This window comes from Dipodomys spectabilis, unplaced genomic scaffold, assembly GCF_019054845.1.
Source record: "Dipodomys spectabilis isolate Male_0828 unplaced genomic scaffold, ASM1905484v1 ptg000157l, whole genome shotgun sequence".
Taxonomy (NCBI): Eukaryota; Metazoa; Chordata; class Mammalia; order Rodentia; family Heteromyidae; genus Dipodomys; species Dipodomys spectabilis.
In genome coordinates this window covers 18,927,519-18,998,527 of record NW_024870834.1, presented here as the reverse complement: position 1 = coordinate 18,998,527, position 71,009 = coordinate 18,927,519, and the positions used below count along the sequence as shown (strand labels likewise).

Sequence of the window (71,009 nt, the reverse complement as noted above, 5' to 3'; positions counted from 1 at the left end):
TCGTGTAATGGAAGAGCATGCTCAGTCCATGGAACAGTGTGACCTTGTACCACTCTGAGATCCTGGCAAAATGGCAGTGTCCTTTGCAGAATCCTGCCCGGATCTCTCTGTGACCCTTGGAGTAAAAAGTCCAAGAGCTAGAAGCTGGTAGCTCACATCTGTAATCCTAGATACTCAGGAGGCTGAGATCTAAGGATCACAGTTCAAAGCCAGCCCAGGCAGAAAAATCTGTGAGATTCTTTCTTATCTCCATTGACTAGCAAAAACTAGTGGAACTGTGGTTCAAGTGCTAGGGTGCCAGCCTTGAGTGAAAAAAAACAACAAGCTAGAGCATGAAGCTTAGAGTTCAAGCCCCAACACACACACACACACACACACACACACACACACACACATCCAACCAGTACACATGCCCACACTAACTCTCTTGAAACCATCTTCTCAGGATTCCCCAAGCTTCTTCCCAGATGGCCTGAGCCCCCGTCCAGGTGGCCCCAGAGGTGTTGGCTGACACTAGGCATGTGCATGTGGGAAGACACAGAGGAGGGGCAGGCCCTGAACTGGGGCTGTCTTTCCCTGTTCTGTCATGTGAGGAAAATCTCAACTTCACATATGGCCTTCTAGAGAGTTACATAAAAGGCCCTTTGTAAAGCTAAGAGGATAAGACCTACTTTGTGTTACAATTGATTGGAAGAGGAGGAGGAAGAGGAGGTGGAAGAGGAGGAGGAGGAGGAAGAAAAAGTGGAGGAGCAAAAGAGATGAGCTGGGGTCTCTCAATATCCCCTATTAGGACTTACCCCCAATGACCTAATTTCCTCTCATTAGGCTCCACCTCTTAAAGATTCTACCACTTCCCAAGGGTTACATAGGCTAGGACCAAGCCTTTACTATATAAGCCTTGGAGGGACCTTTATGATCTAATCATCTGGTTTCTGCTCTGTGTTAGAGAATATCCCATCTTGTACAACACACAGGTTTTTCTCAGTCCACATTCAGTACCAAAGTCAGAAATGCTAAGAACTTGCTATGGCAGACACTGTCTGTGGCCTCCCTGATTCATCCTTCCATTTTTTTTTTATACGAACCTCTAGTTTTTAGCTGAGTACCTGGTTGGTCAAAGATTACATTTCCCAGACCCTTTGCTGCTAGATATGGCCAAATGATCGAGTTTCAATGGTTGAGATGTAAGTGATGTATGCAATTTCTAGGAAGTGGCTATAAAAGAAAGGGATTATGGTTTTTGCCCCTTCCTCTTTCCTAATGACTAGAATGTGGACTTGATGGCAGATACTCAAGCAGCCACATTGGTCTGTAAGGCAGATGTAAAGGTAAAATTATTTGAAAGTGTTTGGAGCAGCTTTGGACCGTTTGTTTTCAAACTCTTTCCCCTCCCAGTCATGGGCCTTGAACTGTGGGTCTAGGTGCTATTCCTAAGCTTCTTTTGCTTAAGGATAGCACTCTACCACTTGAACCACAGCACCACTTCTTGATTTTTCTATGATTAATTGAAGATAAGAGCCTCATGGACTTTCCTGCTCCCCTTTGCTTCATACTGCAATCCTCATATCTGTCTCTTGAGTAGCTAGGATTATAGGCATGTGCCTGGCTCAAACTCTTTTATTAAACAAACAAAAACCTTCACTCTATGTGTATGTATATGTGTGTATGTGTGTGTATACAGAGAAAGAAAAAAATCCCTACATTGTTTACTTCACATAGTATTGAGGGTTTTTGTTTTAATTACATAGAGCAGAATCTGTGCCTGTCTTGTAGCTAGGGCAGGACACATGACGAGGTTCATGTAAAGTGGCCTCAGCAGGAAGTTTGAATTCCGGGGGCAGCAGTAGCTGCATCCAATGTCTGGAGGCAGGAGTAGGCAAGGCAAGATGAGGTACCTAGTGTCTGGTGGCTGCGGTGGGACCTCACAGGGCCAGCTCTACCATATGACTTTGGGGGTTGTTTTTGGCTGCATGGCCTCAACCCCTTTCCCCCAGCTCACCCGACGATCCTGAGAATTAGCTAATAACCTGTTATTACATTCCTTTCCTACTTATATTTGCCAGAGTTTGTCAGTAATAAATAATCTTACTCCAGTCACAATGCTTTTTAATTTTTGTTTTGTTTTGTGTTTAGGTATTAGGGATCAAACCCAGGCTTTTGCACATGCTAGCAAGTACTGTACCACTGAGCTTGATTCCCAGCTTCCTTTAAAAAGTGTTTATCAAAGGAAATACTGGGAGAGAGCAAGGGAAGGGGTGACAGTATCCAAAAAGAAATATATTCATTACCTGACTTATATAACTATAGCCCTTCTGTATATCATCTTTGTAATTATAAAAAAAAAAAAAATTCATCTTGAGACAGAGCCTTGCTAAACTGCTCCAGATGACTTTGAACTCATGACCCTCTGGCCTCAGCCTCCTAAGTGCTGGAATTATAGATGTGTACCACCACACCCAGTTCAAAATGCTTTTTTAATAATAAGGTCACCAAGATGGTTGGCTTTGCCACCAAATTAGTCACTGAATAATCTGTTAACACAAACCCAAATGTGCGGCATGAATCCCATTTAAAAGTCAGAAATTTCTAACACCCTTGTTTCTAAAGATATTTCTAGTGGGAGCAGAACTGGGTTCCTCGGGATATCTCTTGCCATAGGGCCGTGTGCCATCTGCTAGTAGGAGCCATGACATTGCGGGGCGGGGTAGGGGCAGCAAAAGCAACCAAAATGAAGTGCAGATCTAACTGCATTAATACATTAATACAAAATAGAAATCTATTCACAGGGTATTCATATGACTGACACAGCAATCTCAGGTGTTGGGAATACTGTCAGGCACCAAGAAAGGAACAACAACAAAATCAACAAAACCTAAACACCAAGGGAAGAAACAACCCTCAAAGCAAAACAAAACAAAACATCACAGAACTCATCACCTAGTTCATGTATTCTTGGGGCAAGCTGCTCCTGCCCTCCCCAGAAGCCCATTTACTCTTTATGTTCAAGGACCTGTTGGCACTCCAGGTAGATCTGGAGAATCATCTAGAAGAGGAGAGAGCAAAGACTGCTACAGACTGGACTCCACTTGCTACAAGAAGATGCTGGTGGGTTTTCAGTCAAGGCAGAGAAGAAAGTGGCATCATAAGCAGGCAGGACAGCGTGACATCTCAGCCTAAGTAGTGTAACAGCTATACCTCTTTGTAAGAGGGGAGACTGTGGTCACAAAAGCCCTGGATATTGTGAAAAGTTAGGGATGTTAGCAGCAGGAAGAATGATCTCCAGTGCTGGTGAGCACTGTAGGATAAGAGCTGGTTTGACAGCACCTTATGGGCCCAAGCACCCACAGACATCTTGATCTTTCAGCTTCACACTTGCCTAAAAGTGTGCAAAGGGAAACACTTGCAATGGTCACCAGAGTCATTTAGACTATTTTTCAGAATCCCTCAGATATCAATAGAAGCGTAGAATGAGTGAATGAATGCATCATGGTGTTAACTACAATGGAGTATTACACAATAGAGGAAATGTACCCAAGCCACTGACATGCTGGGTGCTGGTGGCTCACGCCTGTAATCCTAGCCACTCAGGAGGCTAAGACCTGAGGATCGTGGTTCAAAGCTAGCCCAAGCAGGAAAGCCCATGAGACTCTTTTCTCTAATTAACCATCAAAAAACTGGATATGGAGGTGTGGCTTAAGTGATAGCGTGCCTGTCTCGAGCAGAAGAAGCTAAGGTAGAGTGTGAGGCCCTGACTTCAAGCCCTACTATCAACACACACACACACACACACACACACACACACACACACACACACACACACACACACACACACTCCCAGCCACCCACAGAAAAATGAATGGATCTAAAAACACAATATTCAGCAAGAGGAACTAATCGCAAGAAATAGGATCGGTAAGATTTTGTACATTCTCTTTTCCCAAAGCACAGATTAAACATATCCCTGGATTTTCTTTACTGCTTATAGGAGATTACTATGGTATTCTTTTTCTTAACTGGGTAATGGATTGTTGGCATTTACTTATATTCTTCCAACTTTATATCTATGTTTTACTCATATATCTATATGATGTATTTCATATATATATTTGATGGGTATAGGGTTTGGATTCAGAGCCTCTTGATTGCTAGGCAGGCACCCTACTATTTGAGCTACACCCCTATCCCATTTTGCTTTTCTTATTTCTCAAATAAGCTCTCTCATTTTTTTTTTTTTTGACAGCTAGTTTAGAATAAGATCCTCCTATCTATGGGCCTCTTGCTTAGCTGGGATTACAAACCTCTGCCACCATACATATCCCCCATAATAAAAAAGATTATGGGGAGAGGGGAAATAAGAAGTGTCTGTCCAATGAGCTCTGCATAAGAAGGCAAGATAGAGCCAGGAGCCGGTGGCCCATGCCTATAATCCTAGCTATTCAGGAGGCTGCGATCTGAGGACCAAGGTTCAAAGCCAGCCCAGGCAGGAAAGTCCATGAGACTCTTATCACCAATTAATCATCAGGAAACTAGAAGTAGCGCTGTGGCTCAAGTAGTAGAGCACTCGCCTTGAGCTGAAGAGCTGAGGGACAGCACCCATGCCCAGAGTTCAAGTCCCATGACCACCCCCCACCCCAAATAAAGAAGGCAAGGTAGTATTTAATAGCAAATATTAATACATCAAAAACAGCAGAAAAACAGTTTTGGCTTTGGCAGGTTTCAGTTCCAATGATCTGGAAATTTCAGTGATACATGACAACATCTCAATTTCTTTCGAATACCTAAGGGTATTTATGATCATGATCTGGAGCCTAGCCTCTTTTCAAATAATGTTCTGAATCTTGAGAAAAAGATGGAGGAAGAGCTGGGAAGGTGGCTCAGTGGTAGAGCGCTTGCCTTGCATGCATGAGGCCCTGGGTTCGATTCCTCAGCACCACATAAGCAGAAAAAATAGCCGGAAGTAGCGCTGTGGCTTAAGTGGTAGAGCACTAGCCTTGAGCTGAAGAGCTGAGGGACAGCACCCAGGCCCAGAGTTCAGGCCCAAATGGAGGAATTGTGTGTGTGTGTGTGTGTGTGTGTGTGTGTGTGTGTGTGTGTTTGTGCGCACGCGCACTCACGCGAGTGTGGGGGGGGGACTCACTGGTGTGCCAATGGTGTGCTAATGGAGGGCTTTGCCAGCCAGCTCCAAATCTACATTTCTGTCTCCCTCCAGGCTGGTGCCCAAGTTAGAAATGCAGGCGCACAGGCTGAGTCAGACTGTGGCTGAGCCACACCCTGGGCTCTCAGGAGTGAGGCACAGCGCCAACATCTGGACTAGCACCTGGGCCCCGGTGCTCAGTTCTTCAGGGAAATACTGCAGACTCATTCCAAAAGGGCAAGCTGACAGACCCTGCCTGTATGCAGTTCCAGCTGAATGGACAGAGCACTGGGAGAATGGCACACTCCCATTCATTCAGCCAGTGTTGTTGCAGGAGGGCAACGAAGGGCTATTGCTGTCAGTTGGATATGGCCCAGCTCTTGGTATTTTTATTGGGCTCCTACTACATGCTAGGCGCAAAGCTAGATTATCAGGGATGTGATAGGCCTCAGCCTTAGGTTCATGGGGTTTCAGCTTCCCAAGAAAGAGCCATCTATTAAAAAAAAAGATACAAATAAATATATCCCTGTGAAAACAGCTAGAAAATGAATGAATGGGACACCCCTGAATTGACCAACATCAGAGTGGGGGATGGTCAGAAAAGGTCTCCCTGAGACCAGAGCTAATGTTTAAGGAGTGAGACTAACAAGATGGAGGAGGGTAGGAGTAAGAATCTAGGCCCGCCCCTTTTTGGAAGAGACTCCAGGAAGGGTGCAAAGATTCCAACTCCAATGTGGAAGGTGCAGCCCAGCCTGGCTGCAGGGCCTAGCCTACAATATCTAGTCTCATTCTTCCTCCTTCCCTCCTTCCCTCCCTCTCTCTCTTTCCCCACCATGGCTGGGTATAGCCACTGCCCCTCAGCTTCCCAGACTTTTCTGTTTCTCCTGCTTCTCCCAGGGGCAGAACCTGGCAGACCCAAGTTTATTGGTCCTGCCAGTCAGATGTACTCCAGCACCTGTGTCTACCCTGGTTCCTCCTTAGAATCTACCTTAGTGGCCTCTGGAAGCTTCTGTCAGTTCTATCATGGTCTGCCATGATCTCTTTGGCAGCCAGGTCTTTATACCTGCATCTCCCTCTGCAAGGCTTGACTGCACCGTAAATGCCTGGCTTACTCCTGCCCTGCCGACCCCTATTCCCCACAGCCTCTCCCCAGAAGAAGCCCGGAGTTTCATCTGACTCACCAGTGTGTTCTCTGGCACATACTAGGTGCTCAATAATTGCTTATTGAATAAACACAAGAATTGCTTTATTGAACCCGATACACAGCTGTGGCTGCCTGGGAGGTGACTCATTCAACCTTCCTTTTTCAGTCTCTTTCTTCCTTGTCTGTCTTCACCATTCAGCCTGAAAAATGTAAATGTCTGTCTTTTTTGCTTCCATGGTCAGCTAGTAGTGACCATGTGGTCCACTCATGCCAGTGAGACATCGGCTAGGGACTTCTGGGAACATTAACAACTTTTTTTTTTTTTGAAAAGTAGTTTTTTTGGTTTTACCATTTTATAAATGTCTTGTCCTTTCCCTTTTTTTTTCTTTTCTTGCGTGGGATTGAACTGTGATGCTTGGAGCTGAAGTGGTCACCTTTTCACCATGAAGGAAAGGTCAGCAGAATCTAATACACAGCCAAGATCAAGGACAGCCTAGACAAAGCTGAATCATAGCATCAGACCAGCAGCTTTCACCTCTAACTTGTTCTTATTTGAGGACAGTGAACACCTATTTATGCCGCTGTTCGATGGATTTCCTTGCAGTAAACCTGGTACTAGGTGGCCCAGTGGGTGTAGGAAGGGAGGAGAAGCAGGGATGAGAATCTGTCAAAGAAGGACTGTACATGTTGAGTGCATTGCGTCCCTGGTGGTTGTGGAACATGCTTTACATGCAACATACATTGACCCTCACAATCCATCTGAGCAGAGTTATCTCATCATTACACAGCTAAGGAAAGCACAGCTTGAGTGGACAGCCCCAGTCCCCCAGATTCGGGGGGGGGGACTGTGCTGACCCCTCTATGGACTGGGATTCACCTCCCAGCTCAACATCTTCCTTGATGACTATGACATACAAGAGGCAGCTGTCTGGTTGATGGAGACAGGGTCTTACTATATAGCCCAAGATGGCCTCCAACTCATGATCCTCCTGCATCAGCCTCCTGAGTGGTGGGATGTAGGCATGTACCACTGTGCCTGGTCATTTTAGATAGAACAATTGTCAATAGCTTTCATAGGCAATATTCATTCATAATAACCCTGCTCCCTCCTAGAGACACCCCACAGAGAGAGCAAGGCCTCCATCTTCTGCCTTTCTTTTCCTAAACCCCTGTGACTCTGATGGGCTGTGACCAGACAAGGGTTCTCCACGTATCCTCTCTTTCCTACTCCAAGTGCCTAGAACTTTCTAGGCTTCTGTTTCTTCTGTTGGGGAGTGTGTAGGTGAAGAGAGGGAGGGGGAAGAGAAGGAGGAGGGAGAGGGACAATGGGAAGAAGGAGGGAGGAAGGGAGAGAGAGAAAGAGAGGTGGGGAGGGAGGAAAAAACAAGCCCTGGACATAATCACACACAAGTATTTGCTGTTTATTTTGTCCCTTCTGTCCCCTGGCTGCTGACCCCCATTCTGCTGATGAAGCGCTCAGCGTCTCCCTGTCAGCCTCAAGCCTTGTCCTTCATGACTACTCCTGTTTCAGGGCCTGAAGACATTGCACAGGACTTTGTGCCAGCAGCTGTGTGAGTTACATGTTATGACCCTATTTCCTAGACAGGAGGGCTGAGGATCCCCTCAAGGTCACACGAGAGGAGTCAACCCGGACCTGCTGAACTATAGTCTTCTTGTTAAGAGTATTTCTCTCATCTCCCTCCTGTTTCCCACTTGGTCCCCACTCTCAGGGACCCCAGAAGTTACCTTAAGAGATGGATTCCTAGCTGGGCACCAGTGGCTCAAGCTTGTAATCCTAGCTACTCAGGAGGCTGCGATCTGAGGATCACGGTTCAAAGCCAGCCCAGGCAGGAAAGTCCATGAGACTCTTATCTCCAATAAACCACTGAAAACTGGAAGTGGCGCTATGGCTCAAGCGGTAGAGTACTCGCCTTGAGCTGAAGAGCTGAGGGACAGCGCCCAAGCCCAGAGTTCAAGCCCCATGACTGACAAAAAAGAAAAGAAAAGCGAGAGGGGGGGGGGATTCCTTACATAAAGGAATGGAGAACATTGTCATTCTTGAAAGCAACCATTAGAATGGGAAGTCCTTGGGAAGTATAGTTCCCCATCCCTTTATCATACAGCACCTAAGTGGGGTTGTTAATAGACATCCCTGTGAGAGAACTCCTAGGAGGGGAAGGAGGAGGGGGAGAGAAAAAGCAGCATCCGTGTTTAATTTGCCAAGGTCCCTGTTTCCCTGGTGCCTCAAGGTCCTCCAAGGTCAGCCTCCTGCCTGATTCCCAGAGGCTGAAAGGCTGATCATTTCCAGCCAGCTATTTTGGGAGGGCAATTACCCTGAGAGTGCTTCTCGCCCTCAAGCACAGTCTAATAAGGCTTCTGGGGGAACCAGGAGCTCCCATCGCTTGGTGAAGAGGAGGAATGATGGCAAGGCCCGCGTGTTCTTTCCTATTTACAAAGGAAACCAACTTTCCTAGCTCCTAGAGCCAGGCTCCTGACAAGACAAGAGGGTGGGGGTGGGGCGGGGCTTCTCCCAGCCACTGACTCCTGGTTGCCACGACAACCTCTTCTTGAGCCAATCTCCTGTTGATCTCTGTGTGTGTGTGTGTGTGTGTGTGTGTGTGTGTGTGTGTGTGTGTGTGTGTGTGTGTGTGTGTGTGTGTGTGAGCTGATATCTTCCTGGTTGATAGTGTTGATGCAGGCTGGGTCAGAGCCCCTCCAGATGAAGGAATCACTGTGCTGCCAACTTTGACACCTTGGGCTCCCTGATTCAACTCAAGAGTCCATGTTGTTAGTACTGGCTTGGCTCTGAGATCCCTTTCCTGACCTGCAGGAATACATCTGACCCTCTACATTCCGGGGAGAGCTCGAGGCGCCTGAGGCAGAGCCTGAAGGCAGGCGGGAGGCCTCCTGTCTGTCTATTAGGGATCCCGACAGACTCCTCCTCCGTCTCCCTCCCACTCTACCTCTAAGCCACAGTCACTTCTGTATTTTCTTGCTTACTTTTCAGGAAATAGGACTCTGGGACAGTGGTAACGACCTGTTATATGTCAGCATGTCATCCACATGCCAGGCAGTGCGATAAGCATTTTACATGCCCCATTTCCTTCCCCTGCAATCACACCCCATATAGATAGGTCTCATTATACACATGAGGGCCCTGGAGTAGGAGGAAGTTAAGTGGCTTGCCCAGGGTCATTGGGCCAGGCTATGGCAGAACCTGGATTCAAGCCCAGGCTGTCTGATGGTTGAGCCTATGCTGGAACCAGTAGACACGGTCTCTCAGTCTGACCCCGGAGGGCAGAGCTATCTATATACTTAACTGTAGCAAACAGAGACAGGCCTAGACTACCCCCGCCCCCCCCCTCAATCCTCCCTACACTGCCACTTTTGCACTAAATGCCTTGGGGATAAAACCAATGTGTCTAAATAAGAGGCACCCCTTCCAGGTTTAATGATCTGGAATAAATACAGACCTGCCTCCTGAAAGGTTCACATTGTATTTAAAATAGCAACACCGTGATTGCCAGTCCTCTTTAGACTTGTGTTGCTCTGTTGCCTTTTGTTACTGCAGCTTGCTTGTTGTTGTTTTGCAACAGCCCGTCCCCTCCTGTTTGAAAAAGGATATTGATATACAATATAAAATTCAAATTTTAAAATGCTTGCTTTTGCAATCCCCCAGAGGGATTGTAGACATGCTGTAATGCTAGCACTGGAGAGGCTGAGGCAGGAGGATCTCCAGTTGAAGGCCAGTCTGGGCTATAATGTATGGCCGTCTCAAAAACAAACACAACAAAAAAAATCCACAGCAAGTTTGAAGCCTTCCGCAAAACTCCTTAGGATGAATTAGATACTTGAACAGGTTCCAGATCACAGTGATAGGACCAAAAGGAAGTAGAGTTGGTCACTAAAGTGCTATACTCACATTTCTATCCTCCCCTCAAATTCACCTGTTCAAATCCTCACCCCCCCCTGTGATGTTGTTAAGTGGGTGATTAGGTCATGAGGGTGGAGTCTTCAGGAAAGGGATCAGTACCCTTGTCCTGAGACTGCTTTGTGCCCATGTTATAGGAAGGCAGCATCTGTGAATCTCAGAAGTAGGTCCTCACTAGACAGGGGAACCTTCTGTCACCTTGACTATGGGGCTACCAGCTTCTAGCATTGTAAGAAGTAATTCTGTTGTTGATCTACAGATAGTCCACAACATTCTTTCCTTTTTAATAGCCAGAATGGACAACTACACCAAGGGTATTTCTCTGGTAAGAATACATTAAGCTGTATGATTAATGTTTGCCTGAATATTATTTGTCAATGAAAAATTCACTTGTCAGGCTCCTATCAGGCATAGTAGTGCACACTAGTAGTGCACACCTGTAATCTCAGCACTGGAGAAATCAAAGAATCAAAAGAAAAGTATCAGTTTGAAGCTAGTCTGGGATACATAGAAATAAAAGAAAAACCAGTCACAGTGGTACATGCCTACCATCCCAGCTATTCAGGAGACAGAAGCAAAGGATTTCTTGAGTCCAGAAACTGGAGGTCAGCTTGAGCTCTCTTAGAATCTTGTGCAAATTAGAAAAGATCCTGGTGTCCCTGATCCTTGTGTTCTGGTAGAGCCAGTAGACTCTAGTGTTTGCCTTTAAGCAGAGTTTGAGCAGGTGCCCTGTGCTCATACCTCTGGGAAGGGCATTCCTATGGCAGCCTTTGGGGTCTGGTGCCCCCTGCCACTTAGCTTCCAGGAATTTTGCACAGGGCTTGCACAAGGTTGAGTGTAAAGGCCTCAGTATGGGGCTGGAATATAGCTTGGTGCCTGCTCATGCATGAGGCCCTGGTTTCAAATCTCAGTGCCAAATAAATAAGCAAATAAACAAAATAAATTTAATGCATTAAAGATAAACAGACCTGTGTGTGTATGTGTGTGTGTGTGTGTGTGTGTGTGTGTGTGTGTGTGTGTGTGTGTATGCATGGGTGCATGCGCATGTGGGCACAACTATACAGTATAAAGACCAGTCAACTGAAAACAGTTAAATGAAGGTTTTTATCCACACCCTGCTTCTAGCACACATTAGCTATGTGACGCTGAGTTTCTCACCCTTTCTGAACCCCAGCTTGCTTACCTAAAGAGTGAAGATAAGAGTGAGACCCACACCCACATGAAGGAGGATTAAGTAGCATAACGTGCCTAGCTTCCCCAGATCTGGTATGGAGCAAGCACAAATCCACGGAAAGAAATCCAGATGCCTGGGCATGGGCTCTGGCTTTCAGCCTTTAACAAGCCTGTGGGTGCTGCTGCACAGCCCAGACCAGGGGTCACACTTTGACCCAATCAGCCCCTAGCACTACATTGTGGAAGATCTGGAATGTTCTTTGTCTTCTCTCTTTCTTACTAGACTAGAGTGGCCGGTTTGAGAGCTGTTCTTTGCAAAGATGCTAGATGCCCAAGGAAGGGCATTCTCTCCTTCCCCCGCAGACTTGCGTGGCCATGTGCAGGGCCCTGTGTGAGGCAGAGAGAACAGATGGTTTCATGGGATTCCTGCTGTTGGGAGCCAACTGCTCATGAAGGACATGGGCTGTTCACCAGCATGGTGGTGAAGGACATAGCACTCATGAGCTTTGCCCCGTCAGAGTGTCTGGGTTGTATTTGTTCCTTATGTAATATGAGAGGGATGGATGGAGAGATTTCTGAGGTCCTTCCATCCCTGACACTGAGTCCACAGTGCTCTTAGGAATGCTGTGCTATAAAACCCAACAATAAGGCCAGGCGCTTGTAGCTCACATTTGTAATCCTTGCTACTCAGGAAGTTTGAGATCTGAAGTTCAAAGTTTGAAGCTAGGCAGAAAGTCTATGAATTTTTTTTTTTTTTTTTTTGGGTCCAATCGTTGGGCCTGAACTCTGGGCCTGGGCACTGTCCCTCAGCTCTTCAGCTCAAGGCTAGCGCTCTACCACTTGAGCCATAGCGCCACTTCTGGCATTTTTTCTTTTTGCTTATGTGGTGCTGAGGAATCGAACCCAGGGCCTCAGGCATGCAAGGCAAGCGCTCTACCACTGAGCCACCTTCCCAGCCCAAGCCTATGAATTCTTATCTACAATTGACCATCAAAAGTCTGGAAGGAGAGGTTTGACTCAGGTGGCAAAGCACCAGCCTGAATAAAAAAGCTAAGGGACAGCACCTAGGCCCTGTTTTCAAGTCCCAGTACTGACACACACATCACACAAAATGAAACTCAACAATAGGAGAAAAAAAAACCCAGCTTGATTTAAAACTGGACAAAAGACTTGAATAGAATATACAGGTAGACATGCCGGCTTGTTGGTGGCTCACACCTGTAATCCTAGCTATGAGGAAGATGAGATCTGAGGGTCATGGTTCAAAGCCAGCATGGGCAAGAAAGTCTGTGAGACTCTTATCTCCAATAAGCCACCAGAAAACCGGAAGTGGCACTGTGGCTCAAGTGGTAGAGCACTTGCCTTGAGCTGAAGAGCTGAGGGATAGTGCCCAAGCCCAGAGTTCAAGCCCACAACCGACATTAAAAAAAAAAAAAGAATACAGGTAGCCAATCACATACGAAAAAATAGTCAATACTGTCATCAGAGAAACAGAAATTAAAACAAATGAGATATCACTAGACACCTATTAGAATAGTCAAAGGCCAGCTGGGGATAGTGGTACATGTTTATAATCTCAGCACTTGGGTGGCTAAGGCAGAAAGATCTTTTGTTCTAGGCCAGGCTAGGCTACATAGGGTGAGATCTTAAAGAAACAAAGGCTGGAGATGTTGCTCAGTGGTACAGAGCAAGGCCCTAGGTTTGACCCCTTCTTACAAAACTGAATAATATTCTTACTATATGATCCAGCGGCCACGGTCTAGATATTTACTCACAGGAGTCGCAAGCTTGTGATCGCATACAAGTCTGTATACAGAAGTTTAGGGCAGCTTTCTTCAGAACTGCCCAAACTCAAAAGCACCAAGATGGCCTGGAGTAAGTAAGTGAACAAATGAATTGTGGCACATCCAGACAATGGACTTCGTTCGGTGATTAGAAATGAGCTATCATGCCATGCCACCTTAAGTGCATATTGCAGAGAGACAGAAGCCAGTCTGAGCAGGCTTCAGACTGTAGGATTCCAGCTATCTGACAACCTGGAAAAGGCAGGAGCTGGCAAAGCCCTGAGGAGTTTCAGGGCAGTGAAACTTCTCAGTAGGGTGCTAAATGGTGGCTACATGCCCCAATACACTTGTCCAAAGCACTAGAACGTAACCTCAAAAGTTTGTCATGGAGATGACAAACTTTGAGTGATAATAGGATTCAAGGTAGGCTCATCCATTTTGGCAAATGTACCATCAGCAAATGCTGATGGAGGAGCTTGCATTAAAAATTGAAGTCTGTTGAAAACACAAGCAACAAGACACACTCTACTGTGTATAGTTGAGAGTGGAAGCTGTGGCTGGGCATGGTAGTGCATGCCTGGAATCTTTGCACTTGGGAGGCTGAGGCAGGAGAATTTCTACTTTGAGGCCAGCCTGGGGTAACAACAACAACAGGAACACAGACTTCGGATGTAGACTGTCTGGGTTGGAATCCCAGTTCTGCCCCTACTAACTGTGACCATCAGCAAGGTAGTTGCCCATTCCATGCCTTGCTTTCTCTTTTTGTGAGTCAGGCATAATAATGCCTGCTCTGTGACTTTCTGTAAGGATTGAGAAAATTAATACATCTAAAAGACAGCACTTGGCATCTAATAAGAGCTCTAGTTGCTATTTAAAAAGTGAACCTTAAAAAAAAACACATCTGTTTCTAATCTATCAGCTGTCACTTCCTTTGCCATAGCAACCCTTGCTCCAGGATACAGTCAGATGCCTGGCAGGACCACTTCTCTACAGTGTTAAGGTGGAAGGCCTTCTTCAGACCCAGAGTTTTCAAGTCAATTCAAACTCTGAGGTCCAGGTAAAAGGCTCTTGATGGGCCCATTGGAATGGCCCAGACAGGAAAAGCAGCAGTATACCCTAGTGTCATTTCCCTGACTAATCTGCAGATGCTTAGTCCCCACACCTTTTGTAATCAGCCAGGTATTGTTCACTTTCTGGTATCATAAAGGGAAAGAAGGCTCTGTGCTGGAATACCAAGGTTTCTATTCAACCTTGGGCAGTCTAACCGTGTGTGTGTGTGTGTGTGTGTGTGTGTGTGTGTGTGTGTGTGTGTATGCGCACGCATGCGCGCGCGCTTAATATCAGCACTTGAACTCAGGACCTGGGCACTCCCCTTAGCTTTTTCAACCAAAGCTGGAGCTCTACCCTTTGAGCCACAGAACCACTTCTAGATTTTTGGTGGCTGGCTTCGAACCATGATCCTTAGATCTCGGCCTTCTGAGTAGCTAGAATTACAGGCATGAGCACTGGTGCCTGGTTTGCAATGAATTTGTTTGCTCAGTATCTGCAAAATGTTTCTACTTCCTTTCTTCTTAATCCCTGCTTCCCCCTCTCCCCTCTACCAGTAGCTCCCTTCCTGATAGACACTGACCAGACCCCAATGTCAGAAGTTTGGACCTTAGTTTCCTCATTTGTTAAATGAGAATATAGAAAATTGAATGATATCTATGACACACCATATCAATACCTACCACTTTCAGAGAGTTCATCAAATTAGGCTGTATTCATCAAAACCGTTGTCACTGTCATCATTAAAACCATCAACATTGAGTTTCACTCAATCCTGACTGTATTGCTACAGTCTATCAAATGCATTGATTTCTCCCTCTGCTGACCTTGAATAACCCTTTCCCTCTGATATCTAACCACACCACATATCATTTTATATTTGGCTTTTTTTTTGTAGTGCTGATGGGGTTTGAACTCAGGACTTGGAGTTTGTCCTTGAGCTTTTGTTCAAGGCTAGAGTACTACCATTTAAGCACTTCCACTTTTGGATTTTGTATGTTTTTGTTGTTGCTGTTGTTATTTGCTTATTTGTGGACTTTAGTGTCCCAGCTGTCTTTGAACTGAGACCCTCAGACCTCAGCTTCCTGAGTAGCTAGGATTACAGGAATGAGCTACCAGCACCCAGCTACATTTGGCTCCTTATTCCATCTAAGCATTGCCATTGCAATATGCTTGAAGTTACCTTAATGGTAGGAATAAATAGTATCTACAACCCTTGTAACACCCATTTGCTGAGATTATAGTTGGCACTCAATGGACATTTAAAGCAATGGTGGGCAGAGGCCAGGAAATAATTCCTTCTGTATCCTTGATAATGCAGAAAGCTGTCTGGGCTCTTGGCACTTACAGAATGTTCAATGAACAGATGCTGAGCAGGAGATATGGTTACCAGTCATACCTCAAACAGCACAAGCTCATAGAATATTAAAGCAAGGAAGGGGCCGTGTTTTACAGATGAAGAACTTCAGGCCCATATCCATGACACATTTCTAGCTGAATGAAAGCTGTAATAGGAAGAATTCTCCAGACTCTTTTTCTGCTCTCTGTTTAAAAACAACCACCAGTAAAACAACAATTGTTATTTCAGCCAATGTTTGTTGGAGGTGGCAGGGAGTCCCCTAAGTTTTTGAGAGGGGGGGTGTTTCCTCTGACACTCAACAGTCTTGGTGTGGTAGAGAGAGGGAAGGTAGGTACTTGGGGTGTGACCAGGCTGGGAAGGGGGTGGGGGTTGGGGAGGGGCAGAGTTGCCATAAGCAATGGAGCCAGCAGGTTTGATACCTGTGTTTTCTAAGCACCCCCCCCCCCCACCCACCCAGAACACCACTATCTCAGCTCAGTATGCAGATGTGAGGAGCCCCCAAGCCTGGGCCACAGAAACTCACCCCCAGGGACCAGAACCCATCCCACACTTGTTACCTGAGGACTCTGCTGTCCTCAGAAAATGAGGCTCAAATGAATGCACTCCTGTAAGAAGAGACATTTCCGGCTGGCCTCAGGGATGGGGCACAGAGGGAGGCCACAGCCCTCCAGAGAGAAGCCTCAGGACAAGGGCCTCTTTGGTAGCCCTGGCTGGGTTCACAGGCTCCCTTTCAGGCTTCAGGCCCACAATTCCTGGCCCTCCCACCTCGTACTTCCAGCCAATGTGTCTCTATCTCTTAAACACACCCAGCTAATCCTCGCCTTCCTCCTTTTTAAAGCCTGCCTTTCCTTTCACATACTTCCACAAATGCCAATTGGTTATTTTTGTGCTCTCCCCTTCAAGATATTTCCTCAAGTGCTCGGATTTAAAGTATATTTCAAACCACAGGGTTCGGATTTTTTACTCATGCAGTCAGTGGTCTATTCATTCCACAAATATTTGATTATCTATATGTGCAGGACTATTATTGTCAGAAAATGATTGAACAAGGCTAGCCCAGTTCTCAGGTGAAGAAATAATGAACTGAATACATACAAGAATTTTTAAAAAGGAGGATTAAGAAGTGTTATGGGAACTGGTAGCTCACGCCTGTAAATCCTAGCTACTCAGGAGGCTGAGATCTGCAGATCATGGTCAGTCCAGGCAGTAAAGTCTTGAGAGCTATCTCCAATAAATTATCCAGAAAAAGACAGGAGTAGTGCTATGGCTCAAATGGTAGATTGCTAGCCTTGAACACAAAAAAGAGACTCAGGGACAGCACCTAGGCCCTGAATTCAAGCCTCAGGACCAGAAGGGAAAAAAATCATCATAGTATAAAGACTGACTATATTTTCAATATTTTTCCCTCTTTCAAATGTAACTTGAAGCTGCTTATATATGTATGCATGTGTGTATGTGTGTATGTGTGTGTGTGTGTATATATATATATATATATAAAATGTTATGATGCGCCCCTGCAGATGAAAGCAAATACAATGAGCTTATCTCAGATTTCTGTGTTGTACTTGACTATCCTCACTATGATCTTTGTGGCAGCCAGGAAGCCGATCTTCATGGAGACAAGATTTGAGAGTCTGTGGTTGTGTCTTCCCTTCTTGATCATCTGGACCATCCTTTGTATTCTAACTTCTTGGCCTTAATTTTTTTTTCCTGTAATAGAATTTGACTGTGGAGTCCAGAGCTGACTTTGAACTCATGATCTTCCTGCGTCAGCCTCTTAAATGTTTAGCTTATGGGCCTGAGCCACCATGACAGTTCTTTTGTTTATTCTTACTTTCCCAGTTCTTATCAAGACCTTCTAAAATTGAATCTTAGGTCAATTTCTCATTTATTGGTTAACTCAACATTTAATTATTTTTAAAAAAAATCAACAATTGTTTATCACTATCTTTTTTTTTTATAATAAAGTTCAGTAAGTCTATCTATATATCCTAGTGTAATATTTGAGGATAACAATTTATACAATGCCAATTGTATCATGGGCTTTTTATCCTCTCCTCAATGTTTTCAGGACATAGACGTATTTGAAACATAATATTCCAGAACCAGAATGTCCCAGGTTTCCTCTTCTCTCTTCTCTCCTCTTTCTTTTTTTTGGTAATAACCAGCAGGACCAAAGCCTGCCCCACACTGATGTCACCGCTCTGCTGGCTGGGCTGCTAGAGTGGGAGGGGTGTCCAGTGGTTGGACAATGGGTGGCTTGGGGGAGGGGCATGAGTAGTAGTTGAAGCTGTTAGAGCCATTGGAGTGGGGGAGAGGTGTGGGGGGGCCGGGGTGGAGAGAAAGCAAGAGGTGCCTAATGTAGCAGAGCAGAGCAGGCCTGTGGAGAGGCCTGAAGCCTGTGGAGAGGCCTGGGGAAAGGCCTGTGAGAAGGAAGAAGGAGGAAAAGGAAAAGGAAAAGCCTTCCCCTTTGGAGGTCTAGGATTTGGAGGTTTGCAGACCGAGGTTTGCAAACCAACTAATAAAGGTCAGGGCTGCCCATTGGAGGGTTGGAGGTTTAGAGATTGAGTTTGTCCCTAGCTTTTTTGCTCAAGGCTAGTGCTCTACCACTTGATCCATAGTTCCACTTCTGGCTTTTTTTGTGGTTAATTAAAGAGTCATAGACATTTGTGTCTGGGCTGGCTTTGAACCTCCTGAGTAGCTAGGAGTCTGGCTACAGGTTTTCCCTAGATCTCTTGAGTCTTTAATGCTGTTAGGACTTAAAAGTGTTAGGACTATCACTCATCTTCCTAGGCCTCTAGACTCTTTTATGGATAGAATGAGATCTGTTTTTGGCTTTACCTGCTCAACAAGGCTAACACAGGATCCCAACAAATATTTAAATGAGATGGCCTCACTGAATTATTTAAATGATTAATGGAACCCTGAACTAGGAGAAAGAAGCTCAGTGTATTTCTGTACTTAAGTCTCTCTGAGGTTGCCCTCAACCTCTGTGGCATTTGCTTGATGAGGCAAGAATAGAAACAGATAAAATTCCATGGGTCAGTTTAGCATTTTTTATAGGCTTTGTCTTGGATCATCTTCTTTATGTACTCCTCAGCATTCTTTTGGTGGCAAGTATCAGGAAACCTGACTCAAGCTGTCATCAAGAATGAGAAGAGGGAAAGGGTATTGGCTCCATCTCTATAGTGTCCAAAGATTGATTCAGTTGTTTTCATGGCATGTTAGATGGTACCTTTGGCTTTTACTCTCTTGATGTGTCTTGTTCTTTTTTATTCTGTGCACTTATTTCTTTTTCAGTCAGGCTGTTGTCATGGGACAAGAAAAATGGCCATCGATAGCTACAAATTACATCATTACACTGGTGTTTGGAAGGAAAGCAGCTCCCCTATTCTTTAGCATTCCTGTATCAAATCTCAGGGAAGACTCTGACTGGCCCTGTTTAGGTCATAAGCCTATCCTTGAGCCAATCACTGTGGTTTTGAAAATGACCTACTTTAATTGGCCAACTCACACACATGCCTCTGGGTGGGATGATGAGGAACTAAGATAAATACTCCTTCAAGACCACAGGGAGGAGGAGGAAGGGGAGGGTTCTCCAGCAGGCATCCACTATACTTCTGCCCCAGCGTTGTAATCAGAAGAGGAACTATCTTTTCACTCTCCAAATCCTTACTATGTTCAAAGCCTCAAGAGAAGGTACTAGGCTTTGCCCAGTGGTGGCTGCATGTAACTCCTCCTCCTACTCTAGGAAAGGGTGGGAGAGGCCTTCTTCTGAAGCCCTTTCTCCTGATCTCTCTTGGCAGATGTTTAACTGTTCTGGGAAGCTCTGAAGGAAGAAATCATCCTAAACAGGTCTCTGATTCATAGTTTACCTAACAGCTAGTATCAACTTCTTGTTTGGTTTTACAAATAGAATTCTGCTACTCATCTTAACAATGTCATGTATTTTTGTCTTTTAACAGATCATTATTTTGAAAAAGTGTTGATAACATCACAGAGCATCAAGGACATTTGATAAATTGATCTGCAGATTGGCTTTGTCCATACTAGGATTTGTGAAGTCAAATGTCCCTAGGAGCTGTGCAGACTGTGTAAATGGCTGAAGAAGGGTAGATGGAGCTTGTCAAACTGGGGTAGTAGGTACCATCTCAAGGGGCAGTTTCTAACGGGTTACATCATTGCCAGAGGGAGTGCAGATACTCACTGATCATTGCTTTTCAATTCCCTTCTCTTTGGTGGCACATGGGAAAACTGAGCTTCCTTACTTCTTCTTCTTATTTTTGTTAATAAAGGAGCAACTTTATTGAGAAGGTTCCTACACTGACCGGCCAGGGCCACAGCACAGGCTCGGGAGCTGAAACTGCGACCCCAAGTGGCCCTTCCTTACTTCTTGAAGAATGGTCATGTGACTTGCTTCGACCAATGAAATTTGAGTTTAACTGCTGTAACTTACTTTAGGAGGAATGATATAACTGCTAGGGCTTGGCTTCTACCTCTGTCTGCCTTGGTGTTTGTAAATGTACCTATTGATGTGGAGGTTTAGTGCTGAGCTGTCACTGAGGGTACACCTGCTGGAGAATCACCCAGATCCACAGCTGCCTCGGGTAGATGAGGTGTGACCTTTTTGTGTTTGGAAGGATCTTTGTTACTGCAGCAAAGACTATCCCGTCTCGACTAATATATGTGCTTAGTGTTTGTTGCCTGAACCATTTTTTTCCTTTCCTCAAGAGAAGCTAGAAATAAATTTGGGTGTGAGATCTTTGATATGTTAAGGGAAAAAAGTAAAGAATTTAAGGCTGAGCCAGCAAAGCCAAATTCAGCTTGTCAGCTACTATGAATATTCCCTGGCTTACAATGATTTGGCTGATGATTTTGCAACTTTATGATGGTGTGAAAGCATCCCCTTATAACTATTCTACTTTTTACTTTCAGTCCAGTATCAGAAAAATTATACAAGATATTCAAAGCTTTGTTATAAAATAACCTCTAACACATAGTTAGATGACTTTGCCCAACAGTGGGCTAACAGGAGTTTCTAAGCATGTTTAAGGACAAATTGGCTGAGCTATGGCACTTGTAGGTAAGATACATTAGATATATTTTTGATTTGTGGTTATTTTCAATTCATGATGGGTTTTGTCAGGATGTAACCCAATCCTAAATTAAGGAGCACCTGCAGTTTGCAATTTTGATTTACACAGTTTGAATAGAGAGTGGAGCAGAGCAGTAATCCTGCCTGGATTTCTACAATGCTTAGTGTCTATGTCACATAAATAGCTTTTAATGGCTCTCTTGGCCTTGGATTTTTAAAAAAATTATTATTTTTTGGTGGTGACGATGATGCTGGGAATGGAAGTTAGGGCCTGCTCCATTATGCCTGGCAAGTGCTCTACCACAGGGGCCACTGGAAGCCTTTTTGTTTGCATTTTGTTTATCAGTGTCTGTCTTGAATTTGATATCCTTTTGCCTCTGCCTCCTGAGTAGCTGGAGTTACAGGCATCTGCACCATGAGTGACTCCTTCATTTTAAAGATGGGTGGCAGGGACAGGTGAGGAACCATGTCTTTGTGTAGCTCCTGCACCCAAGGCAGATTTTCAGTAAATACTGGTAGTAGGACTTGTTGATTAGTAGATTACTCAGAACTATCACTTCTTCTTTTGATACTGGAGAAACAGTTCTGGAGAATTGCTTTTGCTCTATTGTTCCACTTTTTTCTTTTTGCAATGGGCTTGGGATTCATCAAAGCTCATCAAACTTTAAAACACAAGAGTTCAAATAATTCATAGACAATACCCAGTGTATTAATGAGGAATTTCTTAGTAGCAATTCAAACTGCCTCAGATAAATCATAGTTTAGTGCTTGCTTGAACTATGTGTATATAGTTAGGGAGGTAGGGAGGGTGGCAGGCAGAGCTGAAATTGGGGACTCAATGCCCTTGGCACTCCATCTGTCTTTCCCTCCATGGTTTGATTCTTCTCCACTCTTTGTTTTGGTGCCAGTAGATCCATGTCACATGGTAGATCCTGCCACTTTCAGGTCCAATTTCTTTTTTTTTTAAATTTTTTCTTTTCTTTTCTTTCTTTCTTTCTTTTTTTTTTTGTCATGGGCTTGAACCCAGGATTCAGGGCCTGGGCACTGTCCTTGAACTCCTTTACTCAAGGCTCACTAGCTACAACTCCACTTCTGGTTTGGGGGTAGTTAACTGAAGATAAGAATCTCATGGACTTTCCTGCCCAGGCTAGCTTTGAACCATGATCCTCAGATCTCAGCCTCCTTAGTGGCTAGGATTACAGGCATGAGCTACCAGTGCCTGGCTCAGGTCCAATTTCTGACAGTGTGTCTTCCAAGGAGATTAATGAAATTCCTAATCTCATTGACTAATCTCTGAATCAGCCAAGTAGCCAGGGCTGAGTGTTTTACTTAGAATTTTCCTAGTTGCAAGCGACAGAAAAATGAAATTCAAACTGCCTTAGTGTTAGACCACAGTCTATTCCTAAGAGCCACAGGTAAAGCCACTGGATTGGACAAATGCAGGGATAAGCCAATGTCTGCTTCCTCCCCTCCACCCTATCCCAGAGGCAGTGAGGATACACAGGGCCTGCTAGGGTGCAATGTGGCTGGATTGGGAGGGTTTAAGCTCTGTTTGCATAGCATCCTATATAAAATAGAAAAACACCCATATCAAATAAGAGGGGGAACCTAATGCATATTATAGGGAGGTAGATGGGTCCAAAGACCACCAGCTACCTCTTGGTGCCACCGCTGCACTATATTTAACTTGTGGAAGCAAAGGCACAGTTGGACCGCCAGGGCCCAGCCATGATCTAAACTAGGCCTTGGAGAGGACCTACTCTAAGCTCATACATTATTATTAGTCCCTGAACAGAGCTCAGTTTAATTTTTTCCAAGCCCCGCTAGAGAACACATAAAGTAACATTTGCTCCTGTTCAGTGTTTTCTTCCATATAAATGTCCAGACCCTCCCTCATCTTATGTGAAGAATGTCAGAAGTCAATTCCATAGCACCCAGCTTTGATCTCTGTACTGTAGTAAAGGTGCTGTGGGCTTTTCTGCGGCTGAGAATCATGGTCTTCCTCAAGACTATCAAATTACTACTTGTATTCAGTGTATATTCTTTTAGGGCCTTACTTTGTGCTGTGCTGTGGTGTGTGTGTGTGTGTGTGTGTGTGTGTGTGTGTGTGTGTGTGTGTGTGTGTGTGTGTGATGCTGGGATAGGAAAGGGGCTTGAATTCAGAACCCTGGGTGTTCTTCCTTAGCTTTTTGCTCAAGGCTGTTCCTCCACCACTTGAGCCACAGCTCTACTTCGGGCTTTTTTGGTGGTTAATTGGAGATAAGAGTCTCATAGACTTTTCTATCCTGGAAGGCTTCAAATCTGAGTAGCTAGGATCCTGAGTAGCTGGGATTACAAGTGTGAGCCACTAGTACCTCCCATACTTTTTGCTTTCTTTCTTTTTTTTTTTTGGGTCCAGTTGTGGGGCCTGAACTCTGGGCCTGGGCACTGTCCCTCAGCTCTTCAGCTCAAGGCTAGTGCTCTACCACTTGAGCCACAGCGCCACTTCCGGCTTTTTGCTTATGTGGTGCTGAGGAATCGAACCCAGGGCCTCATGCATGCAAGGCAAGCGCTCTACCACTGAGCCACCTTCCCAGCCCCACTTTTTGCTTTCTTATGTAATGTTGCAGATGGTGGTGATGAAAATGAACAGACAACAGCACTGGAACTTGGTCTGAGTCTTCCTCACCCCACCTCCTCCCTTGTCCTGGGGCTTGAACTCAGGGCCTGGGGTGCTGTCCCTGAGCCTCTCTGTGCTCAAGGCTAGCCCTCTACCACTTGAACTACAGCACCATTTCTGGCTTTTTCTAAGAGGTTTATTGGAGGTAAGAGTCTCATGGACTTTTCTGCACTGGCTGGCTTCGAACCATAATCCTCAGATCTCAGCCTCTTGCATAGTTAAGATTATAGGCATGAGCCACCAGCACCCAGCCTATCTTTTCATAAGACCACTTCTTTTTTTTTATATTAATACTTTTTTTATTGTGAAAATACCATACAGAGGGGAAAGGAAGACCACTTCTCTTATCCAAGAAGATTCCAGCACCCTAGGGAAGAAGGTAAATGATATCTAGGTGCACAAATGTGCTGGGCTTGGGTTCCACTCATGAGCTTTCGCTTTCTCTCTCTCTCTCTCTCTCTCTCTCTCTCTCTCTCTCTCTCTCTCTCTCTCAGCTTTCTTGAGTCCATCTGCACTCCAAGGCGGCATGAACTTTTTCTTTCACTTCCTTTTCTTACTTGACATGTCTCTGAGAAGGCTGAAAGTTACAGAATATAAACATCATCACCCCTAGCTGGTCTAGGCAGAAAGGTATGGACTACCTTTCACCCTATGGGGTCTGCAGATGCCAACGTGGTTGTGCCAGCATCGCCGGTGCCACGTTGAGGACTCTGTGTGTCAGTCTTTGAAGCCTGGAGGGCACAGGGATGTCACAGGTCCATCTTTCTCTCTAGGAGGCTGAGAGGTGGGTGGGGGGCTAACTATGCAAATCCTACTAGGAAGGAAAGGGCTCCCTGGTGGGCACACTACCCCCCCCCCCATCAGTGAACACTTAGGGCCAAACCTAGGGTCAAACTGGGTCAGCCACAGCGCCAGCCCCAGGCTGCGCAGCGGGCAGGCTCAGCGCTGAGGAGCACTGCGGTGGCCCGTGGGCGTCCAGGTAACCCCAGCGCCTTAATCCTCTTGCTCTTGCTGCTCCATGGAAAAATAAAGCAGGCTTGCAAGACCACATCCTCGGGGCTCCGTCTCCACATAAGAGCTTCCCAGGAGGGAGCGGGATGGGTCCACACAGGCGGTGCCCGCAGGGGCCCTGGACCCGTCCCATCGCCACCCTCTCCCCCGGGGCGCCGCGGCGCGGCGGGTGCGGGCGGCGGGGTGCGGGGATGCTCTTACATAAGCGCTCCCGCGTCCCGCTTTCTCCTCGCGCGCGCTCCTGAGGCGCGGGGTGGGAGCGCCCCGGGCGGCGCTGGAAGCCGGGCCGGCGCGGCGGGGCCCAGGCCGCCCCTGCGGGCCGAGGAGCGCGCGCGGCGGCGGGAGGAGGGCGCGGGAGGCGGCGGGGGAGGTGAAGGTCAGTGGGTGCGGAGCGCCGGATCCACACCCCCTCCTCCCGCGTCCCCTCCTTCCCTTCCTCTCCGTCCCCCTCTGACGTCGGGAGCTGGCAGCCCCGCGGGTTCCGCATTCCCGACCCCTCCCCGCCGCCCAGGGGCCGCTATATAGCCGGGGCTGATGCAACCCGTCCCGCCGCCCGGCACAGCCTGCGGGAGGGACGCTCGGCGGCCGCGACGGGGGGCGCTGGCGGCGGCGGACGCGGACGCGGCGGCGGCGGCGGCGGGGCTGGCGCCGCGGCGGCTCCCGGGCCGGGCCGGGCCTGGGCACCGGGCGGAGCTCCGCGGCCGGGTGGCAGCGGTGCGGCGTGGGCACGGCGCCTGCAGCCGACCCCCGGCCCCGGGGGCGCCGCCTCCGCCCGCGGCTTCTGCACGGTGGGTGCGCGGGGCGGGGCGCGGCGGGGCGGGGCGCGCGGGCACCTAGGGCGGCCACCGCCGCGCGGGCGCGGCGAACCCCGGTACGCAGCCCGCCGGGAGCTTCCCGCAGCCCTGGGATCCGAGCTTGCAGCCGGGCGGCTTCTCGGGCTGACCCGGGGAAAGGGCAGGGGAGGGGGGGCGGGCCAGGCGCCCCCTCCTCCTGGCTCCCGCGCTCTCCTCCTCCGGGCCGTCTGCTGGGGGGTGTCTCCCGGGGCGGCGGGGAAGGCGGGGTGAGTGGGGAGAAAACTGTCCCACAGACCAGGAGCCGAGGGACTGAGGGAGGATGACAGGTCGTCCCCCTGCCCCTCCCGCCACCTCCCCGGCGGGGAGGAAGCCGGGCTCCCGCAGGACCCGGAGGAGCGCGTGGAGGAAGGCTCCGGGCTTCCTCCCAACGGAGAGGCTTCCCTCGGGGCTGCTGCTTGGGTGTCTGGGTGAGGAGAGGGCTTTGGGGGTGGCCCGGGTCCTCTTCGGACTCCCCGATCTCCCGCACCGGGTTACATAAGGAGGTAAGCTGGCTTCTCTAGGTAAACCAGCCCAGTTGAGAAGCCCCCCTTCTGCCTGTCTCGTCCAGGGTGGCTGGGCCTTCCTTCTGGCCCCCTGAGCCCCGGGGTCACAGCCAGGTTTTGCATGGATCCTGAAGGAGCTCGGAAGCACTGAAGGCCTTGGCTCTTTTGCTGGGATGGAAGGGCCATCCGTGGGGACACAGATGGAGGGGCTGGGGCAAAGGGGCCTGAACTGACCAGATGCAGGATTGCTCAACCTTGCCCAGCGTGTTACCCTCCCCACAGATGCTCAGGTCTGGGTCTTAAAAGGGTTTGCACTGGGTGGGTGCACATATTCGGTATTAAATCTTGGTCCATTCTCCCCAGGGTTTTATGTTGAGATGCATGAGAAACTGGAAGTCTGAACCTTGTGTGGGTACCTGTTTGTCCTTTAAGGCCTGCTGGGAACTGTGCTTACTCTCCCCCCGCCCCCCCCCCAATCTCTCTTCCCTGAAGGGGTTTAAAAACCACCCCCCTCCCAAAAGCTGTCACTGTCTTTCCAGCAAATCTGGCCACAGCTTGCACGGAAGGCTTATCTTTGCAGGTTTCTAGGGGAGAGTTTAAGCAGGTATCAGGTGTGAGTGTGGTTCGAATTTTTTTATTAGGGAAGTTCCAGGGAAGAGAAGCAAAACCTATTCTCATGAATTTGTTTCACTTAAAGCAGGGAGAACAGATTTGTCAAAGACTCTTCTGTTCCCCCTGCACTTTGGCTGTGATTCAGAGGAGCAGGCAGCCTAGAGTCTTCCTGAAGAGCTGGGTGCTGTGCGATTTAAAGGACAACAGGAAGGCCAGGGTATGGAAGCCTCTGGTTTTATCTAGTTTGGTTGCAGCCACCTTCAAAGAAACATGTCTATAGTGGTGGCTCTGTTCTCTGGGAAAGAGTCTCATCTACTGCCAGCTTTTGCAGCCACCAGGGCACATGCCTCCTGTCTCTCTGGGTCTTTTGTGTTCCCCACCTGTTGGCAGATAAGTGGGTACCTTTGTCAACTTGCAGAATTCTCCACAGGGCTAGGCTCTCTGGGCCTTGTCGTGGGGTTACTTGGGTTATAATTCTCTTTGTATTTCTCTTCTCTCCCTCCTAACCTTCCTCCTTGCCTCCCTTCTACACACCCTCATCTCTGTTTCAGGCTCCACATTGGAAAGGAAAGGCCCAACACAGATTTTAGTCTGGTCTCCTCTGTATTCATTCAGCCTCAGCTCTGCCTGAACCACCAGCCTGGGCTGAGGGCAAGCTACATTCTTTTCTGCTACAGGATGCAGTGTGCTCCCCCCCACCCACCCAATGTGAATGAATTATGTTTGAAACCAAAATGGGAGGAAGAGAAAAATAGAGTGAGTGTGCATGGGTATGTGTGTGCAAATCCCTCTATAGGCAGGAGGAGAGCAGCAGGCACATTATTTTTCCATTTTCCTTTAATTAAGGCTCTGTGGAGGTGTGTTTGAAAACAGAGGGTCTCCTATGCCTTTGAGGAGGGTGAGAACACTGTTTTGGCTTCGTCCCGGGCCATATGCAGCGTATGGTGGCCAATGAAACTGGGCCTGGCTCATTCTGTTGCTTGTCTTGGCAGTCAGTTCCATGGCTTGTGTTACCAGCTCTGGAACTCCAGAGCTGCCAAGCTCCGTGTGCCTGTGTGTGTGTGCATATGTGTGAGTGCATGTTGTGTGTGGGGGGTGTGTGGGGGAATTTGGCCTCTACAAACTCAGCAGAGACAAATGTCTTAGTGACCCAGGCTTGGAATTTTCAGTCTGTTTCCTTGCACTTACTGCTGGCTGTGGGAGGCCCAGCCAGAGCCCACCGGTTTGCATTCTGTTAAGTCTGTTTTTGTGTCACAGCCCATGGGATTCGGTAGCAGAGCTCCATTTCCAAGGCTTTAGCTGGACAGTAGTGTTTTTAAAAAGGACCCATGCAGCCATCATACAGCCTGAGTGCTGTGTATCCCCAAGGGGCAGGGCTGAGGTGAGGTGGGAAGAGAGGAGAAAAAGCTTGTCCAATAGCAGTGCCTTTCCTTGATGTGATTCCTGGCAGGAATATCATTTATTGAGCACCTACATTAGGTGGAGCACAAGTCTGTGCTTGCAGGCAGGGTTCTCTGGGAAGCTTTTTTTTTTTTTTTTTCCTGGTTTTTCAGAAAAGAGCAGGAATCTACTGGGGGACAGTTCCAGGTTCTTATATGACTGGGAGAGTTATACAGAGATCATACCTGCCAGTATGCTGTGGCTTCTCCTGATCCTACCACCTGCCCCTCATCTTTTTATGAAGGCCCTAAGAGTGACCCTATGTCAAGCAGTACAGGGAGGCTGCAGATTGAAGGACACTGGCCCTCTTAGTCTGATGGCCATGTGTAGTCAATGAGCTATGCTCTGCATTTTGGCCTGCAAGGTGCCAGGAACCTTAGGAGAAACTGAGGCAAAGTGCAGATGACAAGCCAAGCCATGCATCCTTGTTGCCTTTGTACCCATCTGACCCAGTAATCATTGTTTTTATTCTGCAGTTAACTGGCAGGATGCAAGATGGCTCTGTCTTCTTGGGGTTTTGAGCTGCCAAGTGGGAGAGCAGGGAATCAGTCTTCTGGGGAGGTACATCTTCATGGATGTAGGAAGGGAAACCATTGTTAGGTGGAAGCATCCAGGAGGGATCTCAAGGGGTCATCTGACATTCATGTCTCTACAGGAAGGAAGGCCCACCGTGTTACTCCTTTCCCACTCACCAAGTGCAGGCATTGTTCCAGGTGCTTTCCAAGAATTAACAAAGTTAACCCTCATGGCAAGACTTGCAGGGCAAATAACATTATCACTCTACACTTAAGGAAGGTGAGGCACCGAGAGGTTAGGGAACTTGCCCAGGGTCACATAGCCTAGTGCTTGCAGGGCAGGTGCTTTTCCACTTGAGTCAAACCCCAGTGCTGCCTGATCATATTTTTAGCTGGATCTCTTGGTGTTTTGGATGCTGGCTGACCTGTACCATTCAGGTCTTAGAAGAGAGATCATCACATCTGACTCCTTGACTGCAAGAAGGGGCTTTTAGTGTTCAAGTGTCTGGGCTTCATGGCAGTTGGTCCTGTGTTTTGTGGGCTCTGGTCTGAGACCTTTGTGCAACTCTCTGTAGACTACTGTCTTCTGTATCCTTGTCTTTCCTAGGAGTCTTCCAGGAGTCAGCTCCCAAGCCTCGTGCCCCACCCACCCTGTCTTTTGCTGATTCTGTTGCCAATTCCCTGCTTTTGACTTCCAGTCCCACTCTTGTCTCTGTAAACCTGCTCACTTGTGACCTGTTGTCACTGCCTCTACTTTCTCTTAGGACCAAAATTTGAGCCTGGGGTTGAGTGCACACATATTCCCACCATTTCTTGTTGCCAGTGCAGGCCAGTTGCTTGCCTGGAAAGTTGCTGACTCAGAGATGTCATGGACTCGCTCTTATCCGTGGACAGAACATTATGATACAAGTCCTCAGTTTCTCTTAGTCCTTTTTCTTTGTATTGGTAACAGAGCTTGAACTCAGGGCCTCGGCCTCTCACTTAGATTTTTTGTTCATATCTGACATTCTACCGCTTCAGTTCCAGCTTTCTCCTGGTTAAAGAGTCTCTCATATTTGTCTGCCTGGGCTAGCTCTGAATGTCTCAGCCACTTGAGTAGCTAGGATTATAGGTACAATCAATCAGTACCTGGCCTTTTGTGCGGCTTGAAATCAGGGCCTGGGCACTGTCTCTGAGCTCTTTTTTGCTCAACACTAGTGCTCTGCTACTTTGAGCCACAGCACCACTTCTGGTTTTCTGGTGGTTAATTGAAGATAAGAATCTCACTGACTTTCCTGACCAGGCTGGCTTTGAACCAGGATCCTCAATCTCAGCCTCCTGAGTAGCTGGGATTACAAATGTGAGCCAACAGCGGCTAGCTTGGCATTTTTTAATAACCTTTTTCTTTTGTTATTGTAAATTAAATTGCTGATTATTGTGCATGTGTCACCCACCAAAACAAGGCTGTTAGTTATAGATACTCCCATTAAAACAAAGACTTAAGATATTTTATAGCTTCATATACAATGAACAAGAAAAACAGGGAAAAAGCTGAATGCAAACGTTACCTCTACCTTTTATTCTTTTAGTCGAAATGACTTTTCCTGTTAATATCTGTCAGTAGATATTTCTGGGCTAGAAACGCTTTGTGCCTTTTTCTTCTGCATGAACAATGCAGCGCCCAACTGTGTCCCTACAAATCCCCAAGGAAGTCAGTAGAGAGACAGAAATACCAGATCTTTTCGTCAAGTTCTTTCCCCTTGGCTCCATCTGGCCTATTTTCTTCAGGTTGGTTTTCAGGGCACTGCCTCCAATCACTTATAATCTTAGGCTCAACAACAGCTTAGAGTCTCCTGTGACCTTCAGAGCCCTTAGTTCCATCTTCATGCCAGGCTTGTCAGTGCACATCTAGGATTGTGCGTTCGCTGGCTTTTTTTCATTGACAATCTTCCTTATTCTTGGTCAGTGTCTCAGGTTGCCAAAGTTGTGTTAGATTCTAGGCCTGTATTTTAAGGTACAGGCCTCCCCCACCTCCAATTTTGACATTTTGCCCATGATCTGAGCTTGCTCTGTATGCATCCCTGTTCTTCATGGAGACATGCAGGGTGTCTTGTGCCTTTCAGACTGCCTGGGCCTTGAAGAGGGTAAAATCATAGCAAACAAACCAGGTTCATCTCCTAAAGTGTTTGCCTGTATACTTCTCTTTTCCCCACAAAATTGTTTCCGTGTGGAACAACCAGTCTGGGGGATGATTTCACCTCTTGTCATCTTTCCCGTGTCTTCCTTCAAGTGGCTAAGTTCCTCCTGGCCGCTGTTGGTTCCTTGCCATCCCACCCCACTCCACCCTGTATAGATCTCTGAATCACATCAAATTGTTTCATTTTTCAATTCACCAAAGTTGCTTTGCCTTAGATTGCCAGCCAGCTCTTTGCAATTAATGAAGAGCCAATTAGAAAGGCTGCCCACCAGCTCCCTACCTTCTCCCCTCCCCCAGGGACAGCTGGGATGACTTCTAGCTGGTGAATGTTAGTGCTGGGGCTGTCTCTTAGGAATGGCATGTGTTAAGGACGTTGTGGTTTGTATCTGAGCGGTTAGGGGCCCCCTTGTGGGGCGGGGGGGGGGGGGGGGGAGGAAAGCCTGGTACTCCTGGTTGGGGCTTGTCTTTGAGCTGGAGCAGGAATGGCAAGCATTTATAGGACCACTACTCCTAGTCAGTGGCTACTTCCAAGGAATGGGGGGGGAAGGGTCCCAGGAGCAGAAAATTCATTTTAGTTTGGGAGCATTTGTTAGTTCCCCATTTATACCATCTGTAGGAAAATAAACAGAAGCTGCAAACAGAGCCTATCATTCCTGGAACACAGCAGAGTCTGGCTTCCATCTCTCCGGACCCTCCCACCCACCCCCCCCTTGGGTTGGCGTAGGCCAGAAAACATATAGAAGCCTTGAAACGTTTCTCTTGGGGGCTTCTTCTGTGGGAATGAAAAACCTGGAGGTAAAACCATGGCCCATTAATGAGCCCCTAAATTTCCAAAGACAGGAGATCTTTACCTACTCACTGCATTTTGCTTTGTCATGACTTTATCAGTCATTCAACAAACATGAAATGACACTAGGCACTGGGGTCACATGAGAGATCACTTTGCATCACTGCCATCTGACAACACCCTCCACTTACTGAGTGGTAGTATGGCTGGGCCCAGGCTCAGCTTTGCTGCCTGAGTATACAGTCTGCCACCAGCCCCTTTCCTGTTCTTCCAGGAGGAGGCTAAGGAGACAGACAGCTTGCTTAGGGCACTCTGGATTGGCAGCCTAGTGTGACAGCCATAACCCCTTTCTTCATTGTAGGCCCTGATATCCCTCACCCCAGAGGAAGATCCAGTATTGTGGCACCCACATGTGTCTGGCTCCCACCCAGGCTACTGTGGGGTTATTCAGGTTCTTTGTTTCTAAAGCTGATCTCCATGGGAGGTAGGTAGAGCCATGGTTCCTGCCTGAAAGTTGGTCACTGGAAGATTCTGCCTTTTTCAGCTATCAACAATGGAAATAATAATAATAATAATGGTAGTATCCTAAAGTCCAGGGAGTAGGAATCTAGCTTTGGTCTGTCCTTGTCTAGCTGTGTGACCATAGGCAAGTCACTGAACCTCCCTGAGCTTGTTTCCTCACATGCAAAATGAGGATGTGGTTTAGATGAGCAAATGAATGATGCCCTTCGCTCCCCCCCCCCCCCCCCAGCTCTGAGACTATCAGTTGCTGTGAATGAGTCTCAGGTCCTTTTCTGAGGTAGCCTAGGGGAGGGAAGGGAGTGGCAGGGATAGATGAGGGGTGGGAAGGAGAGGCTGAGGGGACCAGAGTACATGGAGCATAGATGAAGAAGCCCAGGACATCAGCTACCAACAGGGGTGCAGAAGATGGTGTAGGTGGTTTGATGGCTAGAAGCCACACATGGCCACACCAGTACTGAGGAGGAAATGGCAGGTTCGCTGTCCGGATGCACCTTTCTTTAAACAAAGTGGTGCCCAGTGGAAGTCTTTGTGGTTTGAGGGTGCAAATCACTCACGTTTTTCTCCTCAGTGTAAAACCTATTAAGTAGTAGTCTTAAGACTTGGTTAGGGAACCAGTTTTCACCCCTGAAAGTGAAATATGAAGAATGTGGTTTGTGCTGGTGGCCAAACTGGGCTCACTGATTAGACCATTCTCTTGAATGCTCAATTTGAGAGCTCAAATGAGGACAGGTGGCTGTGGATCACCCACCAGGGCCACTTCCCTATGAGGACAGCCCCAAACAGCACGGGGATATGAGTGCATGAACTCTGCCCACCAGAAAAGAGTGGTTCTGTGGACTTCACATCACCCCTGTCCTGCCACATAAATCCTCCACAAAAAGTGACAGATGAAAAGGGAAGAATAGGCCAAAGCTTTCTTCTGGAGATTTCTGAGACTGAGGAGGTCTTGATTTTATGGTGGCATATAGACAGGTGGAAAGAGAGAGGGTGAATTTCTTTTCCAGAACTGGAACACATGAGCAGTTTTGTGCTCATTTGGAATTCTCCCTACAAGGCCACCTCAAAGCTGTCTATCTCTGATCTCTACATTCCCAGTACCTACTGGCTCAAAGTAGTTGGTCAACAATTGGATAGATGGATGATGGGTGGGTGGCTAAATAGATAGATGGAGGCGTGAATGGGTGGTAGGAGGAGGGATGAGTAGATGGGTAGGTAAATGGGTAAGTGGATAGATGGATGGACAGGTAGATGCATGGATGAATGAGTAGGAACTCTTTGAAGGACTAGATGTGTCTGCCTATTGGCAGATAAGCTTCTTCCCTGCCATCTGTGCCTTGAAATGGCCATCTCTTATGAACTTCCCCGAGTAAAGGGAAGAAACAAGGATTGTGTTGGTTGACTCATCTCCTATATGTCCCTCCATACCATACTTTCAGTCTTCCTTTGTAAACTTCTTGGGTCTAGCAGAGTTAGAGACTTTAGAGGAATTTTCTGGTACTGGGCCCCACTGGGAAAGCATATGATAATTAATTACATCTCCTTTGTCTTCATCACTTCCTCATAGACAGCAGACATACACACACACACACACACACACACACACACACATTCACTCACCTCTTAACTTAGGTGTGCTTTATCTTGTACTCAGGGCAGTTTCACAAGTATGCCAAATAAGATGTGTGATCTGTGGGGAGGCACCATGGCAGACTAAAAATAGCTCCCTCTGAAACAGGTGCTAAGGTGCCTGAGATTCTGCCATTACATTCAATGCCTTTAGAGGTAGTTCATTGTCATTACAATCCAGACCATCAGTTTTCACTGTGTGAAATGATCATTGTAAGCTGTGCCTTCTCTCTCTGTGCCAGGGGCTCTGGCCCTGTCTGATGGGGACAAATGGATTGCCCTGGGGCCTGGCACAGAGCCAATGCTGAATAAATGTCACCAATAATTGGACTGAGAATTACATTTTTTAAAAAGGATAGGTCATGGATGTAATTCAGTGTTGGAGTACTTCTAGCATGTGTGAGGCCCTGAGTTTGATCCCCAGCACTACCAAAAAAGGGTATGGGAAATCCTCCTACCATACTAGAGATGGGTACCATTGATGTGAGTTCACAGAATGGGCTTCTCTATATCCCTGGAAGGGTGCATGAGCAGGAAGAGCATTTGGGAGGGGAAAGGACCCCGGGAACATTGGTGAGAGGAGGGAACGGTCCCAGGCAGTTCATGCTGACCTCTATTCTGCCTTTTCCCACCCACTCCAGGCCAGCCTACCACTCCTCCTGCTATGATGCCTGGGCAGATTCCAGACCCTTCTGTGACTGCAGGCTCTCTGCCAGGGCTTGGCCCCCTCACCGGACTCCCCAGCCCAGCTTTGACTGCAGAGGAACTGAAATACGCCGACATCCGCAACATTGGGGCCATGATTGCACCCTTGCACTTCCTGGAGGTGAAACTGGGCAAGAGGCCCCAACCCATGAAAAGTGAGGTGAGTGAGCCAGTACCTCAAGCACCACCTGAGGGTCAGAATGCCTGGCTTCTTTCAGGTCCTCAATCTGGCCTGAGACAGAGGCTTGGCCTTGTTGATCTAAGTGTGGTCTGAGGACCTGCAGCATAACTGGGGAATCTTGGGTCTCCCCATGCGTGACCTGCAAGTCAGACTCTGTCTTAACAAGCTCCCTAGGGATGCATGGAAAAGCATGGGGCCAGGGTAGGGGGCTGAACCTTTCTGTGCTTCTTCGGATCATAATGACAATGCAGAGTAGTGTCTGGGTGGTTTCTTGGGAGTGTTGGGAAATCAGCAGAGATAATGGAAATGTGCATGTTTTGAAAAATGAAGAAAGGGATGACAATTATCAAGTTATCATTGAAAGTTATTGTCATTAGTCACATATCATTGCCTCCACCCCAGTTGGCCCCAGCCTGGTGCTGATGGAGGGAACTTGGACAAAGGCTGATGTCGCCTCCCTTACCCAAGCAGCTTCCAGAGCTGAGCATCATCTGCCTGAGAAGGGGTTTGCAGAGGACCAACCCTCAGAGCATCTCCTTCCTCAGGTCCCTGCACCTGCTGTCTCGGGAGCCTTTTGTGCACAAGGGTAGCTTTTCCCTGGGGACTGGTAAAATGCAGACGTCTCAGCATAGCTGAGCATGAGTGTAATGCAAGCCCCAGACACTTAATCTAGGCTGGTGATTCGTGCAAAAGCCTGGCTCAGCAAGGGCCATTTCTTCGGAGATCTGATGTTAGCTACATTACTACAGAGTCAATAGTGGGAGGTGGAAAAGAAGCTGGGCAGTGGTGAATAGCAGCCACCTGTCGACTAACGGCTTTGTCTGTAGAAATGCTTCTAGGCAAAGGTGACCTCCTGCAGAGGTTTGACACTACTCCCCCGCCTCGCCCCCTAGAGTGGAGTTGAAGGTCAGGAAGAGGCTCCCAGATAGAGAGAGGCATCTAGGTAGGGACTATCTGTGCCATGCAGCTGTGGCTCAGTTTCTTCTTTCCCCATGAGGATGAGTTTTTAAAAAATATAATAAAACTGCAAGGAGGGCTTCTGGGGCTTGGCCATGGATGGCAAAGTGTCCATTTGCAGGCTAGATTAGGTTCTCAAATGTGTTTGATTTGGCTTTCTTGGTGTTTTTTGTTGTTGTTGTTGTTGTTTTATTTTGTTTTGGTTGGTCATGGGGTCTGAACTCTGGGCCTGGGTGCTGTCCCTCAGCCATTCAGCTTAAGGCTAGTGCTCTAACACTTGAGCCTCAGCACTACTCTGGTTTTCTGGTGGTTGATTGGAGATAAAAGTGTCACGGACTTTCCTGCCTGAGCTAGTTTTGAACTGTGATCCTCAGATCTCAGCCTCCTGAGTAGCTAGGATTACAGGCATGAGCCACTGGTGCCTGGCTTTTCTCAGTGTTTTTAAAGCAGCTTGAACCAACATTTCACTTCTTAAAAATGCAGTTAAAAATAGGGGTCTAGAGGCATGGCTCAAGTGGCAGAGCAAGCATGAAGTTAAACAAGCAAACAAAGGTGGGGGGAGATCCAGTCATATACATACAGTCGCAGATAGGGCAAAGGCTAGGCAAGGGCTACATGGAGTAGAAAGGGCCACCTCTCTCCAGTTTGCCATAGGCCCCCACAACTCCCTGTTAGCTTGGTCTTGTTTATACTATTGGTTTTGCCTTTGTCACTGCCAGCTACTTTTGTTTACCTCCACTGCCTGGTCCTTCCTGTGGCTCTTTGGGCTCAAGACACCTGATTAAAGACATCTTATTTGCTGCTATTTGCAAGATGAGAGTTGACTGTGATTATGTTCTTCTGAGTTAACTTTGTCAGTGGCCTTTGTGCTGTTTTGAAAGTTCTGACTTTCTGCTAAGTTACCTTTGTAGGCCCCTAACTTGACAGCATCTGTTTCTAGGTTGTTCTATAGCAGAGTTGTTCATTGAGAGCCTCAGCAGTCTTCAGTGTTGTTGGGCTCCGAGGCCCTGAGCAGGTTGATGAGGTGGTGTGATTTGCCTGTACAGCTAAGTTTCTGCCTCTTCTTTTTCTTCAAAAGGCCCTGGGAGGAGCTTCCTTTTTTTTGTGGGGGGAGGAGAAGGAAGGCCTTTATTTGGGTTGGGTATTTTTATATTTCACAGCCACCCCCTAAACTGCTGGAATATGCCCTTGTACCTGATAGTGACGCTGTGTCCTCACACGCACCCACCGACATGTGCCATCTAGGCCGTGAAAATAACAAGCTGTTTTTAGGGCCTATTTTGCATGTCCTCGCACGCTGAGCACTGTGGGGGTGAGAAGGCAGATGGAGCAGAGGTGGAGACTGTGCCTTGCGAGGGAAGGCCAGCCCTGCCCCGAGGACCCACCTTCTAAAATGCTCTCTGGGTCACAGCCGAAGAGTAGGGCCAACTCATCCTTGGAGCATCTAAAGCTCAAAGTAGGTGGGGAAAGAACTTTGCAGCTGGCACGGCTATGTTCCAAAGGGCCATTGGCATATGGCAAACTGTCTTTGGTGAGTTCCCTTCCATATTGGCATTTTTAGAGTAGTACAAGTTTCTTGAATAATAATAATGATAAGGTGTCCCGCTCACATGGATTAAACATTCAGTGCCTATGTACCAAGCCCTGGGTTGAGTGCTTACCAGACTTGATCTCATCTACTTGTTCTGTCCTGGTGACAGGTAATCCTGTGTTAAAGAAGAGGAAGTTTGATATGACTCTAGGTCACAGGGGCTGGTGACCATGCTGGGCGGGACTTGGATGGTGATGGTGAAGTTGCTGCCCTAGCAGCCATGTTTCCCTTGCCCAGAGCTAAGCGCCAGGCACTAGCCACTTGGTGCAGTACCTTCTGTGTCTCATTGTCATTATTATAGGCACATTACAGATGAGGTCCACAAAGCTAAGAAAAGTCCAAGGCCACCTGCTGGGAGCTAACCAAGCAGCCCAACTTCACAGCCAAAGCTTGAATGTTGCAGCTTCCCACCTTCCTATCTCCCTCTCAGGGACCGAACCAGAGCTCTATTGGGCTGAGGAGACCAAATAATCCTAACCTCAGAACACTTGATTATTTAAATGCCATGATACTGTTAATGCCACTGAGCTAGAGCCTGGTTGTTCTGCAGCCTCATCATGTCCCAAGAGATGGGGGCCAAGACGCTGCAGGCAGCGATGTCAGCTGGCTCTGGGCTGCCTCCTTTGCAGAGATTGGTGGTCTTCTGGGCCACCTCCAAACATCCAACAAATACATGGCAGTTCAGTAAAAGGGAATTGGAGGAGTTAAGCAACAGGTTTGTGATTTCCAAAGTACCTTGTGCTGATGTTGCTACATAATATAAACTGGTTTGGAGCCAACTACTGGACTGCTAAGAACCTACTAAGAACCTGCTAAGAACCTACTATGTGTAAGCACTGTGCTAGGCATTAGGATGGAAGCTGTGAACAAAAGTAGATGGAATCGTTCTTCTCAGAGCTGTATGTTGCCAACAATAAAATTTTTTAAAATCAAATCAATATGTAATATTAAAAGGTGAGGTTGTGTTCAGTCCCATGAAAAAAAATTAAGCAGCCCTAGGAGATGCTTGTTCTTTGTGATTAGACTTGGGGATTCTGTCATGAGTTATGGGTCTTTCAGAGCTGTTGCTTCTTTCTTGCTTCTCCCTGCTTCCCTTTCCAGCATTCCTTTCAATGATGCTCTAACTTTCTCCAATCTCTTTACTTTCTATCAGACTCCACCCCTAAGCAGCTCCACCTGACCTGGAGGCTTACCCTGCTGGGCCTTGGAATGCAAGACCTAGTTGTGGGGAGACCTGTATTTACTTAGCAGGTTTAGAGATTACATACTTATTTTTGGGAGCATGGCTGGCTATTGATCTTGGTCAGGGAGCACTGGGAGGTTTCTCCATGAGAAGCTGGTTGTGCTAAGCCATCATGGCTGGGCAGCTTGGTAAGCAGATCAACATCCACACATAAAGAGTAAGGATGCTCTAGAGGGAATGGAGACTTTCCGTGGATGGACTTCTCCAGGGCCCTCTGGAACATTTTGAGGGTTTTCACCCTTGAACTGGAATTTGTGGTGAATTAGAATCTGTAGGCCTTAGGCAGTCTTGCAAAGCTGTTCCCTGTCAGCCACAGGTAGGCTTCCTTCTAGTATTCATAAAAGGGATAGAAACATTTATCCCCATTTAGGCTGAACATTGGACATTGCCTCAAGCCAGTGACAACGGGTCCATGCTGGGTAAACATTGGCCTAAGCTTCCTTGTGTTTTAGAGACTTGAAACATAAAGGCAGCCCACTGACATTTTTAGCAAGCTTTGCATAATTGGTTTTTAATTTGTGCCTCTTTGGAATAGCATTGGCTTCTTTCCCCCTGGCTCCCATGCTCTTTTTTTTCTGTGTCATACTTGGTTGCCAGAGAGAGCCAATCTGTCTTTTCTTGGAACAGAATCACCTAAACTCATCTTTGAAACCCAATGTTTCCATTTTGACCCGGTCACTTTGTTAGTCCCATTTTTAAAGTAGTTGGCTAGTTGTTGTTATTATTTTGAAACAATTAACTTGGAGGGAGAATTGGGGTCTGCAACTGGCAGTGATGAATGTGTTTGACATTGGCCCCTGCGGTATCTTTTATGTAACATGATAGGTGTGGTCACACCTGTTGGCCATCCTCGAATGGGGCCCTCAGAGAGGTAGTGGTTGGGATGTGCTGGATCTGGGCTGTTCTTAGTGGAAATCAAACACTTTTGAAAATTTCAGGGAGACCTATAGCTATTTGGTAGAGCTTTGAGAGATCTGTGTGTCAAAAAGATGCATGGATGAAGTAAGATTGTATCCCCCCTCCCCCCCTTTTCTTTTGTACCTGTAATGGAGAGCTTGAACTCAAGGCCTTATAATTGTGCTTGGCTTTTTCATTCAAGGCTGGTGCTCTACCACTTGAGATACACCTCCACTTCTGCTTTTTGCTGGTTAATTGGAGATAAGAGTCTCACAGATTTGTCTTCCTGGGTTGTTGAACTCAATCTTCAGAGCTCAGCTTCCTAAAGAACTAGGATTATGGTATAATTCCTTTTTGAAAGGTGTTGATTGTGCATGATTAAAACACTTGTTCCTTTGCTCTTCATTTCCTGGGCAGGTCCCTTGACTCTGGAAACACTGGGCAACCTGAGGGGTCAGAGGTACACAAGTGCTTTACAACTGTGGTGGATGCAGGGCTCCTAACTGGAAGGGCTTTTTCTTGTGCCTGAGAAGAGCTTTGAGTTTGGCATTAAGCTTCTGGGTTCAAAATTTGGCTCTGACACTCATTCCTAGTGTGACCCTGGACAAGTCACTGGTCCTTGTGAGCATCAGTGTCCATGTCTGCAGAATGAGGAAACTGAAGCTCATAAGTTTCATCATGACATTTAGAGAAGGCAATGTGTGCAGCAATGACCGTGACCAGAGCACGTGGTGGCTGTGAGTAGCCTTTCTTGGGAACTGAGCAAAGTTCTGCCTTGCATTGGACCTATGAGCTGGGATTCAGGGAAGCAGCAGCCCTCCCTGTTTCTGGTTGTGCATGCAGCTTAGAAGCAGCTGGAGTTATGGATCTCTTCTCACGCTGGGAGCGGGAAGCCTCTTCAGCCCTCTGTTTTCCTCTCAGCTGCTTTGGGTGACCCTTTATCTTATTTCCTGTGGTGTTAAGGTCATTGCTGGGTTTCCATCAGCCATCTGGCTTTTTTGGCAGCCTTAGGAAATGGCCTCTCTGGTTAATTTTGGTCATCTGCTGTCCCCAGATCTACTGGCAACATGGATTCTAAGTTGGGAAGCTGAGTTTTCTCAGTTGAGGTTCACCTGATTGAATAATCTGAAACCATTCACATCTGTCTCCCCTCTACTGTGCCCAAAAGGCACACAGAAAGTTGGCCTGAGTTAGAACAGGAAGACCTAGAAGGACATGTGGACAGATTCAGACAGGCACTGATGGTGCTAGCAGTGATGTCCTGGGCCTCCTCTGAGTCTGGCTACTACGAGAGGCTCTGCATACTCTGTCATCTGCTGTGCTCTGCCCTGTGGCTTCAGGGTCCTCCTTTATTAAGGTCCCCCTTTGTTAAGAGAGACATCGTTGGTGTTCTGGATGATAGCTTTTCATTGTTGGCCTCCCTAGCCCACCCAACCCTAATTAAACCATTGGCTCTCTGCAAACAGGGCAGCAAAGCAATGCATTTGAATAGTTTGGCTCTGGCGAGATCACTCAACATCTGAGCTTCAAAATCGGGAAGAAAATTAAAAATCCAAAACAAAAACAAAAAACAAGTCACGTGGATGTGGGTATTTGGAAGACTTTTAGTTCTGTGGAAAAATTGCCCTGGTTAGCAATAAAGAAGGAGGAAGTTGAATAGTTGGTGCCTAAACATGAGATAAGAGAATGAAAACCAAATTGCGTTGCAGACTTGACTACCAGATCTCAAGTCATCAAAGAATGCATGGAAGTGGCCAGGACACAGGGCAAGAAGGCTCCAGGAGCCAATCCTGTCTCACGTGGAAACGGAGCTCTCCTATCATTATGAGAGATAGAGAAAATATTGCTGAAAAGCACAGCAGTCTGTCTGACTAGTGCTGCTGCAGAAGATCAGGACAGAGGTTGGAGCAGTAGACCAGAAATGTGATACTTTGAGGGTAGATGGATTGTGAATATGAAGTAAACTGAGACTTGCTCAAGAATGTCTGACTTCTGATTGGGGTTTGTGTTGCTAAGTCTGATGTTTCACTAACCAATATTGACTCACTTTATACTTCAATAAAAACAAGTTTTGGGTTTTTTTTTCTGGAAGGAATTTTAAAAATCCTTAGAAGAAAACAAATATAAATCTTTATGACCTAAGATTAGACAATTTTGTAGAGATATGATACCAAAACCACTAGGAAGAAAATTAAAAATTAGAAAAAAATTGGACATCATCAAAATTTCAAACTTTTGGGCTTCCAGGGAAGAGAATAAAAAGATAATTAACAGGAGAGAAAATGAAGAGACTTACATTTACCGTATATAAGGAACTATTATAACTCAATATTAAAATGACAATCCAGTTGCAAAATGGGCAAAGGATCTGTCTGTCTGTCTGTCTGTCTGTCTGTCTGTCTGTCTGTTGTTGTTGGTGGTGGTGGTGGTGGTGATGGTGGTCGTCATCATCATGGGGCTTATACTCAGGGCTTGGGTGCTGTCCCTGGACTCTTGCACTCAAGGCTAGCGCTCTACCACTTTGAGCCACAGCCCCAGTTCTGGTGTTCTAGTGGTTAATTGGAGGTAAAAGTCTTAAGGATTTTTCTACCCAGGCTGGCTTTGAACTTTGATCCTTACATCTCAGCCTCCTGAGTAGCTAGGATTACAGGGATGAGCTACCGGTGGCCCAGTTCAAAGTACATTCCTTCCCCACCCCAAAGAATATGTATAAATGGCTAAGAAACACATGAAAACTATTAGCCCCCACTGGCTATCAAGGACGTGCAACTCAAAACGATGAGAGCCACACTAGGATGACTGTGAGAAAAAAGAGCCCCAAACCAATATTGATGAGGATGCAAACAGGTTGTAATCACCAACCACTAGTGGGAGTGTGAACTGGAAACAGTCTGGCAGTTCCTCAAAAGGTCAAAACATAGAGTTCCCATAAGTCTCAGGTATTCTACTCCAATGTGTATGTCTAATAGCAAGGAAAACATGGCCACATAGAAACATGTATATGAATATTCCATAAAGCCCTAAAGTAGAAACAACCCGAATGCCTATCAATGGAAGAATGGATAAATAGGATGTGCTATGTCTATTCAGTGGACTATTATTTGGCCATGAAAGGAATAAAACACTGATGCTTGTTATTCATGGGTAAACCTTGGAAACAGTATCCTGGGTGCAAGTAGCCTGCTAAAGAGCACTACAGATTGCATGATTCCACAGGTACAGAATTCCCAGAATAGGTAAATCCAAAGAGACAGAAAATAGGATTGGGACTCTGAGTTGCATAGGTTCAGGCCTGGGGGAGATAGGAGGAATGGGAAATGTACAAAGCATTATGACGGAGATAAAGCATTCTAAAAATTGATTATACCAATGCTTTCCCAGCTCTGTACATATACTAAAAGCTATTGAATTGTATAGTTTAGTGGTGAATTATTTGCTATGTATGAATTTTATGTCAATGAAACTGTTAAAAGCAAAAATGAGTAGCCTCTTCTTCAAGGGAGCTGAAGAAGGTTAAAAGGCATGGTACAAAGCCGTACACCATTGGCTCACACCTATAATTCTAGCCACTCAGGAGGCTGAGATCGGAGGATCAAAGTTTGAGGACAGCCTGGGCAGGAAGGTCCATGAGACTCTTATCTCCAATTAGCACCCAACCTGAAAGTGGAGCCTGTGGCTCAAGTGATAGAGCACTAGCCTTGAGTACAAAAGCTCAGGGACAGTACCCAGGCCCTGAGTTCAAGTACACACACACACACACACACACACACACACACACACACACACACGGATGATGCGGAGTTCAAGTACACACACACACACACACACACACACGGATGATGTGGCCAGTTGCCCAGCATGGTGGCAGTGCTCCATAATTAGTAGCTATGGCTTTTAAATCCTTCTTTAAGACCAACAACAGTGAACAAGCTGAGAGCTGGTTAGGGTCTCCCTCTCCCTCCCAAATCCTTCCTTTTTATTGCTAGGAACCATTCAGAAGCAGGGAAGACCAGCAGGATTTTGTGTCGAGTTCCAGAGGAAATAGATAAGCTTACAGACTGATTTTGCAGGTATCTCCTCTGCTCTGCTCCACCACCCTGGCAGGCAAATGTTAGTAGTGCCATTTAGTTGTCAACTGAGCCTCAGGGAGATTGTCATCTGCCAGGGCCTATTTTTAAATCATAATTTTATTTATAAGAAAGCAAGATCCACACACATACCTATTAGTTACCCCATCTCACACCTTGGAGAGCACTGCCAAGGTGCCAACCCGACACCAGGTTGCTCTATTTCTTGTAGACTACAGAACAAAGCTTTTCCCACTGTGTGTCTATCTGCTGAGCATGCTAAGAATACAAGGAAGCTGATGAAGCATTCTCTTTCTCTCCCTCTCCCCCTCTCTCTCTCTCTCTCTCTGATCTTCTACCTACCTACCATTTGTAACTAATTGCTGATCTGGCTGTCCAAGGAAAACAGAACAACAAGAATAATTTGCATGCTGAGGCTTCCATTAAATCCACAGCCATTCCATATAACCTCCAAGCTCAAAGTTTTGCATCAATAGAATACATCTTGGAGCCAGATGTGGAAGTACATGCCTGAATCCCAGCATTCAGGAGGCTGATGCAGGAGGATTTGGAATTCTGCGCCTGCCTGGACTACACAAAAGATCTCTAAAACGAACAGTCTGGTACTGGTGGCTCATACCTAATCCTAGCTGCCCAGGAGGCTGAGATCTGAGGATATCTGTTTGAAGCCAGCTTGGGCAGCAAAGAGTGAGAGTGTAATCTCCAGTTAAGTATAAAAAATGTTGGAAGTAGAGCTGTGGTTCAAGTGGGATAGCACTAGCCTTGAGCAAACAAAGCTCAGGGACAGTACAGTACCCAGGACCTGAATTCAAGCCCTAAAAGCAGCAGACAAAATGAAAACAAAGCTGGGTGCTTGTGGCTCATGCCTGTAATCCTAACTACTCAGGAGGCTGAGATCTGAGGATCACAGTTCAAAGCCAGCTGAGGCAGAAGAGTCTGTGAGACTCTTATCTCCAATTAACCACACCAAAATTGGAAGTAGAGCTGTGGTTTCAAGTGGCAGAGCACTAGCCTTGTGCAGAAAGAGCTCAGAGTTAGCTTCCAAGCTCTGAGTTTAAATTCCATGACTGACAAAAAATAGAAAAAAAGAAACAAGAAAACAATTTGCTTTTCTCATTGAAGTAACTTCATAAGCATGTGATAGGAATGTAAGCTCTTCAATTCAAATTATTTTTATCTAAATTTAGTATTTTGTGATATCATTTGAATGAGAGACTTCTGCTGCTAAAAGCTAAAATCAACTATTTTATATCTGTGCTTCTCAAAATGGGGTCCCCAACCAGCGGCCCTAGCATCTGAGCTGTTAGAAGTGCAATCTTGGGCTTGAGACGTGGGAGGCTTACACCTGTAATCACAGCTACTCCGGAGGATTGTGGTTCAAAGCTTGTCAGTGCAGAGTTAGCAAGATCTCATCTCAAAAAAAAACAAGCCAACATAATGGCACATAATGTTGTAATTCCTACTGGGGGGAGAGGAGGAAGGAGGCTAGGAGGATTGCTGGCTGAGGATGCCCTAGGCAAAAAGTGCAAGACTGTCTGAAAAAAAAATCATTAAAGAGAAATAGTGCTGGAGACTAAAGTAGTAGAGCAAGTGTTCAGCAGATAGAAGGACAGTACTGTAGAGGGGAGGGAATAAAAGGGGAAAGAAAGGAAGAAATGCAATCTTGGGTTTGTTTTGTTTTTTCCTTAAACCTACCCTCTATTGAGGGTGAGGCCCAGAAATCCTTGATTTAGGGAGATTCTGATGCTTTCAGAGTGTGTGGATGATCCAGTTAGTCATGCCTTCCAGCTCCGACTGACAAAGATTCTATCTGAAAATGGCTACAAGGATCTAAAACCACATTTTCTCCAAACTTATCTCCAGCTTCCTGTATGAATCTGCCTGCCATGGAGTATTCATTAAATCCTGTGTCTCTGAGTTGGGGTGGGGGTCAGGAGGGGGGGGAGTGGTTTCCCTATGAGTCAGCGCTTCCAAACCAGTTCTTTCCATGTCTTGAGCTCTTTGACGTGGCATTGCCAAGGTCCGTGGCCTAAGGGACCATAAGCCAATGGTCTTGTCAAAAACTGCCAGAGTCTGGTAAACTGTTCTGATGCCACAGGAACTTAAGTCTGCTGTTGTTCCTGCCTAAGAATGGGGGAGTCGCTCTGTGCCCCTAGCCAGTGGGAGTTGTCTGTCCCACCTGATCTGCCTTAGTACGGCCTAGCCCTCCCAGAACTTTCATTGTATCTAGATCTGTACATCCATCCTTCTTGGTAAACACCCCCTCCCAACCTCTAGGCCAGGGTTCCGGGTTGTGCACTCAGGCCCTGGCTTTGGCTAGAATTTTTCTTCGCTGGTGGTCAGTGCCTTCGATGTGGAGGTCACCATTCTGCTGGGCAATCTGTCACTTCTGTAGCCTTGTGTCTGAGAGGAACTGGCTGAAATCCTCATGTTAGCTGCATGCTTGCATACAGATGAAACAGAACTGCCTGGCGGAGAATAATTAAGCCAAGGACCTTGTTTTTCACCTTCATGATGAAAGACAAATCACTTTCAAAGGCTTTAATGGGCTGGCAATTGAAATGGTCTTCTCTTTTGGCCAGGGCAGGCTTTCAGAGCAGCCCTGCTCATAAATATTCTCCACGATTGCATTTTCCTTTAATTGTAGATCATGTAGATCATGGTTTTGCAGGAGCTCAGATCTCCATTTTTTACACCATGTACTGATGTTACTAAACAATCCATTTTAATTGGATTATTCACCTTTTGAGAAGAAAATGGGGTTTTCCTTACTGAATGTGTGCTGTGCTGTCTCCTCTCTTTGACGGTAGTGGCAGGGGTATTATTGTATGTGTGGCTGGGGGTGGCGGGGGGCCTGGGGGAGGTCACTGTTTCTATCCTTTTCTCATTTTTTTATGCCAATAGTGGGACTTGAACTCAAGACATTGAGATCTTGCTTAGCTTCTACCCTTTTGTCCCCTCAATCTTGGCCCTCTACCACTTGAGCCATACCTCTACTTCTGGCTTTTTGCTAGTTAGTTGGAGACAAGAGTCTCTTGGATTTGTTTGCTCAGGCTGGCTTCAAACTGGAATTCTCAGATCTCTGCCTCTCGAGTAGCTAGGATTATAGGTGTGAGCCATTGGCTTCTAGCTCATCTTTTGAAGTGACTGCCGATTGGACAAGAAGATAGATTATGGCCTAGTAGGAACCTAGACCCCACTGAACTAAATGTGAAAAGAGCTTGAAACAGACCCATTTCCATAAAAGTCTTCCTTCTTCAGATAGCATTCCTTTTTTTTGTGGTCCGGTCATGGGGCCTGAACTCTGGGCCTGGGCGCTGTCCCTCAGCTCTTCAGCTCAAAGCTAGTGCTCTACCACTTGAGCCACAGCGCCACTTCCGGCTTTTTTCTTTTTGCTTATGTGGTGCTGAGGAATCGAACCCAGGGCCTCCTGCATGCAAGGGAAGCGCTCTACCACTGAGCCACCTTCCCAGACCCAGATAGCATTTCTTGAGCAAAAGCTTACCGGGCTATCAGCGTCTAGAATTCTCTTCCATGTTATGGTTTCTGCCTGGGCCAAGGTGGTTGTTCCTGGATCTTCCAGACTTGTCACTTTTGCAGAAGCAGTGTTTGCTCTTTTTTTTTTTTTTTTGTTGGTCATGAGGCTTGAACTCTGGGCTTGGGCGCTGTCCTTGCGCTCTTCAGCTCAAGGTGAGCGCTCTACCACTTGAGCTACAGCGCCACTTCCGGTTTTCTAGTGTTTTATTGGAAATAAGAGTCTCACGGACTTTCCTGCCCAGGCTGGCTTTGAACCGTGATCCTCAGATCTCAGCCTCCTGAGTAGCTAGGATTACAGGCGTGAACACCAGCATTCGGCAGTATTTGCTCTTTCCCTCGCAGAACTATGGGCAAATGGGTGTCACCCTGTCCAGCCAGCTTCTGGAGACCTTGATCCAAACACAATGCTGCCTTTTCTTAGCCATGGAAACTGGCTGTTCTCCACTGCTTTTTGAGAGACTAGCCTGTCTCTATCTGCACATATAAACCATACCTGGCATCTATTGTTTTATAGATTCTTAAGAAAACCCAAAAGGTTTTTTCTGTGGACAAGGAGGCTCGGAAGGGTCAAGGTCAGAACAATGCTTCCGCTTGCTGAGATTTGGGGAGACACAGAAATTGATTAGGGTGGAAGCACACGTGGGCCTTGATGAGATTGAGGAGACAGGACAACAGGCCTCTAGTACATAAAGAAGATATCCCTTGCCTTTTCTCGGGAAGCAGTGGTGTTCTGGATGGTTCTGCCAGTCTGGAAGGCTTAGGACAGCTTCTTCTTTTCTGAAGCTGACTTTCTGGCCTGGTGATGCAGTAGGGATGTGGGATCTCTAGCCTTGGCAGCTCTAGAACCACTTGGTGGGGTTTAATTTGCAGCCCTGCCTCTCCCCATGGTGTCCTGCAGATGCCCAGAGCATCTAAGTGTCCTTATCCACCATACTGAGCCCTGAATGCTGCCAGCCACTCTGGCAGGCCCTTCTCAGTTTTCTCCTGGTGCTGGGCCAAGGGGATTTGAATGAGCACTGCTCCAGTGTGTGGGTTTGCTCACAGGTGAGTGTGATTGGCTTTGTTGTGGCAATGGGGGGTGGGGGGAGGATCGAAGCTTGGAGTCAAAATCCTGGATTCTTGTTCAGGTCACCAGCTCTGTGGGTCAGGCTTTTCTCTGTAGCAAACGTTTAGTAAGCACTGCTGATTGCCATAAACTGCATGGTACAGGGGGGCACACAAAAGTCAGAAAGACATGAGGCTTTGTCTTCAGAAATCACAGTTTTGTAAGGAGACAAGAGAAAGAAGGTAGAGTACCCCTCACTATTGGGGACAAACAAGAGTTTGAGGGAGCCCAGGGACATCTCATTCTGGAGGGTGTGCTGTCAGGAGGACTTCCTGTGGGAGGAGATACTCCAGCTGAGTGTCAGGAGACATGATAAACAAGCCAATGGGGGGGCATGAGGACGGGGAGGGGGTGTGTGTGCATGAGGCAGATAGAGCGAAGGGTTGGTGTGGACAGCAGGAAAGGCAAGCTCACAGGCAATCTGTGACATATAAGCATCTTGGGCTTTATCCTGAAGTCAAGGAGGGTCACCACTACCTGTAACAGGTGGCTGCAATGGCTGAACTTTCCATGTGGGATCAAGAGATCTCCTAGGATGCTGTCCCAAAGGTCCAGTGGAGAAGGAGAAACAAGGGGGCCAGGCGAGGTTGGAAGGTAACATTGGGGATGAACAGTGCGGTGCAAAGCTGCGGAATTAATAGCTTGTATGTTCAAAGTGGGAGATGGGAAGGGAGGTGAGGGTGGGGCCTGAGTTCCTAGCTCTAAGGGACCGGTGGTATGGAGCCAGCAAGGTAGAGAACAGAGGAAGGAGCCAGTGGGGAGCAAAGGCTTTGGGGCTGAGGAACATTCATATCTTGGGCGTCCAGCTCGCACTTGGGTGTTCAGGTCTGGAAATGACGGTTGGGTTGGCATTTGTGAGCAGGTGGTGCAACCATACTTAGGAGAAGATAAAATGATGATGCAGAGGTTGTGCCTGTGGAGTGAGAAAGTAGCAGGTGCACATGGAAGGGCTGGGAAGAGGCTCTGGACAACAGACTCATAGATGAGGTCAGAGAGACAGACATGTGTGGTGTTGTAGACTCATGGTGGAGAGAATGCAGGCATAGGAACGATGCACAGGCAGTACAGCCAGAAGGCCTAGGAAGATGAGCCCAGCAGCATCCTTTGAACTTGTCCCTGAGGGCCAGTCCCTGCCCTCCAATGTGAGCCTTAGGATATGCACTTCACTTCCTGGAGCCTCAGTTTCCTCATCTGTAAAATTCTAGAAATGGCTCTTAGTTCTTGGAAGAGCCCATTTCTGTTGCTAAGAGTTTGTGATGAAAACTTTTGTTCTTCCCTCCCCGGCCCCTCCCCAGTATCAAGATTTGAACTCGGGCTTGCTTACTTTTGCTTGCTTGCCTGGGGCTCCACTCATTGAACCATATATTCAGCCTGATTTTTTGCTGATCTTAGGACATGCAGTCTCAAAACTTTTCTGCCCAGACTGGCTTTGAACTGTAATCTTCCAGATCTCAGGTTCCTGAATACCATTGTGGATGGGATCCTCTAGTGACCAGCTGAGATTTACATTTCTAATGCATACTCAGGTGATACTGATGTGTCTGGCTTCAAACAATCATCCTCAGGAACTCAATCTCGTGAAGAGCTAGGATTACAGGCAAGAGTCACCTAGACTCAGAGGATACATTGAACCTTCTCTAGACTCAGAGGATACATTGAACCTTCTCTAAAGGGCACTGAGGACCAGACTTCTTTCAGCCTGCTCCTACTCATGGCCCACACCGCCTTGAGAGCTGATGAATGAATGAGAGCCTGGGGAAGTCAGAGCTCTGGAAAGGTTTTAGCCCAGCAGCCATGCAGAAGGCAGCCTTCTGTCACCCCTGTGTGGTGCCTCGAGCTGACCTTCACCTTTGCACACCTCATTTGCTCTCTGGTAAGATGAACTCCTAAACAGAAGACTTTGAAGGCCACTGAGAAGCAGGGCTATGGTAATAATTAAAGTTGACCCGAAGGCCCAGATTGGTGAGCTGATTGACCCAACCAGAGAGGGATGCCGGAGCCCCAGGCTTCCCATGACAGATCCTGCTGGGACCTGGTGTGGGCCCGAGGCCGTGCATTAGCAGCGGTGGGTCGATGAAGTCCGCAGATGTGTTGTGCTTGGCACACACCGTTGTTCCTTTCAGAATGGAATTAGATGGCAACGTGAAAAAACATAGGAGATTTTCCTTTTATAAAACTTCATCGTTTCAGCTAGTCTTGAAAACTTGGAAGATTTGATAACCCTGAGCGTGAGTGGCTGGGGTGGGGTTGATGAGGACACTAGTCAGGGTGTCCCTCCTTCCGGAGTCAGCCAGCCCCATGCAGCCACTAATGGCTACTTACTTGCTCGGCTCCCGGCTCCAGCCTTAGACTGACCATGTGTCTCAAATTTGCTTTTAAAGATCTGCCACTGGACACTGAAGCAGCTGAGGTCCAGACCTTGGCCGTTTAAGCGAGAAGGGCTGGCGGGAGGGGAGAGGTGCTGGGCAGACAGTCTCCAACAACCCGGCCCCGGGGGAGGTGCTGGTGGGGAAGGCCTGGCCCCAAGGCTGCCAGAGGTCAAGGAGGGTATTGAGCCAGGGCCCCACGATTTCCTCATTCCTCCTGGCTGGAAGGAGGCTGTGGGTCCAGCAGGCTCTCCCCTGGCCGAGCACAGGCCTCAGGCCTGGACTGCCCTACTTTGTTGTTGGGGAGAGTGGGGGGGACCACAGCCCCTGGCTCTGTGCAGCCTGTTTATGTGAGGGAATGTCTGGTATGTTTGGCATTCGGGTGTTTACTTCCCAGGGTGCTCATAGGTCCCTGGTGTTGAAATGTGGCGCCTCCTTGTGGGGGTTAGGAGGGGTCTTGTGGGCCTGGCTGGTGGCTTTAGGCCCAGAGCTAGATTTGGAGCCTGCAGAGCTGTACCTCCCTGTCTTTTCCTTTCTCCAGGTCTCCTTTCTGTGCCATATTCTGCCAAAGAGGGAGGCTGCCTGTGCGCTGGGAACCACACATAGCTGCCTAACTGCCGCCAGGGAAGGCAGGCAGAGGAACTGCATTTGCAGAATCTTTGTCACGCTCCTGTTCTGGGCTGGGGTTCTGTGTTTTCCATGAGGAATGGAGGCTCAGAGAGACCAAGTCACTTACCCAGGCATGCACAGCCAGTCTATAGCAGAGTTTCTGGGAGGAACTCAGTCCTTGAAGACCCCAAAGCCCACATGGTCAGCATGGAGTGTCAGATATCTGTGGAGGCTGCAGTTCTCATCTTGAGATGAAGCCCTTGGGCCCCCTTTTGCTGTAGTTACTGCTGGGCTATTTCCCATCTCTCCCTGCTGCCTGTTCTGATGCGCTGTGTGTGTGTGTGTGTGTGTGTGTGTGTGTGTGTGTGTGTGTTCATGGGGCTTGAACTCAGGGCCTGGGCGCCGCTGTCCGTGAGCTCTCTTGCTCAAGGCTAGACCTCTACCACTTGAGCCACAGCACCACTTCTGGTTTTCTGGTGGTTAATTGGAAATAAGAGTCTTATGGAGTTTCCTGCCCAGGCTGGCTTTGAACCTTGATCCTCAGATCTCAGCCTCCTGAGTAGCTAGTATGACTCCATTTGTGAGCCACCAGTGCTAGGCTTGATGATCTTTTCTCTTAGTGCTTGTGCATGCGAGAGTTTCTGTATTTCCATGCGGCCATGTCATTTCTTTCTCTTTCTGAGTCTTGGTAGATCTCACAAGGTATAATTATGAAAATGGCTATGAAATGTCACAATTCAAAGTCACACATGGGCTACTGTTGCCACCATGGCAAAGCTGTATGGCCTGCAGATAGGACCTGAGAAACAAGACTAAGAGTGAGAGAAACCAGGGAGGCCTCTTCCTTTAACCACATAGCCTAAGTGTTCCATGGCTGTGTTCTTGTGCAATAACCCCTTTTTGTTCCTTCTTTTTATCTGTCAGTTCTGGAGCTTGAACTCAGGGCCTGGGCACTGTCTCTGAGCTATTTTTGCTCGTCTAGCACTCTAACACTTGAATCACACTCCACTTCTGGCTTTTTTTAGGTAATTAATTGGAGATAGGAATCTCACAGACTTTCCTGTCAGGGCAGGCTTCAAACCATGATCCTCAGATCTCAGCCTGCTGAGTAGCTAGGATTACAGGCACGAGCCACGGGTACCTTTGAACTTACAAAGATCCAAAGAGGAAAAGCCATTTTCAGTCATCATTATTGTTGGAAGATTCTGCTGTTGACTTATGTTCCCATCATGAGCCTATAACTCATGATGCAGGCTTGGGAGTCGTGTTTTCTGGAAGGGTGGTACACACAGACAACTGCCTTTGAAAGATCAAGAGCACTTGGGTCCTGGGATCAGAGAACTTGAGTTGGAATCCTGAGCTGTCTGGCCATCCCTCCAGCTTTTAGACTTTCTTTGTCTATACAAGAGGGAGGAGAGTAGAATCCAGTGAGATCCTTCACTGACATGGAGAAATAAATGTTTTTCATCTCCATTGATAGCCCATTCTGTGTCATGCTCAGCTCTAGTGGCTGGGTGGTAACAGTGAACATGGACTAAGATATTTCTGTAAATAGATTAACTATAAATAGACTGAGCAACATTCTCTGAGGGAGACTGACAAGCGACAGGCGATGTATACGTGGAAAATGTTAAGTGTAATTAGTGAAAAGCACCTGGAAGCAAGTCAGTCGGGGGGGGGCAGCTGAGGGGACAGTGATCAGCAAGAAGTCCTGGCGGAGAGAAGAATAAGTGCAAAGCCCAGGGACAGGGGCAGGGATGAACATGTCATTTTTTTTTTTTAAGCAGAAAGCCCTGCTGTTGGAGTTGAGTGGATATGCAGAGCCAAAGCCTGGAAGAGGCAGGCAGGGCTGTAGGAAAGTTTTAAGCAGGAGGCTGAATTGCATTTTAATCAAGGCGTCTTTAGGAGCCATCGCAGCAGTCTAGGGCATAGGTAGTTGAGGGCTTGGATTGTTGAGGCAGCAGGGATGAAGTGTGGGTTGGCTCAGAGATGTGTTTTGCAGGTGGAACCTTCCAAGCTGCTAAATGGACTGTGTGAGGAGAGGGATTTAGGAAGACTTCCAGGTTTGTTTTGGGTAGTTGGCTGTGGCGATGTTTATGAAATGAGGACACCTGAGGGTGGAACGTGTTTGCAGAGTGCAACAGCCAGCAGCCTTAATGGCCTCCTGAGCAAACTTCCCTGGGCACACAGATCATCTGGCAGATTGCAGTGCTGCAGGTCTGGGGTGGGGCTTTAGATCTGCTCTTCTAGTATGCTGTCAGCTGTCCACAGACCACACTTTGAGTTTTGAGGTACAACAGGCCACAGGGTCTGACCTGGCAAGTATTGGTAAGCGTTCCAGATGTGGATGCCCCTGGTGCCTGTGAGTTTCTCTGCAGTTACTGTCATTGTCTCTTGCCTGGCGTTGATGGGCACTAGTACTAGGGGTGGGCTTGTCAGTCACATGGAGCCATGTGCCAGGCATCTTCATACATGTCCTACCTCCCTTGTGCCAGGTGGCCTATCACAGCGGGCCCATTACCCAGGGAGCATCCCCTGCAGTCTGGGTTCCAGTTGGGCTTGGCCAATGGGAGGCACCAGAAGTAGGAGAGTTTGGGGGGTTCACTCCTCCTACCCCTCCCTGCTGGGCCTTCGTTTGCTTTTTTGTTGTTGTTGTTATTAGCATATATTATCTAAGGAGGATTATATTGTCACATTTCCACTCATGTGCACAATGAATAATTACCAATCAATCTCACTCCTCTATCACCTTCCTTTACCCCTCCCTTCCTAAAACAATTGCAACAAGTTTCATTGTTTTATTTTCATACATGCAATCTACTTGGACCATGTGAATCCTCAGTCACTCTCCTTATTAGCCCAATCCCCTCCTGCTAGTTCCAACCTCCCCAACAGAACCTATTCTGTCTCTTGCCCTGTACTCCCATCTCCGTAATGATCAGCAACTTTCATTGAGGTGTTCTCTATGCTATTTTCATATATTGCAATGTTTTGTTTTTTGTTTTTGTTTTTGCTGGTCCTGGGTCTTGAATTTAGGACCTGGGCTCTGTCTCTGAGCTTCTTTTTCTCAAGGCTAGTGCTTTACCACTTGAGCCACAACTTCACTTCTGGCTTTTTTGGTAATTTATTAAAGATATGAGTCTCACAGACTTTCCTGCCTGGGCTGGCTCCAAACCACGATTCTCAAATCTCAGCCTTCTGAGTAGCTAGGATGATAGGCATGAGCCATTGGGACCTGGCAGTTACAGTGTATTTTAAAGTTCTTCACCCTCTTTCCTTTTTTTCCTCTCCCTGTCTCTTCCTAACTAGTTCCTTAATTTGGCCTTTGTTCTATAGTTATCCAAGAATATAATTACCTAAATAGGTACATGTATGTATGTGCGTGTCTATAAATAAGTATGTCTTTTAGGTCTAACTTCTGTGTATGAGTGAAAACATGTGATACATAATTTTTGAACTTGGCTTGTCTCACTCAATTTGATGTCCTCCAGCTCCATTAATTTTCCTGCAAATGACATAATTTCACTTTTCTTTATGGTTGGATAATATTCCATTTTATAGCTATATATAGCATATATATAGTATATATATGTACATATGTGTGTGTGTGTATATATATATATATATATATATATATATATATATATATATATATATATATACACAACTCATGTTCTTTGTTCATTCATTCATTGGTTGTTGTTATTTGCTTTGCTCTTTGTGGTTGTCCTTATGGGCCCTTCTGCATCCAGGCTCTGCCACTCTCTCTATAGATAGTTCTAGAAGCATTGCTGCTGAGGAAGACTTCTCCCTTAGGTCACTACAAATCACCTTCTGCCCCCCGTTATCACCTGGCATCTTCTGACTCTACAAAGGCGGGACTTTGGTGTCCTGAGCATTTTCCAGTGGCAAGTGACAGAAACCTTCTCAGGTTCACTCTAGGCCAAAGGAGAAGTTTGAGGATGTATTCAGGGGTATCCACCATGAACCCCAAGGCGGGGAACATAGGCGGTCCCACAAGGGTGAGATCAAGAGGACTAAGATGGTTCCTCTCTTGGTGTGCCTTCTCCCTTTCCACTGTCCTTTGTGTATATCATCAGCCAGTGACGGTGTCTCTGCTTCTGTCTCCCTCTGCCCTCTCCGCCCACCATTTCCGTTCTGCATGTGTCTCTGTCTCTTCCTAGAACTGTCTCTCAGGGGTAAGACCAGAGTAAGCCTCCTCCTCCTGTGCGGGGCCTCCACCTGACAAAGAAGAAGAGGGCCTGAGAGTGGGGGCCTCCTTCATCATGCCCTGGGCACTTTGCTTGTCCACTCAGACCCGGCTTCCTGTTTCTCTTTCTCCTATAATAAGTGTTTCTCCCTGGCCTCTGCACATTGCTCAGCTTCAGCAGCCTGCCCTTGCTGCATTGGGTGCATGGCTGAAGTTGGTGGTTCTGCATGCCTCCAATCCAGTGCTCAGAATCTTTTGAGTCCAACTTCATACTCCAGGAAGACAGATAGCCCAGGTCAGGTCAGCCATTGGAAGCTTGCTCTGCCACTGGCCTCCCTGGTTCTCAGCAGGGGCTTAGAATGGACTCTGAGGAGTGGGATCAGGAGGGGTTGATCAACACCAGGCCTCTCTGATGGTGGTTCTGTTACAGAGCATGGCACAGGTGCCCCTCACTACCAGCACACAGACTTCTTTGTCCTTGGGACTTCTTGGGAACCAGGGGAAAATAGAGCCAGAACCATGTTAGAGAAGAAGAAAAGATAGGCTGAAACCCCCGCCCCATCTCTGTTTCTATAAACGTTATCAGGCTGCCTTCTCCTCTCACATCCTGGTTCTTCCAGCTGTGTCTGCGGAGAACATCGTATCTCCCGTCTGGAGTTCTGGTTTTAGATTCTGAGCCCTGTGTACTGTGAAAACATTCTACCATCTCTCACCTACGCTGTCCAAATGCTTTGGAAGATTCAGGAGGCACCTGGGAGGGGAAGAGGAGAAGAGGGGGAGGAAGACAGAGAGATACTCCAAGGGACCCTGTTGGGGGCCCAGACAGTGCAGGCACTGGCAAGAGGAGCCAGTGGCTGTGGGGAAGGCTAAGAGCTGCAATCTTGTTGTATTTCTGGGAGGATTTCCACAGCTGTTCCTTGCATCTTCTCTGGGTAGCTCTGAATCAGCAGCAGGAGGATTCAGGGGAGATTCATACCATTTTAATGGGGAAGGTGTGATGAGAGGCTTTGAGACCACATCTTTCTTGCCTTTTTGGGAGATGTTGTCAGCCAGGGTGGAGCCCGGGTTGGAGGGGGGGGGCCGTGGGGAAACAGGCTGGCTGCTGTGGAATTGGGGTTTCAGGCCTAAGCACATACTGATTGATCCCCCACCCCTACCTGCCAGGAGATTTGTGCAGGATTTCTATAGCCATCAGGGCCTGTGCTCCTGAATCTAGATTCTGCCTTTAGCCAGTGCACTTCTAGGAGAGACAAGACCCTAACTCCAAGTTTTGCTGGACCTGGGCAAACATACAAGAGACCAAACCAGCAGAAAAGGCTCCTATGAGCACCTTGGGAAAAGCCAGCCAGATGCAAACATGTTCATAGTTAAAGAATCCAAGCCTTCAGCCTCTTTCTAGCATCCTCTGTTCCATTCATTCATCTGAGTAATGTGTGTTGAGCTCCAACTAAGTGCATGCTCAGAGGGTCCCTCTTCTACACTCCAGCAGGGAGGACAAATGTCTATATAAATCAGGGATCGTGGTGGGATGCCACAGTGTCGTGTCAGCACTGGAGCAGAGTCTTCTAGGAAGCCAAATAGACAAGAAAGTGACTTCCTCTTAAGGATGAGTAGGAGTTTACCCAGTGTGGACAGAAGATCCCCTCCATGGGGTCAGGAGGCCCTGGCTGTCTTGAGTTCAGTACAGGGTGACAGCTGGAGAAAATGTACCAGGTTGCAGATGGTGGGTGGAGCAACCCCACCGTCTGAGCATCAAGATGACCTGGGAGTGTGCTGAACTTACATGCAGGGCCTTTTTGCATCTGCTGCTCCTGACCTTGGAATTAGGTCCTCTGCTGGGTAGGGGTGGGACCATGTCATGAGAACAGAGGCTATGTGTCTGGCCAAGGGCAGGTTTAGCTGCACACAGCGCCTTGGCAGTTTGTGGGCAAACCCTCTTGGCCGAGGAGTGATTGCGCTGCCAGCCACTTCCTCCAGTTCCTTCCCTCTGCCTGTCGTCACGGTTACCTCGGCCTGCAGAGGGGTGAGGCTGAGGTTGGGCGGAATCAACTTTGGCCAGGTTTCTATGTTCCTAAATGCAGGTCAGCCAGAGGAGCTGTCACTTCTGGTTCCCTTTCAAAGGAGGCCACGGGGCTGGGAGGTGTTGGGTGATGAGGCACCTTTCCAGCAGCCTTCCCTGGGTAGTGGTGGGGTGGGGGTCAGGACTAGGGGTTGGGGGGAGGAGAATGAGAGCTAGCCTTGCCTGGCCAGCACCTCTGCCATTGGCCATAGTGCTGGGCTGGGGCCTGGCCCTCTGTCCCAAGCTCCCAGAGCATGCTGGGACTGTGTGGAGAAAGGCTGCTTACTTTCCTGGCCCATGGCCCTTGGGCTGAGACCTTGTTGCAGTCCGTGGGCTACTGTCACTCTCCACACTCCTGGCCCGCCAAGAAGTGAGAGAGTTGGCAAGCCTGGGCTGTGCAACAGCTTCTCTAGTGGCCTCTGACTCCGAGCTGTCCCCAGCCCAGTTGGCCCCGAGAAGCCTCCAGATTTTCCTAGTAGGTAATGAACAGCAGGAGGCACCTTGCCAAAATGCCCTTGATGGACTGCGGTGCCGGCCAGTGGTCAAGAGCAGGAAGGTTGACAATGGGAAAAGCTGAGTTAAGATCCTCTCTCTGCCATTTCTCTGTTGAGTGGCTTTAGACTGAAGGGAATGACTGAACTCAAGCTCACTGTCTACAGACAAAACAGTGCCAGCACCTTCCTCAGCACCTTGACTGTGAGGATGCAGCCATGCGTGTTGAGAGCATTCAGCAAAGCAGGCAACCGAGGCAGCCTCGCTGTTCTATTAGAGCGAGGCTTCACAACCATCACCAGCACAGTAGGTGGGCAGTGTGGTTTTTGACCTCCTTTGCCCTTCCTTGGGCCCAATTCCATTCAACATGAGCCTGCAGGATGTTCTGGGGAGAAGCGTACCTGCTCGGGGCCTTTCACCTCTCTCACAGCTCTTGTCCTGTGGGGCAGAGGAGCAGGGAGATATGTCAGCTTAAGGAAAGAGATCTTGAAGTTTGGAAGGTCCAAGAGGGAGGAATATCAGGAGAGGCAGTGAGGGTTTACAATCCCAGCAGAAGGTAAAAGGTGTGTGTGTGTGTGTGTGTGTGTGTGTGAAGGTCATCCCTCAGGCCACAGTAGGTGGGGCAGCATGGGAACTTGTGTCCTGCCCAAGGCACTTTAAAAGGAAGAGCCTAGGAACCATTGGCCTAGAAAACAGTGCCCACAGGCCTTGGCTGGGCAAAAGAAAAGGTTGTCCCACCCACCTGTTGTTGAGCTCACCTGTGTGCTTGTGTGTGTGTGTGCACGCATGTGTGCTCACACATGCTCCCGGCTCCTGGCCCCTGGCAGGTCCAGGCATCCTTCCCTTGCAGGACACTGGCTCCTCCAGGGATGCCCTCCTATTGGGCGCCCATCCAAGGATCTCAGCTGACTGAGGGCAGGGGGCTGGAAGTCAGGGAGTATTGGGTCAAGATGGGGGAGCTGTGTACATGCCAGTGTGCAAGGCTGTACCACAATTTAATCGTGGCTCTGTGCCCTCACAGTTAGACGAGGAAGAAGAGCGAAGGAAAAGGCGTCGGGAGAAGAACAAAGTAGCAGCAGCCAGATGCCGGAACAAGAAGAAGGAGCGGACAGAGTTTCTGCAGCGGGTGAGCCTGTGGCTGGCCTGGGGTGGGAGGGGAGGCCTCTCTGGCCTTTGCAGAGACTGGGCTCTCAGTACCCCGGGGTCACCGGATGCTGTGGAACCCCACCCCCACATGGCCTTGGCCCCCTGACTGCACTAACATCTATCTTATACCCATTTGTGAGCCCTGAGCCTCCCTGAAACTAAGCAGCCTGCAGCAGCTGAAGGTACCTGGAAACGCAGACAGTACAGCCAGGTTCCTCGGCCCGGAGCTTAGACCCTGGGTGCTGATTGACCATGGCTCAGGAATGCATTACTCTTGTTGGCTCTACCTGGTTACCAGTTAGTTGTCTAGAGTGAGTGCTGATGCACATGGTGGTAGACAGAGTGCTTTTGTGCAGGGAATGCTCCTTCTCTTAGCTACAGGTGGAGTATCCTGAGTCCTACCTGGGCTGACCCTCAGCCCCATGAAGATGGGACCAGAGGTCAGCTATGCATAGAGGTCAGCTTGCTTCCCCCATCCCTCCTGGTCCTACCTGCTCATCCCCCCTCCCTTCTTTCCTCCTTTCTTCTCTCCCTTCCTCCTTCCAGCCCCCCTTCCCTCCTTTCATATCCCCCTTCCTTCCTCCTCCCCCTCATCTCCTTGTTTTTCTTCTCTTTCTTTTTCTCTCTCTTTCCTTCTAGACAAAGTCTCAGAATGTAGCCCAGGCTGGCTTCTAGCTTGAGATCCTCCTGCTGGTATTATATGTATGTACCGTTACCCTTGTTCTTGTCCTTGCCTTTCCCAAGGTTAAGTAACTTGTGCCAGGTCTCTCAGCTACTAAATGGAAGGGCTGAGATGCAAGTCTGAAACAAACCTCAAAGCTTTTGCTCTTAACATTGCTCTTCTGGTCCTCAGGTATTGGTTGATCTACTTATTCTTTTGTTCATTCATTGATTCAGCAAGGGCCCTAAAGGTCTAGTGCTGTGCTAGCTACACTGTCAGGGAGAGAGGCTGGTTGGCTATGGTGTTCTCTGACACTGGGCATTTTGCAGGTCTCTTGTCCCACTTGCCACAAGTGAAGAGATATTCCAGGTCGCTGGTGTGGACAGTGTGGGCCATGTGGAGAGCTTCAGGCTCACAGCTTCTTTATTCTCACAAGTGTCCCCTTGGGATGTTGACTTAGATGGTCCTAGACAGCCAAGGGAGGGCAAGGAGGAGAGGTCCCACACGTCCCTCCCTCCCCTACTCACTGCACTGTGAGGGCTATGGCAGCTGAGGCCATGTTGTGGGGTCCAACGAGAGACAATGTAGGCACCCATACTGACCCCTGTAATGGCCGTATCTGTCTGTACATGTGAGGGATTGTCAGAGCATTTACTTTTTTATTTTTAAATTTATTTTTGTCAGTCATGAGGATTGAAATCAGGGCCTGGGTGCTGTCCCTGAGCTCTTTTGCTTGAGTCTAGTGCAGCTCTCAGCCTCCTGAGTAGCTAGGATTACAGGCATGAGCTACCAGTGCCTTTTTAAACCCTCCCTGCCCTCACCCCTGACCCCAGGGCACCTGGGATTCTTACGTCTCTCTGAGAGTTCACCTGTCCAGTAGACAAAGCTGGAACCCCAGCTAGGAGGCAGGCCTTTGGGCTGGGTCCACAGGCTCCTCCCTGCTGTTAACTGTTCCCTGTCACCCTGGATGCCTGCCACACATTCTCTGAGCTTGGTAGCAGTAAGACCATCTTACATCTCATACTCCCATGGCAACCTCTGTACTTCAGCCATTCTCTCCTCAGTGGACAGTGGCTGTGGAGAGGAGACAAGGAGCCCTTCGTAATTGACAGGATCCTTAGGAATGAATGAAAGTCTTGCTCATGGTCAACAGTGGCTGTGTCGGAGGGCTGAGAACCCGAGCTTCTGCTGCCCGCCACTCAAGCCATATTTTCTCGCCTCAGAGGCCCTGGAAAGCTTGTCTGCAGTAACCTAGCTTACAAGAGGCAAGACTTTAACCCAGACACACCCTACAACTTGGAAACTTGTGCGAGCTCCTTCCCCACTCTTAGAGAAAGTTAGTGGAACTCTCATTTTATGAGCCCTAAGGTAATTTGTTCTTTTTAAAGTACAACGGCAGAGAATCCTAATTGCTTAAAGTCTCCTGAGCCAATCAGATTTTTATGGGAGGAAACTAAGGCCCAGAGAGGGGATGTAACTTAGCCAAGGTCGTGCAGCCAAGATGAAAAGCCCAAACACCTGGCACTTCACCTTGTATTTTTTTTTCTATTGGCTTCTAACCCATGTGTAGGAGGCACAATCTTAATTTGTACGAATTCTGTTCTAAAACAACAAATACTTTCCCTTTTTCTAAAGCAATAATGTTGACCAGGAGTCAGAACAATAGCCAAAAAATTGCTGACAGAATCATTTTTTTGACAGAATCATTTTATTGTATAATTAGCACATAGAAAGTTCCGGCCCAGTTTCTTCTTTATTCACCAGGAAAAGACATCAAATAATTGCTGTTGTAAAACCACAAACCAGCCTGGTATGGTGCTGAGAAATTCCAGCACTCTGGAGGCTGAGGCAAGAGGATTACAAACTCAGGTCCAACTTGGGCTATAAGGAGACTCTGTCTCAAGAAAAATAAATAAATAAAAATGAATAGATAATAAGTAATAAACCCACAAAACCACTGTTACCCCGTGATTAATAACAGATTCTTCTGAGCACAATTTGTAGTTGCAGAAGAAACTCACTATATATCCCAGGCTGGTCTGATCCTCTTGCCTCAGCTCCCTAAGTGCTGGGATTACAGGTGTGTGCTACTACCCCCAGGGTGACCTCATTGATCTGATATGGTACAGGTGTCTGCAAGGAGAGTTAACCTGACATGACGTAGTTTGGAGGAAACGGGTCGCTGTGTATTCTGTTGAATTCTGTGGGTTGGATGCTTCCCCCTGTGGGTCCATATGTAGCTTCGAACTCACTGTACCTGCAGCCAAACTCCTTCCATGCTCTGCCCACCACTCTCTAGTTCTCCCCTCCCAGACTTCCTTCTAGGCCCCTGATCTCACAGTTCTTTGCCCTGTCTCCTTCATTGCAAGTCCAGGCACTCACCAAGACCTGCTGAGTTTTCTTTGAAACAGCTCTCTTCCCTTTTCCTTCCCCCTTTTCTGCTCATCGTGTGACATAAAAAGCCCTTAACCCTCTCTCACCCTTTGCTTTACACAGTGCTTTTCCCATGTGTGTTTATCTAATCCCCGCCATCATCGCCTTTTTATAGACCAGATAACTGAGGCTTGGAGGAGTGACGGAACTTGCTCAAGCTTCTGCTTGGCAACCTCCAAGCTTTCCAGAGCTGCAGTGTGGCTTGGAACTTGCCCTCCCCATCTTACACCAGAGTGCCCTCGGGGAGCTGCCGGCACCATTTTTATCCAAGTCCCAAGTGTGAGTCCTTGTTCATTCATGGCTCCTGACTGGAGGTTCCTTTCCTACCCTGCCCTATAGATCTGTCAGCCCAAGGTCACCCCATTCCTCCACCTTCTCTGATGGTCTCCCAGACCCTGGTTATCTCTGCCTTGCTGTATGGATGGATGCCTCCCTCCCTGAGCAGAAGCTGTGTTGAGGGCTCATGGCACTGGCATTCTGCAGATCACCCACTGGATACCCAGCAAGTTCCTGGGCCCCCCAGAAACAGAGGCTCAGGACCATTTGAGGATGGAGCTAACATGGTGGGCTGGGGGAGCTGCATGGTCAGAGAATTGGTGAGAAGTTTCACCAGCTAGTTACACCCAAAATGGACACCAGACTGTCAGACTGTGGGGTGACAGAACATTATGGCTTCCTGTGGGGTTCCCCATACCTCCCTCCCCTACATGGTTTTTTTTTTTTTCAGAATTCCAAGAACTGTGGACCAGGCCAATGTTCCATTTAAGTCTCTGCCTGTGTACTAAAAAACCATTAAAGATCATGGCTGGCATTTAATTTTCCTTTTTGGAGCAGTTTGCTGTGGGTGTCTGGTCATGAGGCCTGACTTTCTCAGTTGTTCAGAGCTCCTGGGGGCCCCTGGCGCCCCTCAGAGATAGCACAGACCCTCTCCTAGGGCTGTGTGTGTGAGGATAACACCATTGCAGGGAGCGGCAAGGGCTCTGGAGGGCCCCCCCCCCGCCCTGAGGGGTGGCTGCTGCGTGGGGCTGCATGTCCCACGTGCGTTTGTAGCTGCCTTGCTCTGGGGCTGACAGGTTGCTCAGTTTTGCATTTTGTACCAAGAGAGTTCTTGTGAGACCACCATGGGCCTGGCAGCATGGCAGCACGTTCCCGTGCCATATGCCAGGAGCACCCTGTCTCCAGATGGAGAGGCAGAGTGACTCCTGGGGAAGAACCTGGCCTAAAGCCACCCAAGATCAATGGCAGCTCCATGGACATTGATCTGGAGAGAGCTTTAAGTCATAAACTGGTAGAGGTCCAGGAAAAGTCATTCCAGTCATACAGGTTTTTACAGTTTGACCTGCAGCCTTGAATGACATGCACCTTGTCACCTGTGCAGTCACCTGTCCTAAAATGAACAGGTAACTCTGTCTCTCTCTCACCCCCCCCCCCCCAGCTTATCCCAATTCCTTCCTTCCCTCAGGGCTTCTCCAGTGGACAGGAAGTACCTTAGAACTCTCACTTGAGGCCCATTTGGATCCTGCAAGATGACCGTTAGTTGCCTAGCCATAGATACACCTTCTAAATTGCAGGGGATATGAAGGGAGAGTCTGCTTAGATCATTCTAGACTAATAGTCTGAAAGCATAAGTTTTAGGTGGAATGTCGTGACTATACTGAACTCATCAATCCCATAATATATTCCTACACATGAACACATCTGTGGCCTCTTTGAACCCTTCCTTGGACCTACTCTAGAGTCATCTAGCCTCCATTTTGTATCTCGGCTCACCCTTAGTATCTTGTGCAAAGGCCTGAGCCTTGGTCATACTAGAACAACAGCTCGGAGGCCACTAAGACTGAGTGACTTGAGTGAGAGCAGAGAGGCAGAACATGAGCTGGGCGCGCCCCGAACTATCAACGGAGGTACCAAACCACTATGCTAAAGGCCAGTATCTGTGTGATGGACAGGCTGTTGACCCAGAGGCTCGGTCTCTGGTGGAGAACTGGCAAAAAGGTGCCAGCGGTGGGTGCCCTGGCCCCCACTGTCCTCTGCAGAGCATCTTCCTGAGCAGTCTGGTAAACACTGATGGCGGAGCTCTGTTTCTCACACAGGAGTCGGAACGGCTGGAACTCATGAACGCTGAGCTGAAGACCCAGATTGAAGAGCTGAAGCAGGAGCGGCAGCAGCTCATCCTGATGCTGAACCGTCACCGCCCCACCTGCATCGTCCGGACCGACAGCGTCAGGACCCCTGAGTCCGAAGGCAACCCGCTACTGGAGCAGCTGGACAAGAAGTGACCGTGGGGCGGGGAGGACGAAGCAGAGGAAGGAGGAGGACAGGCAAAGAGGGGAGAGGAGAGGGTCCCGGAGGGCCCCTCCTTGGGGCATGAGAAACTGTGATGGGGCTCAGCCAGCCAGCACTCCCGGCGAACTCCTTTGTGAAACTCGGATCAGCCAATGGGAGGGGAAGAGTGGGCTGAAGACATCCTGAGGGAACAAGCGCTGAGACCAAAGGTGACCCGTGGGAAGGGCTGTCCTGCCCGGGGCCCAGCTGGAAGGAGGCAGGACAGGAGTCATGGGCCAAAGAGATGCCCAGCCTGGCAGTCTCAGACACTTCCCTGGACCTCTGCCGAGACACCCACCCGAGGGACCACTGATCAGCCAGGAAAAGCCATGAGTTGCAACCAAAATACAGCTGAGATTGGAACTCAGCACAAACTGCTATCCATCCTGCTCGGGCTGTGCCTCCGCCCTGCTGCGAAGCTGGAGAGGGGCATGCTGCGGGGCCCTGCTGCCCCTGCCGCCCTGCCCGGGAGGCGCAGCCAGGCACACCCTCACCAGCCCTGCTGGAGTTTGCTGTGGGCACTGAGGCGCAGGCGCCCTTCCAAAGCACATACCGAATGTTTACAGACGGGCTGTTCTGGCAGGGCTCGCAACTGCACATGTTTTTTTATACTTTCTTTTTTTTTTAATATTTTTTACAAAAAAAGATTTTATACAAGCAATATATATATGGATTTCTATAATCACTCGATGTGATACAGTATAAATATGCTATGGTTTGTTTGTTACAGACAGATACCCACCAGTAATGGCTGTTGTGTGTAACTGCTCAGTACTGTAGTCTCTGGGTGTTGGGGAGGGGGGGTGGCCGGGCAAGTGGGACACATTTCCATCCTTGTAAACCCTTCCTGTAAACCCAGTCCTGTATCGCTCAGTAAACATTGCTCTTACCAGCTGCCTTGCATAGCGTCTGCCTGGGGCTGGGGACGGGTTGGGGGGGAGGGGCGGAGTGCAAGGTGTGCCCAGCATCTGTTGTAGCTGCTTACTTTCCATAGCTGTATACTTAGATAAATGAGAATATGCCCATTTCACAGATGAGGAAACCAACACTCAGAGATATTTATGTACCATGCAGTTACCATTTGGGATATGCCACAAATGTTTGCTGAGAGCTCCAGTCAGTGGTGTGTGTGTGTGTGTGTGTGTGTGTGTGTGTGTGTGTGTGTGTGTGTGTGTGTGTGTGTGCGCGCGCGCGTGCACGAGGTAATGGATAACCACCTAGGTCTTGCCCCCTGGGGCCTAGGATGATGGAGTTATTTTGTGCTTGTTTCACCCCAGCCTGGCTAAGGAGTGGTGGTTATTGTCAGGTCATAGTTGAGGAGATTAGACTTGGCAGATGTTGTTGGTTGAAGAGTTGGATGACCAGTGGATCCTATTTATTCTTCACTACAGCACAAAATTGGTATTATTCTTATTTTACAAAAACGGACTAGCGAAAGCTCAGAGAGGACAAGTGACTTCCCCAAGCTCACTCCACTGACAGGAGGCCAAGCTGGTATTTGGACTCTAGCTCTAGAGACCTGTGATGCCTCCTGTCACCAGCTGACTGGGATTTCCCTGCAGCTGAAGGCCCCACCTGATCAGAAGAACCTTAGAGGCCACAGTTACAGATTTTGTTTCTAGAAAAGCTGGATAGAGTACCAGGCTAGCCCTTGATTGTGGACTGAGCCAGCTGTCCTGGCAAATGTATGCCTGATCTAGTGGCACAGCCGTAGCCAAATACCTGACCCATGGAGCAGGAGCAGCTTAGCCCCAGTCGCCAGGTGACTGGCATTTATCACTTGAGAGACTCTGCCATGTGGATGATTTGTTGGGCTCTGTGAGGCAGTGGGATAGGTGTTGGCTTCCTGGTACACTGAGGTTTAAAAAGGTTAACGTGGGCTGGGAGCCAGTGGCTAATGCCTGTGATCCTAGCTACTCAGGAGCCTGAGATCTGAGGATCATGGTTTTAAGCCAGCCCAGGCAGGAAAGTCTGTAAGACTCTTATGTCCAATTAACCACCAACAAGCCAGAAGTGGAGCTGTGGCTCAATGTGGTGGAGCACTAGCCTTGAGCAGAAAAGCTCAGGGACAGTGCTTAGGCCCTGAGTTCAAGCCCCACGACTGACAGCCCTCCCCTACCCCCCAGAAAAAAGGCAGAGTTGATAGTGGAGCCAAGGTCTCCTAGACCTTCTACCATGTGTTTTCTCCCCTATCCCTGGGGCTGTGTACCACTAGCAACCTTCAGCTGCTTCCTGAGTGGACAAGGGCTTCTGAGTGGACAGAAATGGCCAGGAAGTCACTAATACACAGTTGGTCCCTCACTACCTCATCTGTTTCACTCCACTCAATAGATTTGGCTGCCCTGAGCCCTCTCTTGGACCCTGGGCCTGGTCAGCTCCCCGCCTGCTCTGGCAGGTCACAGTAAACCTTGGCTGTGCTCCTTTAGTATTGTTCAGCCTAGAGGAAAATGGAGGAAAAGCCTTACCAGGTTGTCTTTCAAGTGATCAGGACTATTTCCTGCTCCTGGCTGTGGCTCCTCTGACCCCTGCTTGGGTATCACAAGCTGACCGCTGCAGAACGGAGACTTTCTTAGGCTAGGCAGAGGGACTGTGTCCTGAAGTCAGTGACTCTCCCTGGGCTGTGCATGCCCCAGGTGTCTCCCCCCCCCCCCCCAACGTGTGGGCAGCTGGAAGCCTTCATCCTAAGAGGTAGTATGGGAGGGCTTCCTGCAGGCCTGCCACTGGGCATGTGTTCTAACATGGTGGTGCAAGCCAGCTGGAAGAAGGTCATTGCTGCTGCTCCACACGGCAGAGGAGAAAAACAAGTCACAGAGAGGAAGTGCCTTGTCCAAGGTCACAGGCCTATTAGGGAGCAGCCCCGAGATGTTAGGATCCAGGCATATGGAAGCTGGAGTCAAACCTTATCAGGATAGTAAATACTCTGAGTCTGAGGTATCCCCTCCGTTGCCAGGGAAACCAGGAGAGATGGCATGGACTGGCCTGTGCTTGCTGAAAAACCCTCCTTCAGACATAGTGAGTACATAGAAAATGTACTTTAAAAGCAGAGGAGTTTCACCCCCATCTTCCACTGTGAGCCTCACTTCCCATATCTGTTCATTGGGAGCAGTAATGATCCAAGACTTAGGTAGATATTGTCAGGATCAAAGGAGGAGTGGACGTAGGTATTTTATGAAATAGCCAACTCCATAAGACAGTTACTGTGGATAATAGATATGCACTGCATAATATTGATCGTTTAAAATCTTTTATTCTCAATAGTAGATTTCAGAGTCCATGTTCTGACCCTGTGTCCAGGCTCTAAGATTCCTAAGTGTGTTTAGCCCCTGATAGGCCACAACCAGTAGTGTCAGCTCCTCATGCCCTCCCCAGGCCTCAGGATGCCCTCTTGCCAGGTGGCCATAAAACCTGTGCCACAAGTGCTCAGAGCTCCTGTGAGAATCAGGGGAGTAGATGTGTACAACCACAGCCTGAGGAACATATGACCCGTTAGCCGTCAGAGGGCCCAAATGAGTATGCTGGCTGTATACTGCTTACAAGAAACTTACATCCATCACTGGTGGGGAATTACTATGAATATTGTGTCAAGCAATTTGGCAATAGCCTGCAACGCTAAAGCTAAATGCACTCTTCCACTTAGCCATTTCTCTCCTAAGTGTATACTTGAGAGGAATTCTAGATCTAACAGTATAGGGTACCACCAAATATAGAAGACTGATCATAGATGATATGTTAGTGTTAAAGAAAAACTGGAAACAGGTGAAATGCCTACGGATAGTGATGTTTTATTAAAATCAAATATTCGGTGTTAGAAGAATAAGCCCTGGCTATATGTATCAATAAGGATAAATCTTGGAAATACCACAGAAGTGGAGCTCTGGGAACAAATTGCAGGATGCTCTCATTTCTGTGATATTTCTAAATGTGCAAATCAATACTTTGTTGTTCAAGGGTATCACAAATCTGGGTAAGAGAGGCCCAAATCCTCCATAGAAAAGCTGTAATGTGGAAAGCAGTGGTAGAGAGTGCTCTTGGGGGTGGATGGGGCTCGGAGATGACAAAGTTAAGTGGGTAGAGTTCCTGTGAAAATACAAGGTTTGGGTTTGGGGTGTGTGTGTGTGTGTGTGTGTGTGTGTGTGTGTGTGTGTGTGTGTGTGTGTGTGTGTGTGTGTGTGTGTGTGTGTGTGTGTGTGTGTGTGTGTGTGTGTGTGTGTGTGTGTGTGTGTGTGTGTGTGTGTTTTGCATTATTTCCTTGGCGAACTAGAAGGGGGTATCTGAATTGACAATGGATTACACCATGTGCTTGCTCTCTTATTTATGCAAATTTAATTATATACCCTCCAAGGGAGAAACAAATCAGAGTGTGTGAGTTAAGTTGCCCTGTGACCCTGGACGTGCTCTGTGTGGAGGACACCTTGAACAAGGTTGATCTATTCTGGTTCAGGGGCTTATAGGTCCCTGAGCTCTACACAGTGGGCACCTAAGGTTATTTGGGATTATAGATTCAAGATCAATCTAACTTGATATTTCTTCCTGACCCAGTTACTTTTCAATACAACTCCTGAGCAAAATGTAACTCTGCCAAAAGTGTCTGTGGATGAGCAGCAGTACAGGGTGCCTTTTAAAGACATGTCTGCTGTCCTTGATGTAGCAGTCTCTTGTTACAGTAGTTGTAGTCTCTACTACAATGAACCACCACAGAGATGGTTTACAGCAACACACTTTTATTATTTTACCTCTCTGGAGAAGCTATAAAAATGGTTCTTACTGGGCTAACATCAAGTAGGATGGTGTCCATTCTAGGGGTTCTAGGAAAGAATCCATTTTCCTTTCTTTTCTCCTAACTTCTGTTATCTGCCAGCATTCCTTGGTTACTTGGTCTGTCCATCTGTAAAGTCAGTAATGGTGTTCTAGCCTTTCTCAAATCCCATCACTCTGCTCTTGATGGTGAATAAGAGATAAGAGTCTCACAGACTTTCCTGCCTGGGCTGGCTTTGAACCATGATCCTCAGATCAGCTTTCTAAGTAGCTAGGATTAAAGGCATGAGACACTGACGTCCAACCCTTTTTCCTTCTTTCTTGCATCTCAAGCCAAGTTTCTGACCATCCCAGGGCTGTAGCAGGAGGAGGAGCTGTGGTTAGAGGTAGGAATGGCCTGGTGGTCTTGAAATGCACAGGTCTTGTCAGAGATCTTGTAATTCACAAGGCTGGCCTTGTGAATTAACTGAAAGCTTGACATTAGCTCCCCACCTCTCACTTTGTATCTGGACCCTTTGTTCTGAGTGAGTCTCTATTGCAGTCACTTAGACTTCAGGAGGAACAGCATTCACCAATCAGCATGACAGAAGGCAAACTGCCCCTCAAACAGGCAATACCATCTTCTTTTTTTCATCTCAGAAGCTCACCTGTTAGAAAACTAGCTCCTGTTCCAATCCAGTGCTAAGGTGGTAACAACTGCAAAATCTCTCCAAAAACAAAAGCTGAAATAATAATCAACTAGGACATCCTTGAGCAGGACTGTTTAACTGCACATACCATTTACACCTCATGGCTCCCAATCTCCCTTTTTAGCTCAAGGCCAATGTCTGTGCTCCTGAATAAGACTGAAAATGTACTGAAGTATTGTCTTCCATGGCTGCCATGTCACTAATGCCCTTTCTCTGCCCTTCATCATGGTGCTTGTTTGGTTGGTTTGGGCTTATGTGATGAGTGGCCGGACCTGATATGGGACTCCTGGACTTTGAACTATGCTCTGAAAACCCAATTTCAGTCTGAGCTGGCCCTGGGTCCCCTGATCTCAGCCTGTGCTTGAAGGAGATGGTCTTCCTTCCTTCCTTTCTTCCTTCCTTCCTTCCTTCCTTCCTTCCTTCCTTCCTTCCTTCCTTCCTTCCTTCCTTTCTTCCTTCCTCTCTCCCTCTCTGTTTCTGTCTGTGTCTCTCTGTCTGTCTCCCTCTGTCTCTGTCTCTCTCTCTTTCTTTTTCTTGACGATTGTGGGTCTGGGCCTGGCGCTGTCCCTCAGCTTTTCTGCTCAAGGCAAACACTATCACTTGAGCCACAGTACCACTTCCAGTTTTCTAGTACTTAGAGATAAGAGTTTTACAGCCTTTCCTGCTTAAGCTGGCTTTGAACCACCATCCTCAGATCTCAGCCTCCTAAGTAGCTAGGATTATAGGTGTGAGCCATCGGCACTCAGCCAGGAGACCATCAATCATAGATTCTTCTGTGGCTTCTTCTGAGGCTTCTGTCTCCAGAGACCTGTCTCCTTCCTGTCCCTCGAGTGGGCAGAGAGTGGCTCTGCAGGGAGTGACTCTGGAGACTCTCAACTCTAGCTTCCAGCTAGCACATCCTAGCAGCCTCTAGATGGCCCACCAGATGGAGCCCAGGACCATCCACACCTAGCTTTGGGAAGTACATTGCCCTCCCTTGCCCAGGGACCCTTGGGATATATGGACTCAGCTCAGTACAACAATTTCCTCAAGTGGTCCCTCCTCCAGTGGCTTGAGGGACAGGAGATGGTAATTCTACCTCCTGCTGGGTAAGAGCTGAGACTTACCATTGCTGGCTTTTTCCAAAGAAATAGCTATGCAAGCCTTCCTGGCCTTTCCATGCTCTGAGCCCTTTCTATATGCTCAGACTGGTTCAGGGTCCAGTCTTGGACTACTTTGTTGAAATTTTGGAACTACTTCTTTCAAACTTGTAGTCAGAGGTAGATACCAGTGGCTCATACCTATAATCATAGCTACTGAGAAGGCTGAGATCTGAGGATCACAGTTCAGGCAGGAAAGACTTTAAGATTTTTATCTCCAATTAATCACCAAAAAGCCAGAGTTAGAGCTATGGCTCAGGTAGTAGAGTGCTAACCTTAAGAGAGAGGGGGGGGGGGGAAGTGGGGGGAGGGAGGGAGGAAGGGAGAGAGAATGCTCCGGGACAACACTCAAGCCCTGAGTTCAAGCCCTAGGGATGACAGCACACACACAAAAATTGTAATCTGCACATGATAATCTGGCCTCACTTGTCCCTTGATGTCACAGTTAAAACTTCACTTCTAATATCCT

The 71,009-nt window shown here is 47.9% G+C and overlaps 1 protein-coding gene across 1 annotated transcript; it reads left to right on the top strand.

Annotated features, from left to right (window-relative positions):
- The first annotated feature begins 25,047 nt into the window (after positions 1 to 25,047).
- Jdp2 (Jun dimerization protein 2) lies at positions 25,048 to 64,849 on the top strand. Its single transcript, XM_042692860.1, has 4 exons — positions 25,048 to 25,126; positions 33,994 to 34,217; positions 58,414 to 58,518; positions 63,726 to 64,849. The coding sequence occupies exons 2-4, from the start codon at positions 34,017 to 34,019 to the stop codon at positions 63,909 to 63,911; spliced, it is 492 nt and encodes a 163-aa protein (XP_042548794.1). The 5' UTR covers positions 25,048 to 25,126; positions 33,994 to 34,016; the 3' UTR covers positions 63,912 to 64,849.
- Positions 64,850 to 71,009: the final 6,160 nt, after the last annotated feature.

Bases quoted from the DNA above. Each gene is read 5' to 3' on its own strand.
- Jdp2 (XM_042692860.1), top strand. From the start codon at position 34,017: ATGATGCCTGGGCAGATTCCAGACCCTTCTGTGACTGCAGGCTCTCTG. The intron at 34,218-58,413 runs GTGAGTGAGCCA...GTGCCCTCACAG, and splicing joins CCCAACCCATGAAAAGTGAG to TTAGACGAGGAAGAAGAGCG. The intron at 58,519-63,725 runs GTGAGCCTGTGG...TTTCTCACACAG, and splicing joins GGACAGAGTTTCTGCAGCGG to GAGTCGGAACGGCTGGAACT.